Source organism: Haliotis rufescens, unplaced genomic scaffold, assembly GCF_023055435.1.
Source record: "Haliotis rufescens isolate VD_foot unplaced genomic scaffold, xgHalRufe1.0.p SCAF_10, whole genome shotgun sequence".
Lineage (NCBI taxonomy): Eukaryota > Metazoa > Mollusca > Gastropoda > Lepetellida > Haliotidae > Haliotis > Haliotis rufescens.
The window spans coordinates 2,074,506-2,135,453 of record NW_025963780.1 but is presented as its reverse complement, the minus strand read 5'-3'; the positions used below and the strand labels follow the sequence as shown (position 1 = coordinate 2,135,453).

Here is a 60,948-nt window from a genome sequence, read left to right as displayed (position 1 = left end):
AACAACAGCCCGCGGTATAACTGAGATACACTTTACATACGGATATAACGAACTTCAGGGTAGGGCAATATTCCTCAAAACAGACTTGCTGTATAAACAAAGATAAGTAAAATGGTGACATTGCAGACACTAACTGGACATCGGCATGTTCGCCCCCTCCTAGTGATGTCGGCACGTTATAGATCAAATTATGGTTATCAATGGACTGAAAATTTATCACTTGTTAGTTGCAAGTAAGTAATGTAAACAAGTAAACGTGTCCAACACCTGACCCCGAAACAGAGTTTCTCAATGTTAGTTTTCAAATGGATTTCAGTTGCAAAAACAGGCAGATACAATATGTCCAGAGTTAGTTGTTTCAAAAACGTCAAAAGAATGAGGTGTTTGGTTTTTAAAATGGTGATGCATATAAGGGTTAATCAACAGGTTCTACGCCTAATAAACAAAAACCATAATTATGAAAGTGTTTTTTGTTGTTTTATTTTTCAACATAATCTTCCTGCTTTTCAATACACCTCTCATATCGATAATGAAGCTTTTCAATTCCGGTCAGGAAGACGTTTTCTGAAGCCACCCTGAAAAAACCCTTTACTGCAGCTTTGTGGTCATCGTTGTCGTCATAGCCCTTTCGGCGAAGGTGTTCTTTCTGTTTAGGAAACAGGTGGAAATCACTTGGTGCCAGGTCTGGCGAGTATGGAGGGTGAGGAAGCTCTTTGAACCCACGTTGTCGCACAGCAGCCTTTGCAAGTGGAGAGGTGTGAGAAGAGGCATTGTCATGAAGTGGCAGAACTCCAGGAGTCAACATTCTTTGCCGCTATTCTTTGATAGAATCTCTCAGGCGATGAAGCAATTCAGCATAGTAGTCACCGGCAATCGTCTTTTGACTTTCTAAGTAATCAACACGGATCACAGCCTTTGCACCCCAGGATACAGTGGCCATAACATTCTTCACAGATCTTGAAGACTTGAAATTCTTTGGTGCCGGAGAAGTGGAATGGTGTCATTCCATGGATTGACGTTTTAACACGGGATCACAGTGATACAACAATGCTTCATCACCCGTTACTAATCTCTGTTTGAAATTGGCGTTAGCTCGTCAATTAGCTCTGAAGTGTCAGTTCTGGCAATGTCAGTTCTTTTTTTTCTTAAGATCTGAATCTAGAACATTTGGCACCTAACGAGCAGATATCTTCTTCATCTGTAAATGTTCACGAACAGTTTCAAGGGATCCATGGCTTAGACCTGTGTCTTCCTCAAGTTCAGCAATGGTAATACGTCTATTTGACAGTATAAGTTTTCTATCTCCTTGATTGAATCTTCATTGATGGAAGTTGAGGGACGTCCAGACCTTTGGTCATCATCCAGGCTTGTTCTCCTAGGCTTAAACATAGCTGCCCAACGTTTAACAGTAGAAAAGCTAGGGCACGTATCCCAATATACTTGTGACATGCGGTCATACTTTTCTAGGGGAGTACTTGTCTCTAAAGACAAAAACGTGATGACAGCTCGGTACTCGTCCCTTTCCATTTCTGTGTTCATCACGTTCAAAGGGCTGTCTCAAGTTTGACAAGTTTTAGTAATTCAAATGATCTTGTGTATCGATACCGCTTTTTTAACTGTTTCGGGATGTAATGAATCCCGTGATTTGGTGCTCAGCAACCCATCCCTTTTGCAAAAGGCAACTAACGGGATAGGATGGTCAGGTCCGATGACTTGTTTGATGCATGTCAGCGTATCCCAATTGCGTTCAGGATGTCAATCACAAGATTGTCTGGTCCAGATTTGTTTATTTACAGACCGCCGTCGTATATCTTGAATATTGCTAAGTGCGGCTTGAAACAACAAACAGGTTTCGATCTTTCGATTTCCAAGTATATAAATGTTACTGTATTCTGCAGAATGGCGGATGTAGATCTGATGACGACGCCAGACAACAACGTTGCACTGGACAACATGTCGGCCTTGGATAACCCGGCCTTCGAGAATGACAGCTCGGACTGTGAGAAAAACGGAAATGTAAGTACACATTACTCTGGGCAGGGAACACAATTTGTTGATCATAAAAATAACGTCTTATGTGATTTGGTATTGACTGTTTAACCCTAAGGTATAAGCCCGTTATAAACCCTTCCATATGTCATTCAGATGATTTGATATTTCTAAACTACAAAACGGGTTATAAATCTTCTTCAAAGCTTCGCTCCATCAGCACCGTGTGGATTCATGGTAGAATTTATCCCTATAAATGTGGACATGACTTTTTATGTGCTTTTTATGTCCGCCTTACTGATATTTCATTCGTCACCACTCGCTCCTTTCCGTCCCCTGTTTTTCGGATTGTTCCGGAATAACACGAGTTGGTCACGAATTATAATATTTGTGACCCATAGGTGGTAGGATACAATTGTGATGTGACGTCATAAAAACTTTCTTTAGTGAAGATCGCCATGTGTGCGGACGATGCAAAAATATCTTATTTTGTCTCTCATTAGTTCGTTAGGTAATAAAACATTATTTCAAAACCTTCCTGCATACCTGTCTATTTCAAATTCATCAGACGTGTCTAAAAACAGCAATTATTACATAAACAGAGTTCAAATGTTTGATGTCATGTATCTCTGACATAAATATGAATTGAAGCATTTATTGTTCAAAACTTGCTTCAATAGGATATATATATATCACATGGGGGAGATCAAGCGATATCTCCCAGGATATATTCAGACCATTATGACGTCATCGTTACCATGACGTCACAATCATATGACATCACCAATCCCCTTCCACTGAAGACACTTTTATTGTTTCCAAAGCTTTAAACATTTATCTTCTTCTAACAGACTCTCTCTTGAGCTATTGTTTTCAAACAGTTTCTTTTTAGTTTATGATTTCATAAACCGAAAATACGCCCATTAACAGGGGCTTGTTTTGTATGACTGCGCAGGGCTATGTCACTTTCGCTCGTCAGATACCACAACTATTCACTCGTTTCATTAAATTGGTCTTCTTCGGTAATAGATAGCACATTATATCCGTGTTCATGTCCTACTTTGTTAACGGCACTCGGGTCTAAATTACCGTAGTTCCCTCCCTTTGGCTAGGGAAATTCCAAAATTTAGACAATAGTGTCGTAAATATAGTATGGCATGAACACTAATGATATGATATCCTCTTGTATGACCCCAGATACCAGCTGCCCCCGAGGAGCCGGAAGACCGGGGTAACCTGTGTTCCCGGGGGATGGGGACTGTACAGACAGCTGTGACGTCAGCCTACACCAAGCATCAGAAGGCGGTGTGGATGGTGATCAAGTTCCTCATCATGGGCGGATACATCGGCTACTTCGGCTATGCGATGTATTACAGGTGAGTGAGTGATGTATTACAGGTGAGTCAGTGATGTATATCAGGTGAGTCAGTGATGTATTACAGGTGATGTATATCAGGTGAGTCAGTGATGTATTACAGGTGAGTCAGTGATGTATTACAGGTGAGTCAGTGATGTATTACAGGTGAGTCAGTGATTGTATTACAGGTGAGTCAGTGATGTATTACAGGTGAGTCAGTGATTGTATTACAGGTGAGTCAGTGATGTATTACGGGTGAGTCAGTGATTGTATTACAGGTGAGTCAGTGATGTATTACAGGTGAGTGAGTGATGTATTACAGGTGAGTCAGTGATGTATATCAGGTGAGTCAGTGATGTATTACAGGTGATGTATATCAGGTGAGTCAGTAATGTATTACAGGTGAGTCAGTGATGTATTACAGGTGAGTCAGTGATGTATTACAGGTGAGTCAGTGATTGTATTACAGGTGAGTCAGTGATGTATTACAGGTGAGTCAGTGATTGTATTACAGGTGAGTCAGTGATGTATTACAGGTGAGTCAGTGATTGTATTACAGGTGAGTCAGTGATGTATTACAGGTGAGTCAGTGATGTGTTACAGGTGAGTCAGTGATGTGTTACAGGTGAGTCAGTGATGTATTACAGGTGAGTCTGTGATGTATTACAGGTGAATCAGAGATGTATTCCTGGTGAGTCAATGATGTATTACAGGTGAGTCAATGATGTATTACAGGTGAGTCAGCGATGCATTACAGGTGAGTCAGTGATATATTACAGGTGAGTCAGTGATGTATTCCAGGTGAGTCAATGATGTATTACAGGTGAGTCAATGATTGTATTACAGGTGAGTGAGTGATGTATTACAGGTATTTCAGTGATGTATTCCATGTGAGTCAGTGATGTATAACAGTAAAGTCACCATATTGTGGCATTATTCAGCATTCTTTTAAACACACCCCAGCGGCATAAATCAACATTCACTCACACACTATCGCCCTGTGTTGTTCCAGGTTTGGTGACGAGGGGTCCTACAGGCTGATGGTGGTCACGGTGCTCGGGGCTTTCATCCTGCTGTGGGGCTTAGGGGAGGCTACGTCGTGAACGTCATCAACAGCTTCTACGTTGGCTGTCTGCGATGTCACGGGCAGAACAGATGCCGACTATTTAGCGTCTACCTCCGATGGTCAATACAAACATATCTTCGTACAGTGAAATATTCCCGAATCTCGAAAGTAATATATATGGTGTCCATTATGTTAACAACACGAACCAACTCATTGCGGAGGTTTAGTGTCACGTTGATTTCGAATGACACGACGAATATAATAGTCCGTTAATCAAACAACATTCATATTTGCTATTCCTTGGAATTCAATGTGCAGAGTTGCCTCCCTTACTCACATAAGGAAGTGCTATTCACAGGTTCGAATCTTAGATTCGCCCAGTTTATAACGCATGGGCTGTCTCCACCATAACCATAATCCTATGTTTCACCATAGTACGACTTACATAGTTCAGATTTGACTGCCACATTGAGATAGCAAACCATTTACACCACCACTGAGTGGACCCTTTAGTGAGTGAGTGAGTCAGTTGGGTTTAACGCCGCTTTTAACAGTATTTCAGTTATATCGTGGCGTGTCAGCTTAATGTGGGAGGAAAGCCCGAAGTGATGCAGGTCTCAGACGTTTATCACTTCGGTGAAACCCACGAGTACGGGTATGGTGCTGACAAACCTAGAAACATAATTCGAACCCACAATCATAAGTTTCTGGCGTGCCCAAGGGACGCAACTCTGCACAGCGAATCGCGAAGCCTTAGACGACCGGTCCACCCGTGCCCCCTTGACCACCTAGATATCACGAAGCAGTTAAACGGGGATACCCCGACTCAGAAACATTATACTGACTACGAGCCAACCAGTCCTCGTTCTGTCCCCTTAATGCCGATCGTCAGTAACAGGTAACATCTTTTGACGAACGGGGATGGACCCACACCTGGAAGATGCTCTATCCACAAGATTGGGGGGGGGGGGGGGGGGGGGGGGGGGAGGGCAGTCCGGTGTATGAGAGATGAGTACCGATGCTACATAGCAGCATGTGTTTTCCGGTGTTCATCAAAAAGGCTATTTCTAGAGTGTACGCACATATTCCAGTCGTATGAAGCGGGGAAATGGGTATTGGGTGGTCACAATAGCCGCAGATTATGGCTGGCTACTCCGAAACACTCAGTTGTCTGCTGGTGATCGATGATCAAGTTTTATCATCCAAATTTGGTTCCCACAGGAGATATCGCATGCGTGAGATCAAGCGATATCAATGAAATTGAATCACATAGCTTTGCAGACCATTGTGACGTCATTGGTTACCATGACGTCACAATCAAAGACATCACTAATGGCTCTGCTACTAAAGCTGTTAGCAGTACATTTTACACTTAAGACACTGCTTATTACTGTCTACAAACTGAACAAGTTGAAAGAATGATGTTGGATGATAAATAAAATCTGACCCTCGTGTCTTTTGATATCAAATATATCAACACTCGTTTTCCCACTTTTATCGACTCGTGTTGATATATTAGATATCAAAAGCAATCGGGTGAGATTCTCTAAATCGACTACATGTATCCCTGGTCCGAATACACAGTCTTGTACACTTCATGCTCAAACTCATCCCCACTCCTCCTTCACCACTTCTGCTCTCCATCATTCCTTCCTCCCCCCCCCCCCCCCCCAACGATCACACACGTTCTTTCTTTTTCCGTCCCTCCTTCCATCCCTCACTCACTCACTGAGTATGTTCCAGGTCCCTCCAATCATCCCTCCTTCCATCCCTCACTCACTCACTGTGTATGTTCCAGGTCCCTTCAATCATCCCTCCTTCCATCCCTCACTCACTCACTGTGTATGTTCCAGGTCCCTCCAATCATCCCACCTTCCATCCCTCACACACTCACTGTGTATATTCCAGGTCCCTCCAATCATCCCTCCTTCCTTCCCTCACTCACTCACTGTGTATGTTCCAGGTCCCTCCCCTCGTCTCTCCTTCCATCCCTCACTCACTCACTGTGTATGTTCCAGGTCCCTCCAATCATCCCTCCTTCCATCCCTCACTCACTCACTGTGTATGTTCCAGGTCCCTACCATCATCCCTCCTTCCTTCCCTCACTCACTCACTGTGTATGTTCCAGGTCCCTCCCCTCGTCTCTCCTTCCATCCCTCACTCACTCACTGTGTATGTTCCAGGTCCCTCCAATCATCCCTCCTTCCATCCCTCACTCACTCACTGTGTATGTTCCAGGTCCCTCCCCTCGTCTCTCCTTCCATCCCTCACTCACTCACTGTGTATGTTCCAGGTCCCTCCAATCATCCCTCCTTCCATCCCTCACTCACTCACTGTGTATGTTCCAGGTCCCTCCCATCATCCCTCCTTCCATCCCTCACTCACTCACTGTGTATGTTCCAGGTCCCTACCATCATCCCTCCTTCCTTCCCTCACTCACTCACTGTGTATGTTCCAGGTCCCTCCCCTCGTCTCTCCTTCCATCCCTCACTCACTCACTGTGTATGTTCCAGGTCCCTCCAATCATCCCTCCTTCTCTCACTCATTTTGTATGTTCCAGGTCCCTCCTTCCTTCCTTCCTTCCTTCTCTCACTCACTCACTGTGTATGTTCCAGGTCCCTCCTTCCTTCCTTTCTTCTCTCACTCACTCACTGTGTATGTTCCAGGTCCCTCCTTCCTTCCTTCCTTCCTTCTCTCACTCACTCACTGTGTATGTTCCAGGTCCCCCTTCCTTCCTTCCTTCCCTCACTCACTGTGTATGTTCCAGGTCCCTCCTTCCTTCCTTCCTTCTCTCACTCACTCACTGTGTATGTTCCAGGTCCCTCCTTCCTTCCTTCCTTCCCTCACTCACTGTGTATGTTCCAGGTCCCTCCTTCCTTCCTTCCTTCTCTCACTCACTCACTGTGTATGTTCCAGGTCCCTTCAATCATCCCTCCCTCCTTCCTTCCTTCCTTCTCTCACTCACTCACTGTGTATGTTCCAGGTCCCTCCTTCCTTCCTTCCTTCTCTCACTCACTCACTGTGTATGTTCCAGGTCCTTCCTTCCTTCCTTCTCTCACTCACTCACTGTGTATGTTCCAGGTCCCTCCTTCCTTCTTTCCTTCCCTCACTCACTGTGTATGTTCCAGGTCCCTCCTTCCTTCCTTCATTCCCTCACTCACTGTGTATGTTCCAGGTTCCTGTACGTGTCCGCGGCTATATTTATCGGGGTGTACACGGGCCTGGAAATTGGGAGGACCCAGCCGAGGAACCTCATGTCCCGCATTGGCATCGCATCCTTCATCTTCATCATGTACATCACCAGCACGGACCCCGCCCGGGTAGATAGCCATTCACTGTGTATGTTCCAGGTCCCTCCAATCGTCCCTCCTTCCATCCCTCACTCACTGTGTATGTTCCAGGTCCCTCCAATCGTCCGTCCTTCCATCCCGCACTCACTCACTGTGTATGTTCCAGGTCCCTCCAATCATCCCTCCTTCCATCCCTCACTCACTCACTCACTCACTGTGTATGTTCCAGGTCCCTCCAATCGTCCCTCCTTCCATCCCTCACTCACTCACTCACTCACTGTGTATGTTCCAGGTCCCTCCAATCATCCCTCCTTCCATCCCTCACTCACTCACTGTGTATGTTCCAGGTTCCTATACGTGTCCGTCCTTCCTTCCTTCCCTCACTCAGTGTGTATGTTCCAGGTCCCTCCCATCGTCCCTCCTTCCTTCCTTCCTTCCTTCTCTCACTCACTCACTGTGTATGTTCCAGGTCCCTCCTTCCTTCCTTCCTTCTCTCACTCACTCACTGTGTATGTTCCAGGTCCCTCCTTCCTTCTTTCCTTCCCTCACTCACTGTGTATGTTCCAGGTCCCTCCTTCCTTCCTTCATTCCCTCACTCACTGTGTATGTTCCAGGTTCCTGTACGTGTCCGCGGCTGTATTTATCGGGGTGTACACGGGCCTGGAAATTGGGAGGACCCAGCCGAGGAACCTCATGTCCCTCATTGGCATCGCATCCTTCATCTTCATCATGTACATCACCAGCACGGACCCCGCCAGGGTAGATAGCCATTCACTGACACACACTTATGATGTTCAATCCGTAACTTGTAGGTTTGTTGACTTAGCATCCATTGGTATTGCACTGTACCTCTAATCTGTTCAATCCTACCCGTCAGCAGTAAGACATCCTACACATCTAAATTAATAGTAAGTTTAAACCAAATCGCTGATTAAATGATTACCCAAGAGAAGATAAATCGCTTGTGAAAACAACGTGTGTGTGTGTGTGAGTGTTGTGTGTGTGTGAGAGGGAGAGAGAGAGAGAGAGAGAGGGAGAGAGAGAGTGTGTGTGTGTGTGTGTGTGTGTTAATGTGTGTGAGAGAGTAGTGTGTGAGAGTGTTGTGTGAGTGTGTACGAGTGTAAATGTGCTTGTTAGCGTGAATGTGTGTGTGGTGTATGTGGGGGGTGTATGGTGTGTGTGTATGTGGTCTGAGTGTGTTAGTGTATGGTGCGTGTGTGTGGGTGCTGTTAGTGTGTGAGTCTGTGCTGATTGGTGTGAGTTTGGTGTGGGTGTCTAGTGGTGTGTGTGTGTGTGTGTAGGTGCTGTTGACGTGTGGGTGTGTGGGCGAGTGGGCGAGTGGGCGAGTGGGTAGGGGTATTTGAGTGTGAGTATGAGTATGAGAGGGTGTGGATGTGTATATTCGGATGTGGACTTTGCTTGGGTGTGTGACGATGAGGGTGTGTATGTGCATGACCTTTATGTGGGTATCTGGGTGTGGTGTGCTTGTAAATAGATGTGTGTGTGTAAGTAATTGTATGTAGGGTTGATGTGAGTTTTATGGTTGGGGATAATAGGTTTTATCATCCAAAACTGGCTCCCACAGGAGATATCGCTTGTGTGAGATCAAACGATATCTACATACGCTGCAATGTAATTTCATCCCAATGCTTTGCAGACCATTGTGACATCAATGTTAGTGATACCATGATGCCACAATCAAATGACATCACTAATGGCTCTGCTACTGAAGCTGTTAGCAGTACGTTTTACACTTAAGACACTGCTTATAACTGTCAACAAGCTGAAACAAGTTGCAAGAATGATGTTGGATGATAAATAAAATCTGACCCTCGTGTCTTTTGATATCAACTATATCAACACAAGGTTATGTATTTGATATCAAAAGACACTCGGGTGAGATTCTCCATATAGCGGTGGTGTGAGTTTTATGGGGGTGGTGTAATAGGAGGTGAGGGTGAAGTGAGTTTTATGGGAGGAAGGTGTATTGTATGTGAGGGTGATGTGAGTTTTATTGGAGGAGGGTGTATTGTTTGTGAGGGTGACGTAAGTTTTATGGGAGGAGGGAGTATTGTTTGTGAGGGTGAAGTGAGTTTTATGGGAGGAGGGTGTATTGTTTGGGGGTGATGTAGGAGTTGTAGGATTGGGGGTAATTGGATCACTTGAAATAACAGAACCTCACCTTCCATCTCCTCAGGTGAACTGGCACCCTGTGTTTTGGGGGATGGCGATCCAGTACATATTCGCCTGTCTCATACTGAAGACAACGTGGGGGTACGGCGCCTTTGAATGGCTGGGAAACAGGATGACGGAAGTTCTTGGTTATTCCAACACAGGGGCCAAGTTTGTGTTCGGGGACAACTATGAAGAACACATGTTTGCCTTCAAGGTAATTAACCGTTGGCATATCCCACTGCACCAGCCAGTAGGGTTAATCTCCCATCACGTAGCGCAGTTTCACAACATACAGTGCCTGGCATAAGAAAGCATACACTTGAAAATTGGATTTAACCAAAAATTACAAACGTGTTTGGGGATTGCTATGAAGACCACGTGTTTGCCTTCAAGGTAACGCTTCGTAAAACAAAGAATTAACGTTTTACAGGATGATTCAATCATGTTTCACATGTTTATACAATTGTAGACTTAATCGGAGTCTTTTTGTTCCTGTTATATTGTGTAGAGTAGACTTTATTTTAATCTGTTTGAACTCTCTTGTTTATAGTAGAGTGTGACATTTAAGATAGGATAATACAACAGAGGAACAAGTAACAATGACTGATATATTGACATAGTGAGTGAGTTGGGTTTAACGCCGCTTTTAACAGTATTCCAGTTATATCACGGCGTGTCAGCTTAATGTGGGAGGGAAGCCCCAAGCACGGGTATGGTGCTGACAAACCTAGAAACATAATCGGGGCGAACCGAGATTGGAGCCCACAATCATAGGTTTCTGGCGTGCCCAAGGGACGCAACTCTGCACAGCGAATCGCGGCGCCTTAGACGACTGGGCCACCCGTGCCCCCATATTGACATAGAGCAACATCATATCTATGGTTTTTATATTTATGAAAGACCGTGTATCATTTTGACTCTGGCTGTTTTTACATCAAAACACAAATGCGTCCCACATGAATATTATGTTTCTCCATAATATTGTCAAAGGGAAGCTATTCTAACCCTAGTCTATGAGACGTCACGACCACGGTCAGACGTTGTTGACAGTCGGTCTGTCCTGTCATAACGTTAAGAAGTGTAGTCAGATGTACACACAGCGACACAACGAAACAGTGTAACAATTCAAACATATTTCGGCCGAATCCAACTTAATTTGTGGAGAAAGGTTCAAGCCGCAGAGGTCTACAAGCACAGATATGGCTACTCATCCCGCTTGGCTAGGCGACGTGCCATCGCAAAATTGTGTCGAAATTTATATATCCAAAGTTGCCAAAACTTATACAATGCACTGATTTTCAGTATATTAGACTGTTCTTTTGATAATGAAAGCAATTATCGCTGTAGTTTATCCAGATTCCCGATGGTTAAATCTGACACGATCGCCGAATGACGAGGGCGACGCCATGTTTGTTTATAAACAGTAAAAGTAGTCCCTACTTGACCTTTGATATTTGCATCTCTATCCGCATATGACCCCAACGGATATTGTTTTTATCCGTTGGCTTTATCCTGCCGAGAAACCTACCCATTATATGATAAAAAGAAAGATTTGCTTGTTCGTTAAATACGTGTAGATATGCTCGATTCATCTTTCTGACAGTTAGATAATATATTTGCATATATTTGCATATTATAACTAGGAATTTTAGTAGAAACAGATTACAGTTTTGGTAACTTCTTCACGATAAAATTCTTTGAATCCTGGTGCATAAAGAGGTACATGTATATAACATGAGTCAATGCCCCTTCTTCCGCAGGTACTGCCAGTTATTGTGTACTTCAGCTCGCTTATTTCCGTGCTCTATTACCTGGGAGCTATGCAGGCCATCATCCGCGTACTGGGGAAGTTCCTGTCATTCTGTCTGGACACGACGGCAACGGAGTCGTTGAACGCCGCCGGCAACATCTTCGCTGGACAGGTGACAGCTCAACAGCCCACTCCTTCCACGAGTACATGGACTCGAGTATTTTGCACGTGTCTCTAAAATATCAACCAATCAACTACTTTCTAACATGGGTTGGGAGACTGTGCTTTTTGGGAATGAAAATCTGTCTAAAAATGTTGGGCAAAATTAATTTGCAATCAGGTTTTACTAAACAAATATATCTTTTAATTGACATTCTGGATGTTGTCAAAAAACATTGTTTGGCTCACCCAGTATGTCTGGAAGCACCGTGGGGCCGGTCGGGTAGCCCAGTGGTTAAAGCGTTCGCTCGTCACGCCAAAGACCCGGGTTCGATTCCCGACATGGGTACAATATGTGAAGCCCATTTTCTGGTGTCCCCCGCCGCGATATTGCTGGAATATTGCTAATAGCGGCGTAAAACCATACTCACTCACTCACTTGAAGCACTCAAATTTCACTTGAAGCACTCAAATTTCACTTGAAGCACTCAAATTTCACTTGAAGCACTCAAATTTCAGACCGAGTCACCTCTTATGATACGCCCCTTTTTGAAAACGATGACGAAGTCTGAGTTGCACGCCGTCATGACCGGGGGGTTCGCCACCGTCTCCGGCAGCGTCTTGGGCGCGTACGTAACGTATGGGGTGAGTTGACGTACACAAGTGACGTACACAATTCTTTTATCAACATACGTCTTCACGTTCGGAACGGTTGCGATCATGGAAACGGTTGTTTTCTTTTGTGGAGTATTAGCTAATTTCATGGCGTATTGGTTATGTATAGCGCAGAATATGGTGAGTTATTTGGGATATAACGTCGATTTCAACAGTTAATCAGTTATATCAGTTTTATGTGGAAAGTGAGGAAAGCTTGAAGTGATGCAGGTCTCAGACGTTAACCACTTTGGTGAAGCCCACGAGCACAAAAAAGTAATGAAAAAACAAAGATCATCTAGGATTCGAAAGCACGAACAAATAATTAAAACATGGTTATAGATTCTCCAGAATAACGGCTGTTTGAGTTGATATTCGAGAATCAACGTGATGCGAGGTGAAATGGGGTTTAACGTCGCGTCCAAAATTATTGCACTTACATAGCGACGTGCATGCACGTGTGTGTGTGTGTGTGTGTGTGCGTGTGTGTGTGTGTGTGTGTGTGTGTGTGTGTGTGTGTATGTGTGTGTGTGTGTGTGTGTGTGTGTGTGTGTGTGTGCCCGTACTAGTCTGGACTAATGCTTATTTTGTAGTGCTAGCACACTGAGATACCATGCCGCAGTTTTACATGAATACCCCACTGAGACACAGTATACTGACTCCGAGCCGACCAGTCCTTGTTTTAGCCCCTTAATGCCGAGCGCCAGACAGGGTAACAACAAGTTCCATCTTTTAACGTCTTTTGATATGACACGACCGGGAAATCGAACCACGGACCTTCCGATCCCCGTGCGGACGCTCTCCCACTAGGCCACGGTTGGGTAGCCTTGTGGTTAACGTGTTCGTTCGTCACACTGAAGGCCCGAGTTCAGCTCCCCACTGCCATGATATAATAGGAATATTACCCACTGTCGCCTTTTGATAAATTGTTAACAACGACAATACAACATCACCTTCTCTCCTCACCAAGGTGAAGGCCAACCATCTCCTCGCGGCGTCCGTGATGTCCGCTCCGGCCGCTCTGGCCATCTCCAAACTGACCTACCCCGAGACGGAGAAGTCTAAAGTCAATCAGAAAGATGTTTACAAGTTGAAGATGGAGTAAGTTCATCACAGGCCATTTATTTCTTGTGCCACAAGGGGCAGTCGGGTAGCCTAGTGGTTAAAGCGTTCGCTCGTCACGCCAAAGACCCGGGTTCGATTCCCGACATGGGTACAATGTGTGAAGCCCATGTCTGGTGTCCCCCGCCGTGATATTGCTGGAATATTGCCAAAAGCGGCGTACAACCATACTCACTCACTACTCACTCTTGTGCCACAATGAAGTCGCATATTATTTTCTTTCACTGGCATCACGTAAGTTTCAACCTTTGCACAGGGTGTATCGTTCTGTCAGTAGGTTCCTCATGCCTGTCTCTTTCCGTTGTCCATGCATGTAGAGTCGTTTTATCATATCTGTGTTTGAATTATTATAGATGCCGGCACCTCATATCGTTGAAGAAACTATGTGTTTTAAAGCAGTGACGGAAAACATATCCTGCCTCTTATAACCACCCCCCCCCCCCTCACCCATACCCCAACCCCACCATCCAATCCCCCTCCCCCCCCCCCCCCCCCCCCCCCCCCCCCCAAACACACACACACACCAAATTTGAGGGACAGTATGCCGATGTAATTTAGTTGTATTTACATTTACTTTTTGACATTGACGTTTTTCATGAACCCTCCGGTTTACGCCGTCGCTCCCAACTGTTTATCATCGTCCGCAAGTCTAAACAAAGATGATGTTTCTCTCTTGTTCAAACTTTGTTGCAGTTCCCAGAATAACGTCATTGAGGCTGCTTCTAAAGGAGCCTCCGAGGCCATAAGTCTTGTTGCCAACGTCGCCGTCAACGTCATGGCGTTCCTGGCGTTGCTGCAGCTCATCGACGCTTCGTTAACGTTTCTCGGGGATAGGGTCGGCATAGAGGGATTCACCTTCCCAGTATGTTGAATATCTATGATTGAATGTCAAAATATTCCTTTCAAACAAGGGTAGCCAAGTCGTTAAAGCGTTCGCTCGTCACACCGGGTTCGATTCCCGACATGGGTACAATGTGTGAAGCCCATTTCTGGTGTCCCCCGCCGCGTTATTGCTGGAATATTGCTAAAAGCGGCGTAAAACCATATTCACTCACCCCTTTCGAACAAACGATGATATTCGACCCGGTGTTCTGTTAGCCAGTTTGCAAGTCCGAGCAATGAGTGAGTGAGTATGGTTTTACGCCGCTTTTATCAATTTTCCAGCAATATCACGGTGGGGGATATCAGAAATGGGCTTCACATATTATACCCATGTCGGGAATCGAACCAGGGTCTTCGGCATGACGAGCGAACGCTTTAACCACTAGGCTACCCGACCGCCCCTTCCGAGCAATGAAATTCAATTCGATCAACGCCAAATGGAACTTTGCTAATAATGTTGTCAATTTTTGGGGACCCAAAAAGTATAACGTAAAAATATATCCATTTAATATATTTGAGTGACATTTAGAAGCTTTTATAGACGTCACAAATATGGTGACACGTAGTCCGTGGTTCTGAGTACAGCGCAACGTTGGTGGCGGCGAGTAGGTGGATGGCTGACCGTGTTCGCCAGCCTGACTCCTGAGGATTTCTAGGTATTCGGTCCTGCTAAACACTGAAGCATTTGTTAAACATGTGGTGTCATCTTACGCAAGTGACTATGAAGAAGTGAATGGGTACTCGGTAGGATAAGATGGTAATATGAATGTTAACTATCTAGCGCCTCACAGGTTGTCTACTCCCCAGGGAGTTGGGAATGAAAAATACAAATATGTTTTTATTCTTTGTCCACAGCTGATCTGCTCCTATGTGTTCTACCCAATCAGTTTTGTCATGGGTATTGACCCCGTGGACTGTCGCCGCATGGCCAGGCTGATTGGCTTCAAGACTTTTACCAATGAGTTCGTGGCGTACATTGAGATGGGGAAGCTGATAGATAATGGCCACGTATTTGACAACTACACAGCGTCAGTGCCCAACGCCACGTGGGAAACCAAATCCAATGATGACATATTCTTGACGGATTGGGGCACAACATTAGTTGGTGGAATTATGCTGGTAAGCAGCGATGGCTTTAAGTGCAAACTTGAAACAGTTAATGCGTTTATTCGTGTATTTAAAAACCAGGGTACTGTCTACATATGTACAAGGGAGCCCGAATTAGAATAGGTCCCCGGGACTTGGAATCAGTTCTTGTGAGAGGCTCGGTTGCTTGGTTGATTGCAAGTCATCATACCTTCAGGATGCTCTTGATGTCAGTCACTGGATTGTCTGGTCCATACTCAATAAAAGGCAGTGAGTGAGTTTAACGCTGCTTGAATAGTATTACAGTTATATCACGGCGTGTCAGCTGAGGGGATGAAGAACGGGTATGGTGCTGACAAACCGAGAAATACAATCGGGGCCAACCGGGATTCGAACCACAATGATAGGTTTCTGACGTGTTCAAGGGACGCAACTCTGCACACTGCCGGGTAAAAGAAAGTACACACTCGAAAATTGGTTTTGACCAAAAAATTATAAAAGTTATAAAAACGTTCCTAGGCTGAGAACAGTCGCCAAAACGCGGCAAACTTTAGGTCCAAAACATGACCTTATAAGGTACATCACAACCGAATAAACATTTCTTGTTTATTTCAGTTTTGGCCGCCATCAAACACTGGTGTGTACATTCTTTTGACCGGTAGTTTAGTTGGAAAATTGCGCCGTTTAACAACATCCCCCTCCCTCTTCTGCGTACGTCATGTCCTATTAAATACAGTGAGTGAGTATGGTTTTACGCCGCTTTTAGCAATATTCCAGCAATATCACGGCGGGGGACACCAGAAATGGGCTTCACATATTGTATCCATGTCTGGAATCGAACCCATGTCTTCGGCGTGACGAGCGAACGCTTTAACCACTAGGCTACCCGACCGCCCCTACTAAATACATGCTACAACTTCATTTCAATTCTTCATCACGTAGACATATCACTATGCGTTGTATTTGACCATGTGTTTATGTTTAAGGGAGAAAAACAACAAAACGATATTAAGCTCAACATTACGTCTTACTCTTAACTAGGGGCACGGGTGGCCCAGTCGTCTTAGGCGCTGCGATTCGCTGTGCAGAGTTGCGTCCCTTGGGCACGCCAGAAACCTATGATTGTGGGTTCGAATCTCGGTTCGCCCCGATTATGTTTCTAGGTTTGTCAGCACCATACCCGTGCTCGTGGGTTTCCACGAAGTGGTAAACGTCTGAGACCTGCATCACATCGGGCTTTCCTCCCACATTAAGCTGACATGCCGCGATATGACTGGAATACTGTTAAAAGCGGCTTTAAACCCAACTCACTCACTCACACACTCACTAATTTACTCATTATTTCTTATTTTACTGTTTTCAGGGCACTAATACAGAGCAATGATTGACTAGATTAGACAGTTACGAGAATACATGATTACCGACTGTCCTATGATTAAACCAAACAGTTGTGCAAAAGAGTATTCGGAATTATATGAGTCGACCATATCGGGCATGTCGAGAGAGAATAGTGACTGCAAATGCGAAGACCTGCCACTGGAACAAACGTAAGCCGCCAGACCATGAAGAACCTCCCCAGAGAAAGGAATCTCCGTCCCAGACGCCAAGAAGTAAGGTTTTGGTTCCAAGATGCTCAGCAGCAAGAGAGGCTCAGGCACAGTATCATTGCCAGTGGACACGTGATGTGTATTCAGCAGTTGGTCCCGGTTTTCTCTGCAACGTGACGATGGTCAGACCTGATGTACAGATGCTGTGATAGACACTCGTCAGATGTCAATGGCCGGGAACAGAATCAGTTTAGTGGCTGTAGCGTTATGGCGTGGGTTGGATGTTCATTCTGGCACAGATCTCCTCGAGATCTCTATGTGACCGATGTAAACCTCAATGCCGTTCGTTACAGATATATATAATCCACAAAACACGTTTCGTGGAAACGTGAAATCTCTGCTAAAAGCAGAGTCGATTCTTATATTCCCACTGTGCCATGAGCCCGTGTTTATGAATCATTATCAAAAAAGCGATGATACCAGATGTTGGCGAAAAGGTGAGCGAATCCTCACAAACACATGCAAAGGCACGTCAATTGTTCACCTGCCTACGGGAATTATGGTAAAAGTCTAAATCGAAATTACATCGTACGTCATGTTTATCAAATGCGTCAAAGTTAAAAATGCCTTCCACATGAAATTCTCGGACCATTAACCCCGTCTCCGAAGATAGGCCTCAGAGCGGGTTTCAGTGACGAGAATACAAGGCCCCATCGTGCTACTGTTGTCACTTACTTCTTGAGTCACTTCTTGAGTCACTTCCTTCTTGAGTCACTTCCTTCTTGAGTCACTTCCTTCTTGAGTCACTTACTTCTTGAGTCACTTCCTTCTTGCACTTCCTTCTTGAGTCACTTCCTTCTTGAGTCACTTCCTTCTTGAGTCACTTCTTGAGTCACTTCCTTCTTGAGTCACTTCCTTCTTGAGTCATTTCCTTCTTGGGCCACTTCTTGAGTCACTTCCTTCTTGCACTTCCTTCTTGAGTCACTTACTTCTTGAGTCACTTCCTTCTTGAGTCACTTCTTGAGTCACTTCTTGAGTCACTTCCTTCTTGAGTCACTTCCTTCTTGAGTCACTTACTTCTTGAGTCACTTCCTTCTTGAGTCACTTCCTTCTTGGGTCACTTACTTCTTGAGTCACTTCCTTCTTGCACTTCCTTCTTGAGTCACTTCCTTCTTGAGTCACTTCGTTCTTGAGTCACTTCCTTCTTGAGACAGAGCAATGTTATACGGAGGGGATGGTCTGCATCCTCGCCTGTCATTGCGCTTTTGGAATCTCCAGAATCAACTGGTCAGACGTGGCAGAGAGACCCATCCTCCACCGCGGATCTGCATCACCTTGGACACTGGTTGGCTCTTGATTGGAGAGCCCTTCCACAACAGTCTCTACAGGTGTTACTGAACTCCATGGGGTGCCGCTGTGTTGCATGTGTGACGTCAAGTGCCGCAGTCTAACATGAATACGCCACTCAGACACAGTATACTGATTCTGAACCGACCAGTCAGTGGTTTAGCCCCTTCAGCCGAGCGCCAGAGAGGGTAACAGCAAGTACCATCTTTTAACATCTTTTGGTATGAATCGAACCACGGACCTTCCGCTTTTCGGGCGGACGCTCTACCATTAGACCACGGAGGCGGTCGTGTGACGTCAAGAGGTCGCACTCGTTATTGACTGTAATCCCGATTGGCAGAATCTTTGGTCTGATCCCTGGTAATTTTGGTCATGTTGGCAGCAATGAGTGAGTGAATTTAGTTTTACGCCGCTTTTAGCAATATTCCAGCAATATCACGGTTGGGGACACCAGACATGGGCTTCACACATTGTACTCATTTCGGGAATCGAACCCGGGTCTTCGGCGTGACGAGCGAACGTTTTAACCACTAGGCTACCCGACCGCTCCTGGCAGCAATGAGAGAACCATCATTTGTCACAATATTACAGCTGTTCACAATCAATAAAAAGACGATTACGCTGCAATGAAATCGTACATCAATAATGCTAAATGGCACATATATTGTTTCAAGTAGCCACAGTATTCTGTTTTCTCTTTTCAGACTACATGCTTTGTGAAACACCGTATGTTCACAGCAAACATTTGAAGAAAATATACATTTTCATTCTTGCAGCCCCGGTCACAGGTTATCGCAACGTATGCCTTGTGTGGGTTTAGCAATCTCGGCTCCATGGGGATCCAGATTGGAGCATTAGGAGCCATGGCTCCTTCTAGGAGCGGGGACCTGACGCATTTAGCTCTGAGGGCCATGATTGCAGGCAACGTGGCCTGCTTTTTGACGGCGTGCATTGCAGGTGCGTATCACTGGTAACAATTTGGAATAGGTAAGTATTATATAAATTATGCTACCAATATTTCTGTCAGGCTGACAAGTATCCACATGGTGTATTCATATAAACTGCATGCTTATATTCATGATATAAATCACTGGATTGCTACAGACCGCCGTCATATAGCTGGAATATTGCTGAGTGCGGCGTTAAACACCAAACCAACCAACCAACCATAATCAGATATCGTAACTATTTATCTGCCTACAGTACATTATATACGCTTATAGTTGTGATATACGTTGACATTTTTATAGAGGTTACTCTTTCATCTTTTACAAACATCTTTATTTCTGTGTTTCAGTAGCCGTTATCTCTGTATTTGACTTTTGCTCTATGCTCGGTGACCGGGTTCTCTATATTCATTGGCCGATTGCTCTATGCTCAGTTACTGCTTTCTCTGCAATCACTGGCCGTTTTCTCTATGCTCAGTTAATGTTTTCTGGATGCTCAGAGACTGTTTTCCCTACATTCAAGGTCCGTTTTCTCTTTCCTCAGTGACTGTTTTCTCTATGCCCGGTTACTGTTTTCTCTATGCCCGGTTACTGTTTTCTCTATGCTCAGTGGCTGTTTTCTCTATGCCCGGTTACTGTTTTCTCTATGCCCGGTTACTGTTTTCTCTATGCTCAGTTACTGTTTTCTCTATGCTCAGTGACTGTTTTCTCTATGCTCAGTGACTGTTTTTTCTATGCTCAGTTACTGTTTTCTCTATGCTCAGTGACTGTTTTCTCTATGCTCAGTTACTGTTTTCTCTATGCCCAGTTACTGTTTTCTCTATGCTCACTTACTGGTTTCTCTATACTCAATTACTGTTTTCTCTATGCTCAGTGATTGTTTTCTCTATGCTCAGTTACTGTTTTCTCTATGCTCAGTTACTGTTTTCTCTATGCCCAATGACTGTTTTCCCCACATTCAACGTCCGTTTTCTCTTTTCTCATTGACTGTTTTCTCTATGCCCGGTTACTGTTTTCTCTATGCTCAGTTACTGTTTTCTCTATGCTCGGTTACTGTTTTCTCTATGCCCAGTTACTGTTTTCTCTATGCTCAGTTACTGTTTTCTCTATGCTCGGTTACTGTTTTCTCTATGCCCGGTTACTGTTTTCTCTATGCTCAGTTACTGTTTTCTCTATGCTCGGTTACTGTTTTCTCTATGCCCAGTTACTGTTTTCTCTATGCTCAGTTAATGTTTTCTCTATGCTCAGTGACTGTTTTCTCTATGCCCAGTGACTGTTTTCTCTATGCCCAGTGACTGTTTTCGCTATGCTCAGTAACTGTTTTCTCTATATTCATTGGCCGTTTTCATTGGCTGTTTTTCTATTCTTATTCACCGTTTACTCTACACCCACTGGCCACTTATTCTCTTACTCTGTGGCCGTCTTCACCACTCCCTGGTGGTCGTTTACAACAATGTACCACAAAGACATACCAAAGTATATTTCCAATGGCGTTATTTCATTTGTTCCAGGACTTTTCTACGGTGGTGACCTGTGAGCAAACCATATTGTGGGGTCTGTGACTTGGGCTGTCTCTCACAGCTACACTGTGAACAGGGGGATGCAGTTGAGATCTGTGCAAGATAATCTGAAAGTTGATATGTGTCTGTTATCAAAGGCTTTCTTGCTATATACTATAACTGCAATACTTAAGAAGGACACATCTAAACACAGAAGAGCTAACAAAAATGACTGTTTGTGAAAGTATTTGCTTTACATTATTTCATGTCTCGAAAAGATGACCAGTGACAAATCATGGGCTGTTTAATGAGGCCCCTCTTCTTCAACCTATCAGTTTATACTGAAAATATTGGCTATATTTCAAACATCTTCCCGAGGCAAGGGAGTTAAATGATTATAAAAGTCCAGTTTCCTTGCCGAACTAGGCTGGAATTCCTGGCCTCGATCGTAGCTCCACCTGTGGCTATTACGAGTTATGTCCTTTCTATGCCTCTCCTGTTGACCAATCAGATTCCAATTCAGATATCACTTGCATTTGCTTCAAACAAAATGGCGGCGCCCAAGTCAAGACGATCTGATCGATAATCAAGATCTATATTGTGATAAGCGAGTCTTACATCGCAAAGTGCATCAAATCACGTGAGCACCTTGATTAAAAACATGAAAAGATTTCGAAAATATCTGTTGACAACGACAACACTCTGCAATCGGCCGAAATCTGCATGACAGTTTACGAACCGGATTTTGAGTTCGTTGCGCGATTTTGATTGGACTATGCATATACTCGTTAGTCCAGCCACAATATAACTCCATAATACCAGCCTAGGTCGGCAAGGCGGGAAACTGGACTTTTATAGTCAGCTAACTCCCTTGCCTCGGGAAGATGTATGAAATATAGCCAATATTTTAAGTATAAACTGACAGGTTGAAGAAGAGGGGCCTCAAATCACTTGCTTCAGGAAGATGTATTTCATATTGTTGAATACAATTGCACATCGTTATTTATCCTTTATAGCAATATAGTAGTTAGCAAGCGGTGTGTGCAAAATAATTCCTGCCAAGAGGACCGATATTTGTAAACTCTATCTCGTTGTACTTTTGATTCGTTAACGCGGAATATGTTTACAGGTTAATATACTTTTAAATTTCTACTTTGTGAAATGTTGGCATCTGTGAACTGTATTACGAAAAATCATATTACGAACAATTTAAGTGTGTCTTTTTTGCAAAACAATAGTTGGAATCAGTCTGTGGACCGTATTACGAAAAATGATACAACGTTCAAACTCAGTGGCACATTGTAGCTTTAAATGAACTCCAATACATACGTACATGTAGGCCCTGCAAGTAATAGTGTTGTATTTATACTTGTATTAATACGCTGAAGCCAATGTTCAAGGTTAGATTATAAGGAGTACTTTGGTGCAATCACAAAGTATATGAGATATACCTTCTATTATTCAAACAGATGCTATAAGCAAGTTCATCTTCAAAGTGCGTATGTCTTACCGTATAGAATGTTATACTGAAACCATGGCAATACGTATACTTTGTGAATCTGACGCTAGCGTGGTCAGATGTTGACCGCCAATTTCCTTTAGCTTATCATCTGTTACCGTCCATAATTGTTTACAATTTCTTGTAATAGGAATCATCCAAGAATATACAAGAACATCATTCACTAAATCTATTCCATTTTCATACTGTTGAGATAAAAATGTCCTTCTTTTATCAATTTGATTATTTTCGTCACACACAGTTGTTTCTGACATTCACAAAATAACTTTACGGAATACGGATTTCGAACCCACGATCATATGATTCTGGCACGTCTAAGGGGCGCAACTATGTACACCGAATTACGACTGCTGTGTCACTCGTGCAGCACTCGTATGCCTCGTATTGGCTTTTTAGAGTAATAAAAAAGCTATCCGATCTTGGCCTAAATCCTTTTTGCTAATATCGCCAATTATTGTGTCAAATATGTAGTTGCATCAGTCAAGGGTTAAATGTATGATATATTTCGTACAAAGTGGAGTGAGGATGTGTGTCAGCCACAAAGTGTAAATGGTACAGGAGGAAACAAATTAAGAATGTATTGTAATTTTAAGTATTTTCCAAATTGTGAGTTTTATAGTTCTTATAGACGAGCAATTGCTAGTTTTAGAAGTGGAACAGCCCCTATAAGGATTGAGACGGGACGATACGATGGCACAGTTTTAAATGAGAGATATTGTTTTTCATGTCAGAATATTTTAGAAGATGAATGCCATGTTTTACTTAAATGTCCTTTATACAATGTTGAGAGATCCCAGTTACTTGATCTGTTTTAACATTGTCCAAATTTTGATATTTTACTTGATATTCAAAAGTTATGTTTTATACTGTCAAGCCATGATGTTTGCTTTGTTCCGGCCAAAACCTGCTATTATATTTTAAAGAAAAGAAAAGACATTTTATATCGTCGTTTATATACTTTTTAAATATATATCTGTATATATGTGTAAATAGTATATAGAGTCTCTCATAACTCCATGTGGAGTAGCTCAAACTTTAATAAGATGCTGTATTTTATAATGGGAATTTATGAGGTGAGCCTTAAATAAAAATCTGTCTGTCTGTCTGTCTATGCCGTGTTCTTGAAATTGAATTCTCTAAGTTTGTCAAGACCAAGAATTGCATAAACCGATGTCGTGCTGCACGTGCAACTTCATTTTTCACGTCCCGTATGACTGGCATTAAGGAAGTTCAAAGGCAATAAAATAATTGAACCAGCAACAGTTCACTGATTGGTATTCGGTGGTGTCAACAAGCTTGAAACGGGTGGGTAGAACTTTTGACCCAAGCAGTGATAACTCACCGGATGCCTATTGTGTAATTCCTATTCTTTGACTGACATTGCTACATACTTGTTTCAAATGCTGCTCGTGTTTGTGTTTCTATTCAAGTTGGTATTTCCGCTATCCAAAGTGTGCATTGAGGCCGTCATATTTTTTATACTCATTTGGAGACATAAATGCGAAGTCAAATCGAGCAAAGGCCACTCGCATTTTTCGCAGATAATTCACGCTTGCGTTAATTTCAAGGTTTACGGTATATACTTCATGGATTTGACACTAAGATTAGTTTCAAAAAGATACTGCATAAATGTCACGGAGTGGAAGTCATGACGAGGTAAAGACGCTGCACCAGCTCAACCAGGATTAGGGAGACACATTCAAAGGTTGATCATGATGACAGAATAAAGTTGTTTTTTTGTCATGCAACATTTTTTTTATGTCAACTTTATCATCAGCCTTGTTGTTCCAACGCTGAAATTGCTGTCAGTCCAGAGACGATTTATTTCATATTTGATTCTGTTTATAGATGGATGCTTTTGTCATTAACGCTGCAGGTTCAATGAAGCCCATTACTGGTGTAATGGAATATTGCTAAACTATAAAACGTAAACTATGCTAACTCACTCACTCATTAACATGTTTCATAGTCTTCCAGTTATAGTAAGTGAATATGGTTTTACGCCGCTTTTAGCAATATTCCAGCAATATCACGGCAGGGGACACCAGAAATGGGATTCACACATTGTACCCATGCCGGAAATCGAACCCGGGTTTTTGGCGTGACGAGCGAACGCTTTAACCATAAGGCTACCCGACCGCCCCTCTCTTCCAGTACTATATCAATATGGTGTAAGCGCATTGTTTTACGCCGCAATATTCCAGCTCTCTCAGTACGGGGGGCACCCGAGAGCTTCACACAATTATATCCATACCAAGACTCGAACCCAGTCCTTGGCGCTTAAACCACCAAGTTAAACCTCGTGCTGTAACACTTGAAAGCTTAACGGCTTCATTATATCATAACATTCGTGACCACACGTGCCATTTCAGGGCAAGCCGAATGTCGACTCCAGCTTTCCTTATGGCCATTTGAGGGGGCACGGTTGGCCCAGTCGTCTAAGGCGCCGCGATTCGCTGTGCAGAGTTGCGTCCCTTGGGCACGCCACAAACCTCTGATTGTGGGTTCGAATTCCGGTTTGCCCCGATTATGTTTCTAGGTTTGTCAGCACCATACCCGTGCTCGTGGGTTTCACCGAAGTGGTAAACGTCGGAGACCTGCATCACTTCGGGCTTTCCACCCACATTAAGCTGACACTGCCGCGATATAACTGGAATACTGTTAAAAGCGGCGTTAAACCCAACTCACTCACTCACTATGACCATTTTATAAACTTAGAGAACTTGTTGTACAACATCTGAATGTTATTTATAGGTTTACGTGTACTTGTTTTAATTAGAAATGTTATTCAGTTTGGTGAAATAATGTTGCCATCTCCGCGTCCTTTAGATGCGAACAATACCTTTTGTTCCGTAGACCGTCTCCGTGGTCTAGTGGTAGAGCGTGGCCCGGAGAGCGGAGAGCAGGGAGCGGACGGTCCAGGGTTCGATCCCCGGCCGCGTCATTCACCGATCCGCTCGGAGTCAGTATACTGCGTCTAAGTGGGGTATTCATGTTAAACTGCGGTATGGTATCTCAGTGGGCTAGCACTATAAATCGGCATCAATTCGGACGAGTACAAGCAGCCACACACACACGTGCATGCACATCGCTACATAAGTGCATTACTCTTGGACGAGACGTTAAACCCCATTTCATCTCACCTACTGTTACGTGTTGCTTCCCAAGTTGAAAAGTGAAAATTAACCAAGAAATCAGTACCCACTAAATTGTAAAATCAGTAAATAACAAGCTCAATAAACAATCAACAAAATATATTTGAAACACACAGGTTCATAAAAGGCAATACAATGGGTCAAATATATAACAGTAGCAATATATACTCGGCCCTGTTATCAGTGTCTAGTATTTATTCCAGTTGAATGTATTGAGCGAGGCACGTGCCCCGATCTTGAATCCACGAAACAGTGTTGGAAGCAGGAAGAAAAGCGCGTTCATGTAGTATCCTATCCGTACTGGGCAAGTAGAATAGGTCTTCAACAACCCATGCTTGCCGTAAAAGGCGACTGTGCTTGTCGTAAAAGCCGACTAACGGGATCGGGTGGTCGGGCTCGCTGACTTGGTTGATGCATGTCATCGTATCCCAGTTGCTCGGATTGATGTTCATGATGTCAATCGCTGGATTGTCTGGCCCAGACTCGATTATTTACTGACCTCCGTCATATAGCTGGAATATTGCTGAGTGCGGCGTTAAACAACAAACATACAAACAAACAAACAGATCGTAGAAGGTCTCGAATCTCTCCGTCTCCCTCTTGCATAGGTACAGCTAGTCTTCTAGAAAGTGTTAACTCGCGAAGCGTCTCGAACCAGGCAGTCCGTTCCACTGTCAACAACAACTCTTGGAGGTAACTCTTTCCGAAGGCAGATAACTCAGGCACTCTGGTTGTCGCAGACCACTATTAAAACTCGAGAATGTACGAGCGGCTCAATATCCTGCCACTGACAACCATCAGAAATAAATTTATAATATATGCTGCCACATAAACCTTTTAAAAAACTAAAAAGGAGATTCTTTGATTGATTTATCAATATATTCATGTGCGCATTCTGATTGGTTTATCAATATTAACACGCGTGCATTCTGATTGATTTATCAATATATTCATGCGCGCATTCTGATTGGTTTATCAATATAATCATGCGCGCATTCTGATTGGTGTATCAATATATTCATGCGCGCATTCTGATTGGTTTACATAACAATGATCGATAGTAGGACGAGTCTTCTTACGGTTACGGAAAGGGACGAGTGGTGACGAGTGAATTGTTCAAGGGAGACGTGACACTCAACAATGTTTTTTTCAGCTATGTGACGACTGTCTGTAAATAAGTCAGTTTGGACAAACCAAATCAGTTATTGACATGAACAACGATCCACCCGTTAGCATCTGATGACACGAAATCAACTCATCAACATGCGATCCATTTAATCGCCTCGTACGACCTTCATAGGTGAGGTGAGGTGAAATTAGGTTTAACGTCGCGTCCAAGATTGTTGCACTTATATAGCGACGTGCATGTACCTATGTGTGGCTGCTTGTACTAGTCCGGACTGATGCCGATTAATAGTGCTAGCACACTGAGATACCATGCTGCAGTTTAACATGAATGCCCAACTCAGACACAATATACTGACTCCGAGCCGACCAGTCCTTGTTTTATACCCTTAATGCCGAGCGCCAGACAGGATAACAACAAGTACCATCTTTTAACGTCTTTTGGTATGACGCGACCGGGGATCGAACCCCGGACCTTCCGCTCTCCGGGCGGACGCTCTACCTCTAGACCACGGAGGCGGTCTTGTGGGAGACAGAGTACATTCTCTAGTAGATATGCCACTGCCTACCCCCTCTAGTATGCGAACGACGCAAAATACCACTTGGCGTTGACTGGTCATAGTTACTGACTGTACTTGAAGTCTCTCACTCCCAGATATCGTGGAACGTTCTAGGATCATGGAACGAGGACATCTATGTTTTGTTATCAGCAGATATCTGGCCCCCTTTTGTATTAGACCCCCTTAGATGTCACCGAGTGAACATGGTCAGGACCTCATACAAACTGGGCCATTGAAAAACGTTTCCCTTCATTTCTGATGCTGAATCCTTAACTTGATGTCATTTACACGAACCGGTTGTCGGGATATGGTAAGTGAATGAAGGAGACACCCGGTGTCAGCACTAACTTTCGGTCATCCATTCATTGAACATTAACCGCTATTTTGCCTTTTACGAACAATCTGTTTCGTCGGATATCCGAGACTGGTTATCAGTTGGTGTTGACGTATATTATTTATCAAATACTGAAATGTGTAATAATGCACTCAGTCTGTTAAAAACCTCAATGATGGTAAGTTGGTTGGTTGGTTTGTTGTTTAACGCCGCACTCAGCAATATTCCAGCTATATGACGGCGGTCTGTAAATAATCGAGTCTGGACCAGACAATCCAGTGATTGATATCATGAGCATCGATCCACGCAATTGGGATCGATGACATGTATCAACCAAGTCAGCGAGCCTGACCACCCGATCCCGTTAGTCGGCTTTTACGACAAGCATAGTCGCCTTTTACGACAAGCATAGTCACCTTTTACGGCAAGCATGGGTTGCTGAAGACCTATTCTACCCCTGAATCTTCACGGGTCCAGTGATGGTAAGTATATATCTATGTTGACTGTACATGTTTATGTAACCGAAATACTTGTATATATGGCTGACGTACATGGATATATAAAAGTTTGTGGTCGGGTTTTGCGATAAAGGTGCGAATTATCCGTTGATTACTTGGATAAAATTGGCAGAAAAATTGCGAATAACTCGCGCTTAATCCTCGAATGATTTAATCCATTGTCTCTTAACGTTAAAATCATGATCATTATAGTACTTTTTTTCATGACGTTATAACAATTTAATACTTTATCCAATCACAAACTAGTATCTTATATTATTTCAAACATTTTGCCTTTTTTTCGATTAAGACGTCTAGAAATATCTTCATTGAAAGATAATGTTAATATTTTATGTAGTCAACACAACATAGTTCGTTTATTTGAATGCGAGTTATTGATGGCAGGTTACCGTGGTAACTGTATCTCACAAATTAATATATACGGAGTGATTAATGCATTTAGTAGTATATCTTGTTACGCCCATTAAGTGTCGGTCTGTAAAGAACAAGTTGTCCACCCATAGACCTGTCTTCTCAACCTGCTAACAGCTCTAATAACAGACAGCATCAAAGCTGATAGATGGACAATGTGGAGAGAGAAAATATACAAAAGTTTGTACACCCACACAATGAGACACGCATAATAAAACACCAGAGCTACATATGTTTTAAACTTGAAATATCAATATTTTACAAAACTGTTATCAATTAAAGCATAATTAAAATCGGCGTAATCCTGTTTTAGGATTTTGAAAAAGTATGGTTCCAGGGAAGGACTGAAATCAGTATAATATTATTAATAACTTTGAAGGTTAGGTGAGGTGAAATTGGGTTTAACGTCGCGTCCAAGATTATTGCACTTATATAACGACGTGCATGCACGTGTGTGTGTGTGTGTGTGTGTGTGTGGCTGCTTGTACTAATCCGGACTGATGCCGGTTTAGAGTGCTAGCCCACTGAGATACCATGCCGCAGTTTAACATAAATACCCCACTCAGACACAGTATACTGACTCCGAGCCGACCAGTCCTTGTTTTAGCCCCTTAATGCCGAGCGTCAGACAGGTTAACATCAAATACCATCTCTCCGGGCGGACGCTCTACCACTAGACCACGGAGGCGGTCAATAACTGTAAAGATTGCGATGTTACATTTAAAATATACTATCACTTTTGGCCTCAATGGTACGCAGTTTAGTCAAAAGATTTGAGGAGCAGTAAAAAGTGTCGGAAACTGAACGGATGCAGATGATGTTTTTTTTTTTTTTTAAAATGATGTCAATTTAAATGGAAAACCATATTGTTGAAGAGACCTGGATGGTTGTCCATTTTACAATGGTAGAGTTTTTCCCCGTTGTATTGCATTGTTGAAGTCACTGATTTATCTAAACTAAACAAAACTAAACAAAACAAAACAAAACAAAACAAAACAAAACAAAACAAAACAAAACAAAACAAAACAAAACTAAACTAAACTAAACTAAACTAAACTAAACTAAACTAAACTAAACTAAACTAAACTAAACTAAACTAAACTAAACCAAACTAAACTAAACCAAACTAAACTAAACAAAACATGTTAGCGTTATTATCAGTGCAAGAAATTACTCAGTATTTCTTAAGTAGTAGGTCGGGTAGCCTAGTGGTTAAAGCGTTCACTCGTCACGCCGAAGACACGGGTTCGATTCCCGACATGGGTACAATGTGTGAAGCCCATTTCTGATGTCCCCCGCCGTGATTTTGCTGGAATATTGCTAAAAGCGGCGTAAAACCATATTCACTCATTCACTTTAGTAGTATTTCCCCGGATAGCAGGAATTACGTTTTTTATGGCAGGTGTAGTATTCACTTTGACACGTCTATAAATGAAGCATCGTGTTTAAGCGTTCAGGTATATTATTTGTTTAAAGATGTTAGTATATTATCACGAGATAGACCAGAAAGGAGACTTGATAAATAAGTATTTGGGTCAAAATATCGCTGTCCGCGGGAAGGCAGCTATTTAAAACGTCACCTTTCAGTACATGCCAGGGTTCATTGGTGACACATCAAAAACGCCGTAATTAGCTTTGCAGAGTTAGGCACCTTAGTCTACCGGGATCTGCTGATCGTAGATGAGCCACGATTATGATCCTCGGATTGCCAGCACTACTACTACTGTTTGTATCACGTTTAAACGGGGGGCACAGGTGGCCCAGTCGTCTAACGCGAGGTGTTTCGCTTTGCAGAGTTGCGTCCCTGGGCACGCCAGAAACCTCTAATTGTGGGTTCGAGTCCCGGTTCGACCCGATTATGTATTTAGGTTTGTCAGCACCATACCCGTGCTCGTGGGTTTCACCGAAGTGGTAAACGTCTGAGACCTGCATCACTTCGGGCTTTTCTCCCACATTAAGCTGAAACGCCGTGATATAACTGGAATACTGTTAAAAGCGGCGTTAAACCCAACTCACTCACGTGGAAATGAATTAATATATAATTGAAGCAATATTTAAATTGGTGTTACAAAGCAACTCGCATATTAGTACATTCCGTCCCATGTTATAGCAAATGTCGACTCTGACTGATAATCCTGTCAAGCCACTTACTGTATCATGCCAAACTATTTGTTCGATTAAACTGACCGTGGTATAACGGGGATTGATTGAGTACAAGCCTAGTTAACACCTCATATAACATACATCAAGGAATATTAAAACTGACTTTGTACGGCTTACGATAAAATCCGACTAATCGTTTAAACGACGTAATACATGTACTTATATACACAGTATATCAGCAGGATTTTTTAACGACTGTTACGACACAGGCAAGTGATCGCTATCAATGATCTTGAGATACCAACCTGAAAGGTCAAGGTCACAACTCCGGCCAACATCCGGGTTACTCAAACTAGACGTTAGTGTATATATACCAGCGAGAATAAAGGTCACACCATGACGCTGACACCGGGTTATCTGTTACTCAACAGAGACAAAGACGTCTCGTCGACTCGAGGATGTTGTCGGCAATCCCCATGTTGTTCCATTCGACCACGACACCACAGTGACAGGATATATAATTTTACTGTCTAAAAGCATGCAAGCCTTTTTCCTGAAAGACGGAGTAGAATCCATCATGTTAAGTAGACAAGTTATAATTTGTGGATTAACTCTAATGGATAAAATACGTTTTGAATATTTTTTTATTCAACTTTTATCCTTAAAAGATACCCTGGACCCTTTTCCCCCAGAATATCGACTGGTCTGCCCCAATGATGTGTTCTTACTCCTTCATATTTTCTTTGTTAATTATACTTATTAACTGAGTGACGTTTTATGCCGCATATTTCAGCAATATCAGGGCAGTGGGACTCAAGAAATCGGCTTCACACAACGTACCCATGTGGGGAATAGAACCAGGTCTTTTTGCGTGCCTTACCAACACTTTAACCACTGCGCTAGCTACCGTCCCTGAATAATAGAGTTGACTTAATGATTAAACTGCGACTGACGTTTTCTGGCAACACCCCACCCTGGTGATAGGGGATTGTGGGGGACTGGATGTAGGTAGGACATCTATATACTTATCATTGACCCAGTTTGTCTCAGTGACCACTGAATGGTATCAGGGGACACAAGGTCAATCTCGGATAGCTTCATAACTGATTCCGTTCAAAAATAACAGCTGTGATCATATGGTAAGTGTTTTATCCGCTAATGACAAGTCCACATTACAGATGAGATTAGTTGGTCAGTTGACTCGGGCCAGTTGGCAGTTGATTTAAGTCAATCCAGAATCTCGTTTTGTGTGACTGCTCCCTCACATTTCATTATACAGATCAATAATAGCAGTTCATGATTACTCTACATTGTCAGTGTCTCAGTTTCATATTGGGCGATAATTATCGCCTGGGCCTCGGCTGGAAATAGGCAGCCATGCTAGGGTATAGTCTCCCTTTAACCTTGACATGATCGTATTTATCTACACGGAGAATACGTATATATGTTACAGCCAATGCCTGAATCAGTCACTTTTCAAAGTGACTGAAATTTCAGACAATATGTTAAAAATAAGTGATTTACTCAGTCAATCGACAATTTGAATTTAAAAAGCCTGGTCATTAGACAAATTTACTGAAATATTAAGATGATTTTATCGCAGATTGACTGATTTTCCTTCCAAGAAGGTCAGGTTCAATCAATTTTATTGGTTACTGGGATACGAAATTTGGTATTTCTGTATAATATTTGGAAAACATAAGGTAAAGATGAAACAGTGTCAGTAGCATTGTCACCTGTGAAGATCCGGGTTAGAATTGACCTTCAGCAACCAACGCTTGTCGTAAGAGGCGACTAACGGGATCGGGTGGCCAGGCTCGCTGACTTGGTTGATGCATGTCATCGTTTCCCAGTTGCGTAGATCGATGCTCATGATGTCAATCACTGGATTGTCTGGACTCGAGTATTTACAGACCACCGTCATATAGCTGGGATATTGCTTAGTGCGGCGTTAAACAAACAAACAGTAGCGTTGTCACTCATCATGCTGTCAACATGTTCTTGTTGTCACAATGCAGTCCTTCTATTAAGGGGGCGGTCGGGCAGCCTAGTGGTTAAAGCGTTCGCACGTCACGCCGAAGACCCGGGTTCGATTCCTGACATGGGTACAATGTGTGAAGCCCATTTCTGGTGTCCCCCGCCGTGATATTGCTGGAATATTGCTAAAAGCGGCGTAAAACCATACTCACTCACTCACTCCTTCTATTAAGCCTAGTTTTACACACTGGGAGATAGGGGCAACAAGTTTATTGTTCTGTACTACTACTACTACTCATCATCATCATCATCATCATCATCATCGTCATCACGAAGAATCACGAAAAATCATGTCAGACAATACATCACACCACCTTCGACTTGGCAGCGCTTTCTGGAAGAAGTCCCATTCGCTGTCTGGACTGCGTGTAGAGGGGGCAAGGACCCTGAGCAGATGCTGCGCCTAACCAGCCTGACCGTGCCAGGATAACCACAACCCTATTTGCTGCATTTTATATTTTAATCTATATATATACACAACGAAAAAAGTTAAGCACATCCCTATTTCTGAACCATGACAAATGGCAAAAATCATGGCATGGGATGACTAACCACAGGAGCTGGGAGATACCAATGTCATCGGAAAGAACATGTCAAACATTTGACAACAAATATAAGAGAAGATATTGGTGAGTTGTGATTGAAATTGACTGACAAAATCATCATGGTAACACAGGTACTGTTTTTGACCTTCGACAATACCTAAAAAAGTATGGAGCTGCAGGATGCAGTAAACGAGTTACGTTTGATGTTACATGTGAAAATGTTTCTTAAAGTCTCTACTTGACCTGACACGTCAAACAGATCAGTAGCGGGTATAACCGCCGGATGACGCATTCCACCCTACGTCTCATGCCTCCAGTCAGACGTTTGATCTGTTGATGGGTCAACAACAACCACTCCTGATGCAATGCTGCTTCCAATTGGCGTAAATCTTGTACAGGAGGATCTCGTGCCTGTATGCACCGTCCCAGAATATCCCAAACATGTTCAAGGGGGTTCAAATCTGGGCTCACTGCTGACCAGGGTGGAATCATTATTGCATTGGCCCTCATGTAATCCATGACTGGTGGCGAACAACGAGGCCTGGCATTGTCTTTCATTTACTGAGGTCTTGTAGCAAGAGGGTGGTTGTCAAAATGAGGAACGACGACTGGCCCCAAAATGTCACGGATGTACTGAAACCGTGTTAAGTTGCCCCCTGTGGTGACTACATCCAACCTGCAGTCATGAGAGATACACCCCCAAACCACTACCGAGCCCCCGCCGTATGAAACAGTCGGTTTAATGTTCCTTAGGGGTGAAGGCCGTGTTCCGGAGCCTCCAAACACTCGTTCTTCCATCAGTGACGTGGAGCAGAAAGCGACTTTCGTCTAACCAATGGATCCGTCTCCAAGTTCTCAGATTCCAGTTCTGTCGCGCAATACATCATGCTAAACGAGCAGCTTTGTGGTGATCTCTCAACAAGGGACGCTTTATGACTCGTCTAGCCCTCAGTCCTACTGCTTTCAGCCGGTTCCTGACGGTTCTGGTGCTGAAACGACGATTGGGCAACCACAGCTGTTTCAGGCGAGTTCTTGTTAGAAAGGCTTCTCGGCGTATGAGACGAAGAAGGTCCCTGTCTTCGCTATGTGTCGTCACAGGAGGTCTTCCGGATCTGGGACGGTCCTGTACATCACCGGTCTGAGCATGTGTCTCGACTAAACGACTTACGACAGTGTGATGATACCCCAAATTCCGACCAATGGCATTACAAGACATTCCTGCGTTATGCATGCCGATTATTTGCCATCTTGTGGCTTTTGATAATCGCCTTCGTGCCATGGTCACACAATGTCACGGAATAACTGTTTAAAACCGAGCTTAAGAAAGCAATTTTAACTTTTGGATGTACTGCTTTTAGAGATACTCGAGGTTAGCATGCTGCACGGGCATACTATGTATGGCACTTGAGCTTTCGTCACGCATGACGGATTACATCATCTCGAGAAAACATAATTCTTCGTGTAATTATATCTTTCATGATTATTACAAATTTGGGACCAAACAATAATGAAATATATTTAGGTGAGCTTAACTTTTTTCCTTGTGTATATATCAGGATATGTCATGGCCATTCTTTTATTCCTTTGCTTTTCTGTTTGGCACAAAATCCTTGAAGTGTTTTTGCTCAACTAAGAGGAAGGTTATCATCACAGATCCCCAACATCCCTTACGCACCTCCTTTACATGGATGACCTCAATAAATTGATCATTAATCAATCAATACGTTATAAACCGATGCATGAATACCTCGTTCATTTGTATTCAAAAGAACCCGCTTCATACTGAACTCACGAACACAGTGAGTAGCGGGTAGGTGCCATGCGGGTGCCGGTGCCACATCCAACCACAGTTACTCGTGTTGAGGTGCAATGCGGGTGCCGGTGCCAAATTTAACCACAGTTACTGGTGTTGAGGTGCAATGCGGGTGCCGGTGCCAAATTTAACCACAGTTACTGGTGTTGAGGTGCAATGTGGGAGCCGGTGCCACGTTTAACCACAGTTACTGGTGTTGAGGTGCAATGCTGGTGCCGGTGCCACATCTAACCACAGTTACTGGTGTTGAGGTGCAATGCGGGTGCCGGTGCTGAATTTAACCACAGTTACTGGTGTTGAGGTGCAATGTGGGAGCCGGTGCTACATCTAACCACAGTTACTGGTGTTGAGGTGCAATGTGGGAGCCGGTGCTACATCTAACCACAGTTACTGGTGTTGAGGTGCAAAGCTGGTGCCGGTGCCACATCTAACCACAGTTACTGGTGTTGAGGTGCAATGCGGGTGCCGGTGCCACATCTAACCACAGTTACTGGTGTTGAGGTGCAATGTGGGAGCCGGTGCCACATCTAACCACAGTTACTGGTGTTGAGGTGCCATGCGGGTGCCGGTGCCACATCTAACCACAGTTACTGGTGTTGAGGTGCAATGCGGGTGCCGGTGCAACATCTAACCACAGTTACTGGTGTTGAGGTGCAATGCGGGTGCCGGTGCCACATCTAACCACAGTTACTGGTGTTGAGGTGCAATGCGGGTGCCGGTACCACACCCAACCACAGTTACTGGTGCAATGCCAGTGACACTAACATTAACACCATAACATCCAAATGTAAAAGAGTATGTTGATCAAATGGTTTATTTTATTAGCTAAGGTCACTATTCACATATTACTGTTAATCCCGTGTTGGTGTATGAACAGTGGACATGGTGATACACTACGATATAGTCTGCACAGCCGAGATTTACCATAAATATATTGTGGTTTACCTTAGTTTATTGTATACTGAAGATCATAAAAAAGTATGCCGATCAGTTTTTCAAAATGATTAAAAAAACACAAGCTACATTTTGATCCAAATGTTGTCTTGCGAAAGTATAATCTTTGCCGAGGTGGAAACTCAGATGAACACACTATAGACCATCAAGTGACATCATGACAGCACCCACACAGCACTAGGGGTAACATGGGCGATATCACAGTTTACACTTAGGGCGACATGTGAGTTAACATGATCTTGACAGTTACTAAATGAATGTCAGTGCAACAGCAATGCGTTTCATTATGAGCAGAGTCCGGGGAAGTAGTCATAACCTTCATCAGGAAAGGTGGTACAGAAGGCCCCGTCGTCCAAGGCGCCTCAATCCGCTGAGCAGAGTTGCGTCCCTTGGGCACGCCAGGAACCTATGATTGTGGGTTCGAATCCAGGTTCGCCCCGATTATGTTTCTAGGTTTGTCAGCACCATACCCGTGCTCGTGGGTTTCACCGAAGTGGAAAACGTCCGAGACCTGCATCACGGGATTTCCTCCTACATAAATCTGACATGCCGTGATATAACTGGAATTCTGTTCAAAGCGGCGTTAAACCCAACTCACTGTTAACACGAAGAAACAATTACAAGTCAATGTCCAATCTCGTAAATTCTAAAAATGCTGAAGCAATCATGTTGTCGTGTCCTTAAGCATGTACTCAATATTTGATCAAGCGATTGTGCTGTGGGTCATGAGGCCAAACACCGAACACAACTCTCTACTTTTACTTGGAAAGTATTTCTTCTGTTATCAGCAGGATTGCGGACGTAAAGACGATGCCTGACAACAACGTTGCACTACACAAAATGTCGGCCCTGGATAACCCGGGGTTCGAGAATGACAGCTCGGACTGTGAGAAAAACGGAAATGTAGGTAATCTATAAACCGAGTGGATAATGTTATTGAATCAAATTATTTTTTATCATCAATTTTTGGTCATAATCGATTTTTTCCAACCGATCAACCGTTGATTTGGAATGCAGTAAACTACGGTAATAACGAACTCAAAGAGGGCAGTAATTTAGTTCGTTAGAACCGTAGTTCGTTGTAAGCGTAAACAGCATATGTACAGCAAATGGCCGGGACAAAAAATAAGTTCGCTATATCCGTCACTTCGTTATAAGCGTGTTCGTTTTAAACGTAGTTTACTAAAGTTAAGTTTTTCGTCCGTATTTTTATGTACGTGTACGTCCAAGATTTTAATTGATTAGAATCATTTCATAAATGTTTTCATGACGACGATGAATCGGACGAGATACGTCTGCTGAGTGTGAAGCCCATTTCTGCCGTGGGGCGGTAAGGTAGCCTAGTGGTTAAAGCGTTCGCTCGTCACGCCGAGGACCAAGGTTCGATTTCCCACATGGGTACAATGTGTGAAGCCCATTTCTGTGTCCCTGTCGTGATATTGGTGGAATATTGCTTAAAAGCGACGTAAAGCCAAACTCACTCACTCACTCACTCACTCACTCTGCCGTGACATTAATGGAATATATATATAGCGCTATTAGTGTCGTAAAACAATATTCACTCATGTCGCTACCATGAAGTCTCACGTATTTATGCTTTGAAGTGACATTATTTTGTATAAATATGAACTTTAATTAAGCAACACCTGATTCAAAATCCAATTCAAACATATTGACAAGCCTTGATCTGAACCCAATTGAACACCTTTGGGATTACCTTGGTCGCTAAGTTAGAGGCAGAGACCCTCCAATTGAAAACTGAAAGAACTGACCCAGGCACTGCATCAGGGATTCCAGGGGATGAAGAGACGCCTCGCGAATGTCATCCGTGACTGCAGAGTTACTGGTGATTCCTAGGTTGACAATAATAGTTTTTCACTGCATCATGTGACATTCCGACTCGGGGGGTGGGGTGGGTCGTGTTTCCGTCAATGAATCACACCAGTAATTTATTTAATGTACATATTCATAAAAAGGTAGGCGGTGCTTAATTAAAGCTCATTGAAATATCTAAATTTAAAGCTTACAAACTGACAGACGGATAGGTTTATGTGCATTAAAGGCCACATGACCTAAAGTACAAAGGTGTTTACATCATAGTGTGAGTAACCACATGAAAATATACAAACTCAAATTAACAAAACTACTTATTAAGAGGAGTAGTCCTTAAAAAGACATATCTGGTGAAGTACATGGGGCATTTAAGTGACTAAAACTGCTTATTTTACCATTTAGGTAATAACCGCGTAAGTTCATCTTCATAATGTTTGCAAACATATGCACCATGAATTTCATCTTAAATTGCGTTACAATGTTCACACAGAACATTATCATCGGTTGTTGTTGATACACCCCTACGAAGATAATGTGTACCCAAAGAATTACAGCCAGTTCTAAACTATATTAATAGACGTTTGTACTCCCAGGGCATTTGAAGAGACAAATATTTTTAATAATCTAAAAATGATTTCTGAGTCTTAAAACACATTTACACATTTGAGTCGAAGGATGCGTGTCATTCTTGTAAAGAAAAGCTGTTCACTCTTTCTTTAAGAAATAGTACAAACTTCGATCATGTAAGTGAGTGAGTATGGTTTTAAGCCGTTTTTAGCAATATTCCAGCAATAGCACGGCGGGGGACACCAGAAATGGGCTTCACACATTGTACCCGTGTCGGGAATCGAACCCGGGTCTTCGGCGTGACGTGCGAACGCTTTAACCACTAGGCTACCCGACCGCCCCTCGATCATGTAAAGGATAATTTGTCTCTATAAAGCAACCCCACAACATGGTACCTTGTGAAACCATACTAAATCTGTAACCCATAGATGCATTGAGATTTCATCGAGATACGCATCTCTGTGTGTTACCCCAGATACCAGCTGCCCCCGAGGAGCCGGAAGACCGGGGTAACCTGTGTTCCCGGGGGGTGGGGACTGTACAGACAGCTGTGACGTCAGCCTTCACCAAGCATCAGAAGGCGGTGTGGATGGTGATCAAGTTCCTCATCATGGGCGGATACATAGGCTATTTCGGCTATGCGATGTATTACAGGTGAGTCAATGATGTATTACAGGTGAGTCAGTGATGTATTACAGGTGAGTCAGTGATGTATTACAGGTGAGTCAGTGATGTATTACAGGTGAGTCAGTGATGTATTACAAGTCAGTAAATGATGTATTACAGGTGAGTGATGTATTCCAGGTGAGTCAATGACGTATTACAGGTGAGTCAGTGATGCATTACAGGTGAGTCAGTGATGTATTACAGGTGAGTCAGTGATGTATTACAGGTGAGTCAATGATGTATTCCAGGTGAGTCAATGACGTATTACAGGTGAGTCAGTGATGCATTACAGGTGAGTCAGTGATGTATTACAGGTGAGTCAATGATGTATTACAGGTATTTCAGTGATGTATTACAGGTATTTCAGTGATGTATTCCAGGAAAGTCAGTGTTGTGTTACAGTAATTTCGCCGTATTGTGGCATTATTCAGCATTCTTTTAAACACACCCCAGCGGCATAAATCAGCATTCACTCGCACACTACCGCTCTGTGTTATTCCAGGTTTGGTGACGAGGGGTCCTACAGGCTGATGGTGGTCACGGTTCTCGGGGCTGTCATCCTGCTGTGGGGCTTAGGGGGAAGCTACGTCGTGAACGTCATCAACAGCTGCTACAGAGGTTGTGTGCAATACCACGGCAGGAATAGATGCCGAATATTTGGCATCTCTCTCAGATGGTAAGTTGGAAAATAACTTTCGAGTTCCGAAATTTGGAGTTTTCACTGCGTATGAATACTTTATAAGGGTCATGACCATGATTTTGGAAACGTGTGATGATTGCGATTTGAAAAATCTATTTGGTACGGTGGCCCATAAAGGACATCGAGTCTGTTTTTCCATATTTTGATGTTTCACTACCTTTTATCGTAACCTTTTGCAAATTAACACAATTTGTCATACAGATATGTGATAAATCATGTACATATAAAAACAACCGAAAACATGGAAAATGTACTTTCAAGTAGCTATTGAGTCGCTGAAATGTGAAGCGAAAATGTCAAAAACTAAAATGGAAATGTCAAAAACCAAAACGAAAATGACAAATAGTTTTCACCGCGGTGGAAATAGTTTTCTGTATTTTCCTTTCAGTTTTTGACATTTTCGCTTTTGTTTTTGACATTTTTCATTTTAGTTTTTGTCATTTTCATTTTAGTTTTGACATTTTCGTTTCACTTTTCAGCGATTCAATATCTTCTTTACACATGATTTATCACATATTTGTAAGACAAATCGTGTTAATTTGCAAAAGGTTGGGATAAAAGTAAGTGAAATATCAAAATACGGAAAAACAGACTCCATGTCCCTTATAAGCCACCGTAGTTTGGACCAATCCGAGTATGGTAGAATTCTCAATAATAAATCTGAAAACGCAACTGCACCGTTCATTCCAACAATAACTAAAAAATCCCATACCTATTGCTTATAAACTTATTTTGTAAATAGTCGATTTTATGTTGTCTCGTGGATGTATAATTCTGTTCATTCCGAAGCCATATTAATGGGTGTTAGACCTTTCCATTGTAATTCTACGGTAGTTTGTCGTCAAACCAGATCTCATGTTATTGTGGTATATGGGGGCACGGGTGGCACAGTTGAAGACGCGCTTTTGCTATGCAGAGTTGTGTCCCTTGGGCGGGTCAGAAGCCTATCACCGTGGGTTCGAACCCCGGAATCGTCCTGGTAAGGTTTGTCAGCACCATAACCGTGCCGTGGGTCTCACCAAAGTGGTAAGCGTCTGATACTTGCATCACTTCGGGAATTTCCTCCCACATTAAGCTGACACGCAGTGATATAACTTGAGTGAGTGAGTGAGTTGGGTTTAACGCCGCTTTTAACAGTATTCCGGTCATATCACGGCGTGTCAGCTTAATGTGAGAGGAAAGCCCGAAGTGATGCAGGTCTCAGACATGTACCACTTCGGTGAAACCCACGAACACGGATATGGTGCTGACAAACCTAGAAACATAACTGGGGCGAACCGAGATTCAAACCCACAATCATAGGTTTCTGGCAACTCTGCACAGCGAATCGCGGCGCCTTAGACGACTGCCCTCCCCCCACCCCCCGTGCCCCCGATATAACTGGAACACTCATTCATTCCTATTGCGGTGTCTGGGAACATAAACCGCGGTGAAGGTGAAAAAGAGGAATTGGGTGTAAGACTTCTCCCAGGGCCACATGTAACCTGTAAATGTATGTCCCTTTGAGACTGAGAAATGAAACATATTTGGAAAGAAATGTAGTCATACGCCATTGGCATTTAAAGGGGGCACGGGTGGCACAGTCGTCTAAGGCGCCGCGATTCGATGTGTAGAGTTGCGTCCCTTGGACACGCCAGAAACCTATGATGGTTCGAATCCAGGTTGGCCCCGATTATGTTTCTAGGTTTGTCAGCACCATACCCGTGCTCGTGGGGTTCACCGAAGTTGTAAACGGAAAAATACAGTGTTGATTGGTAATTTTAATCTACCAGAGGATAGTAATCTTAATATCAATGAATCTTTACATGACCTTTTTTTGCCAGACAATGCTTTTATTATATAATGCAAATATTACGAGATATCTGTTACAACTTTACTTACAAGTAAATGTAACTTTTAACAATATTCAGGATTGTGACACAATAAACTATTCTATTCTATTCTTAAGTTCTATTAAAAGCACTACTAATATTACTGTATTTCACCAAGGGCGTAAAGAGAAGTCCTTGATTTCACACAAGCCCAAGACTGAACGTGTGGTGTTTTAAATCCGTATTATCAAGTTTCAATGCCCCTATCAAACAATATACATTACGTAAACGCGACCCAATCTGGTGATATCGCCAAGGCGTGATATAAATGTATACAGTCCACTCGTAATACATCATCTGTTCGGTATTATGGGTTTGTTTTTATTTATTTCTTCTTGATAAGGTTGGGGATGGTCTTACTTGTATTACATTTACATATTGCTTAAATAACAAACACTTCATGAACCATCGTGGCTCTACCGAAATGTAACGAGAATGGAACTATTGACAAAACTGTTTCAGGAAATAATTAATCAAAGTATTGTTATATAATGAATTCCCATTCAATGAAAACAATGTTTTTGAATGCTTTGATATAATAACACTATTTCATGTCAATTTATATGAAATTAATAGAATAACCATGTCTGAAAACCTCAACTATAATCTATAAGTATGGCGCTGCTTCAAATGTGCTGAACCATAAATCAAAACCTACATTTACGTTTTTTTTGTTAAATGTGATATTTTAAGAATTACACTATATCCTATTTATTTCACGTCATACGCTGTTGTTGTTTTATATAGTTAATATCTTAATTATATATTATCTGTTAGTCTGTGAATGCTCTGACGTATCTAGCCCAACACATTATGGTACCTTTTACTACTTACTAATAACTTGAGAGCTGTACACATTAAAACAAAAGCCCAAATTAACTTTAAGTTGACCTACCTTTTGAGTTTTCTTCCTTTGTATCAACCGCTCCACACAGTACACTCCTGGAACGGTTACGGTGTTGGTAAATCTGGAAGATCGGTCGCAGCTAAGTGGTTCTCCTTCATGTAGTTTCTTCCAGTCCGTGTGGTTGCGTGCCCTCAAATCCATTCTCACTTGTATATCGTATTGGCAGTAATTGCTAAGATAACAAGACGATTACCAAAATGACCGATAGCGTACGCAACAGGCACATGCATAATTTTTTATGCATCGCGCTTGCTTTTATACATACCTTTGACACACTGAGGTGAAGTGTCATATTGACAGCAATCTCTCAAATACGTACAACAAACCATGCCTTGAAATTTAAATCTTAACGTCATGTGACGAATGTAGCATTCTTTATTTTCTGTTTAAATGTTAGTCAACTGAAAACATGTTATTTTTAGTACAGATTTATATTGGAAAATGTGTCCATTATTTTAATACGTGAAAGGATAAAACTACTTAAAACTTTTTTCAGTGATTTAGTTTACGATACTTATTTTACTGAACTATTATTTTTGGGTATGAACAGGTATAAAGTTTTAGATCTTGACATATGGATAGATATCAACTCGAATCCTAATATTCATACCGTCTTCCTTTCTATGTATTATACACGAGAGACAGGACGACGCCTCCCCCCAAATATAGGAAATGTTGTTAACAATAAGAAAATGTTAAGAAAGGCAAATTTTTATTACAAATTTTTCCAGTTAAATAACAAAGATTGACTTAAATTCCAATGCAGCTACGGATACTTTCGATATTTCCTCATCCCGATTTAATGTTATCTAACACAAATCCCTTCATTAATGTCCGGTCTTTGACAATGAGCTTAACGGTTTAACACCTGTTACATTGGGGAAACAAAAGATAAGGCAAGTAAAGGAAAGAGTCACACTACACGTGTGATTACAGGACGTTTCTCCCTCTCTTATCTACTCAAATGGCTTAATTAAATTGCATTAGTTTATCAAAACAATGTAATTAAAGGATATCCGATAGTTTTTATAGGCAAAATATAATTTGTTCCGTAATAGAAACTAATTCGGATGGAGGTTTCTTACAGTTTAAGAATTGTATATAACCAAAAAATTACTTTGAAATACAAACCAAAACAATTGCTCCTTCTTTGTCAAGACATTCAATTCTTGATAAAGCCAATGTAACATAGTATATTGATAATATCATTACAACATATTGTTATTCCATGACGGTGATGTTATCATTTGATAGAAATCCGTATCTAAACAAACAACAACAGTTTAACAAGTATTTGCGTCATACAACACGATATCTGTTAAACATATCGGATCATTACGGTTACATTTATAAATCATTAACATGTTTATAACCTTACAATTCGTAAAATAATATACCACTGAGTCAAGAATTGTTTATATAATTTTCAATAAGTAAAGTAGGGAATTTCTGAATAGAATTGCGCCATGACGACAAATAATTAAACACAGAGTACACTCATGATACGAAGCACCTGAAGACAGACATATAGATATATGTGACCCCTATTGACCGCTTGTACCTAGGTCCAAGGGAGCTAACCAGCCGGTGCCATAACTGACTGGAAAATATAGCAATCTCGAAAAATGTGTGTCATCTTTAAGCTTTTGTGGAAGAAACTAAGCATCCATATTTTTTGCTAAGTTTTGGAATAGTATCTGAGAAAGGTTTGATGAATAAGTAGATATGCGCGGAGTATATCTATGTATTATACTTAACAAGTTATACAGTGTCAAACTATGTGATAAATCTGACAATTCTTCTTTCATTATGGTAACAGCAAAGCATAACAACCCTCTACATTCGTTTCAAGATGGAAGCCATTTACGTCCAAGTTAAAAATATATAGAAAAATTCTTTAGAAAGCTTACGGTAAGTAGAATACATACATAGGCGGGGAGATACTGTAACTTATGTCTATTCTATTTTAAAAATTAAAAAAGAACCTAGTCCTTCTTTGCTATCATATATTGCACGCTCCGTTGAACAGGAGGCACAGCAGGCGACAGGCGTCCAATTCTTGCACATGGAGACCTGCATCACTTCGGGCTTGACTCCCACATTAAGCTGACACGCCGTGGTATAACTGGAATACTGTTAAAAGCCGCGCTAAACCCATCTCACTCACTCATGGGCATTTGAGCAATATTCGCCAAACAAATGGACTATTATTATTGAGATTTCGCCGGAATAAACGAGAAACAACAGGTTCCGTTCTCGGCCTTACCGTTATCTGTGCGTGATTTACCTACACCGTGCGTGAGCGTCTCTGATATATGAGATATCAGCACAGGAACTTCCTGGTCTCAGCAAATGTGGGGCAATGCAGTCACGTGACTGACTAGTCGTACATATTGACAGAGTAATACACTTCATTAAATTCCTCCGAGTTATTTTTTCAAAAAATGCTATTTTTACATTTCACCAGCTGAGAATCACTCGAGGTTTGAAAAAAGTGGTATATATGAACTTAAATTTGAATATAACTCGAAATCTGGAATCCGAAGTTCGAGACAATAGGAAAAGGGATTCCACATGATTGTTAAGTTATATGGATGCCATTGTGGAATTAAGTGTGGTATATTTGTGGTTGAGAAGGAAGGGTATTTAGTAAGAGGTCTAATTCGTATTCCAAAAAAGATTCAGGGCTTTGAATCTCATTAAACAACCTTTTCAAAACCAAACTGACGCACGCGCTCACATTTGTTTCCAATTACCTGGCCATGCATCAGGTCCCCTTCCAATCCCCCAACCCCACCTCTCCTCCCTTCCTTCCCCAACTCACTGTGTATGTTCAGGTTCCTCTCCGTCCGTCCGTCCGCCCTTCCTTCCTTCCTTCACTTACTCACTGTGTATGTTCCAGGTCCCTCCAACCATGCCTCCTTCCGTCCTTCCTTCCCTCTATCACTCAATGTGTATGGTCCAGGTCCCTCCAATCATCCCTCCTTCCGTCCTTCCTTCCCTCCTTCCTTCCCTCTATCACTCAATGTATAAGGTCCAGGTCCCTCCAATCATCCCTCCTTCCGTCCTTCCTTCCCTCTATCACTCAATGTGTATGGTCCAGGTCCCTCCAATCATCCCTCCTTCCGTCCTTCCTTCCCTCTATCACTCAATGTGTATGGTCCAGGTCCCTCCAATCATCCCTCCTTCCGTCCTTCCTTCCCTCACTCAATCAATGTGTATGGTCCAGGTCCCTCCAATCATCCCTCCTTCCGTCCTTCCTTCCCTCTATCACTCAATGTGATGGTCCAGGTCCCTCCAATCATCCCTCCTTCCGTCCTTCCTTCCCTCTATCACTCAATGTGTATGGTCCAGGTCCCTCCAATCACCCCTCCTTCCGTCCTCACTTCCCTCACTCACTCAGTGTGTATGGTCCAGGTCCCTCCAATCACCCCTCCTTCCGTCCTCACTTCCCTCACTCACTCACTGTTTATGTTCCAGGTCCCTCCAATCACCCCTCCTTCCGTCCTTCACCCAATCACTGTGTATGGTCCAGGTCCCTCCAATCATGCCTCCTTCCGTCCTTCCTTCCCTCACTCACTCAATGTGTATGGTCCAGGTCCCTATACGTGTCCGTCCTTCCTTCCCCTATCACTCACTGTGTAGGGTCCAGGTCCCTCCAATCACCCCTCCTTCCGTCCTCGCTTCCCTCACTCACTCAATGTGTATGGTCCAGGTCCCTATACGTGTCCGTCCTTCCTTCCCCTATCACTCACTGTGTAGGGTCCAGGTCCCTCCAATCACCCCTCCTTCCGTCCTCGCTTCCCTCACTCACTCAATGTGTATGGTCCAGGTCCCTATACGTGTCCGTCCTTCCTTCCCCCACTCACTCACTGTGTAGGGTCCAGGTCCCTCCAATCACCCCTCCTTCCGTCCTCGCTTCCCTCACTCACTCAATGTGTATGGTCCAGGTCCCTATACGTGTCCGTCCTTCCTTCCCCCACTCACTCACTGTGTAGGGTCCAGGTCCCTCCAATCACCCCTCCTTCCGTCCTCGCTTCCCTCACTCACTCAATGTGTATGGTCCAGGTCCCTCCTTCCGTCCATCCTACCTTCACCCAAATCACTGTGTATGTTCCAGGTCCTTCCAATCACCCCTCCTTCCGTCCTTCCTTCCCTCTCTCACTCACTGTGTATGTTCCAGGTTCCTGTAGTGTCCGCCCTTCCTTCCTTCCTTCCTTCACTCAGGGGCGGTCGGGTAGCCTAGTGGTTAAAGCGTTCGCTCGTCACGCCGAAGACCCGGGTTCGATTCCCGACATGGGTACAATGTGTGAAGCCCATTTCAGGTGTCCCCCGCCGTGATATTGCTGGAATATTGCTAAAAGCGGCGTAAAACCAAACTCACTCACTCCTTCCTTCACTCACTCACTGTGTATATTCCAGGTCCCTCCAATCGTCCTGCCTTCCGTCCTTCCTTCCCTCACTCACTGTGTATGTTCCAGGTTCCTGTACGTGTCCGTCCTTCCTTCCTTCCTTCACTCACTCAATGTGTATGTTCCAGGTCCCTCCAATCGTCCCTCCTTCCGTCCTTCCTTCCCTCACTCACTAACTGTGTATGTTCCAGGTTCCTGTACGTGTCCGCGGCTATATTTATCGGGGTGTATACGGGCCTGGAAATCGGGAGGACCCAGCCGAGGAACCTCATGTCCCTCATTGGCATCGCATCCTTCATCTTCATCATGTACATCACCAGCACGGACCCCGCCAGGGTAGGCGCCTGTTGAACCGTTACGCCACAGGAATCCGATCGCGAATTTCTAAGATGATTCTAATTACTTCTTTAATTAAATGATAAGAGGTATTTAATAGTTAAAACCCCTGCAAAAACGTCATACATGAATCAGTGCACGGGTGGCCCAGTCGTCTAAGACGCCGCAAAACGCTGTGCAGAGTTGCGTCCCTTGGGCACGCCAGAAACCTATGATTGTGGGTTGGAATTCCGGTTCGCCCTGATTATGTTTCTAGGTTTGACAGCCAAAGTGGTAAGCGTCTTCGGGCTGTCCTGCCACATTAAGCTGACACGCCGTGATATAACTGCAATAATGTTCAAAGCGGCGTCAAATGACTATAAATGTCCAGATTCAACCCTTGCTAAAGGTTGGAATGTCGGGGTTATATTTTGGCTTGGCTAGCAAAACTATGCATAGTCTAATCAAAATCGCGTAGACAACTAGACATCCGGTTCCGTAAACTACATGGAGTTTAACGAGCAGATTTCGATCGACTGAAGGATTTGCAAAGCATGTGTACCGTCAATTGGCCGTCGACAGATATTTTCCAAATCTTTTAATTTTTTTAATCAAAGTGCTCATGAGATTTGATGCATTTTGTGAAGTATTACCTATTTTATTACAGTATAGGTATTGATTATCGATCTGTTCGTCTTGACAGGGCGCCGCCATTTTGTTTGAAGCAAATGTAAGTGATATCATTGGTGGAATCTGATTGGTCTGAGGGGCATAGAAGGGACATAACTCGTAATAGCCACTGGTCGAGCAGCGAAATTCCGGCCTAGTTCGGCAAGGGTGAAAACTGGACATTTATAGTTAGTTAATGCCCTTGACTCGGGAAGATGGATTTTGCCAACTGTTTTGGGTTGAGTTTCTTAAGAATACTGTCATTTCAAATGTATACTACTCAAAAGAAGTTTAGGACCACCGATTCTTTCATATTTCTATAGTTAATCTGAGTGATAGAGTAAATATAGTCGTATGAAATAATCGGGTTGTTCTTAACTTCTTTTGAGTAGTATAGCTTAACGAGAGCATTGATAGCATTGTAGCATGTTAGTGTGTTTGTTGTTTAACGCTGCAATATTCAAGCTACATGTAAATAAGTGAGTCAGGACCATACAATCCAGTGACTGACATCATGAGCATCGTTCTACGCAGTTGGGATACGATGATATGCATCAAGCAAGTCTAACGACAAGCCTCTAACATCAAGCTTGGATTTTTTTGGGGAAAATAATTTCTTCCAAAAATTTTCGATAGAATTATTTTTACCATAGATTTTACACTTCTTCCATCTCCTCAGGTGAACTGGCACCCTGTGTTTTGGGGGATGGCGATCCAGTACATATTCGCCTGTCTTATACTGAAGACTACGTGGGGGTACGGCGCCTTTGAATGGCTTGGAAACAGGATGACGGAAATTCTTGGTTATTCCAACACAGGGGCTAAGTTTGTGTTCGGGGACAACTATGAAGACCACATGTTTGCCTTCAAGGTAATTAACGCTTCGGCATACCCCACTGCACCATCAAATCAGGTTAATCTCCAATTATGTATCGCAGTTTCACAATATACAATGCCTGTCAAAAGAAAGCATACACTTTGGAAAATCGGATTTGACCAAAAATTACAAATGTGTTTGGGGATAACTTTGAAGAACACATGTTTGCCTTCAAGGTAATTAACGCTTCGGTATACCCCACTGCACCAGCAAGTAGGGTTATAATTAATCTCCCTTCACGTAGCGCAGTTTCACAATATACATTGCCTGGCAAAAGAAAGCATACACTTTGGAAAATCGGATTTGACCAAAAATTACAAATGTGTTTGGGGATAACTTTGAAGAACACATGTTTGCCTTCAAGGTAATTAACGCTTCGGTATACCCCACTGCACCAGCAAGTAGGGTTATAATTAATCTCCCTTCACGTAGCGCAGTTTCACAATATACATTGCCTGGCAAAAGAAAGCATACACTAGAAAATCGGATTTGACCAAAAAATACAAACGTTATCAAAACGTTACAAGAGTTGCCAAAATACTGCAAGCTTACGGTCCAGGACACGACTATGATACACGTGTTAAATACATCACCATCGAATAATCATATCTCGTTTGTTTCATTTTTGACCACAAGAACAAAATGGGGGTATACTTTCTTTTGCACAGCAGGTTTGTATTTAACTGGGTAATTTTCTCCAATACAAGTTTGCATTTAAACAATAATAACAATAATAATGACATTCCGAATAAACGTTCTTAAACACATAGTTCTTAAGAGGATTCTCTGGAAAGCCTTTGACATTCTGGTTTTATTTTCTGACCCAGTTTTAAAGCAAATAAATTACAGTTCATGGGGCTTCAGCGATATATCGAGTTAATTAATTTCCACTGTATTTATTTATTGATTGAGTGAGTATGGTTTTAGCCGCTTTTAGCAATATTCCAGCAAAATCACGGCGGCGGACACCTGAAATGGGCTTCACACATTGTACCCATGTCGGGAATCGAACCCGGGTCTTCGGCGTGACGTGCGAACGCTTTAACCACTAGGCTACCCGACCGCCCCTTGAAACTTTGAGTTATTTGTATCCTAAACTAACTGGATCGTCAGAACATGAATCCCTGACCCTTGTTTCCGCAGGTTCTGCCGGTCATCGTGTACTTCAGCTCGCTTATCGCTGTCCTGTATTATCTCGGAGCGATGCAGTACATCATCAGGATACTGGGCAAGTTCCTGTCAATCTGCCTCGACACGAAGGCTACAGAGTCCCTCAACGCTGCGGGTAACATCTTCGCGGGAATGGTGAGAGACATTTTAAAAATACTATCTTTATCAAACAATGCCATTTTAAAAATAATCAAAGTTTAGGTAATATATAGCTACAGAGCCTCTCAACGCTGCGGGTAACATCTTCGCTGGAATGGTGAGAGACATTTTAAAAAATACTATCTTTATCAAACAATGCCATTTTAAAAATAATCAAAGTTTAGGTAATATATAGCTACAGGGTCTCTCAACGCCGCGGGTAACATCTTCGCGGGAATCGTGAGAGACATTTGAAAAATCATACGACACGGAAACACACGTGTCAAATACTATCTTTATCAAATAATGCCATTTTAAAATAATCAAAGTTTAGGTAGCATTTTCATTCGCTGAATTAACTTGCCTGAGTGAACCGCTCAATTTATTATATCATGCCAGATAACGAGCGGCCATGCTTGTTTACATAAACACTCACACATCGGGAAACCAATACCGAAAGTTTGCAGAACATGATTCAATAGTTTTTTCAAGTGAGTAGACATCACATTGATGAATGGCGCTTATTAAAATTAACCTGGGGATATTTATTGGATTGTTATAGCAAGCTGATCAGAATGATTCATTGCATTGATAACTTATCAATTATATGATGAATATTGAAATACACATCATACATGCGCACAAACACAACAATCCAAAACAGGCCAATCTAAAATAAAACATAACGACAGCAATCCTTATGCCCAAATATTCTTGGAATGAAGTTAGTTGGACATTTTGGAATCAGCGGTCATTTGACCCGTTAAACGTGATGTCTTGGTTTGCAGTGATGGTGTCTTGGTTGTCAGTGATGGTGTCTTGGTTACCAGTGATGTTGTCTTGGTTTCCAGAGATGTTATCGTGGTTTCCAGTAATGTTGTCTTGGTTTGCAGTTATGTTTTCTTTGTTTCCAGTGATGTTGTCTTTGTTTCCAGTAATGTTGTCTTGGTTTGCAGTTATGTTGTCTTGGTTTCCGGAGATGTTGTCTTTGATTCCTGAGATGTTGTCTTGGTTTCCAGTTTTGTTGTCTTGGTTTCCAGAGATGAAGTCTTTGTTTCCAGTAATGTTGTCTTGGTTTCCAGTTATGTTGTCTTGGTTTCCAGTTATGTTGTCTTGGTTTCCAGTTATGTTGTCTTTGTTTCCAGAGATGTTGTCTTGGTTTCCAGTAATGTTGTCTTTGTTTCCAGATATGTTGTCTTTGTTTCCAGAGATGTTGTCTTTGTTTCCAGAGATGTTGTCTTGGTTTGCAGTTATGTTGTCTTGGTTTCCAGTTATGTTGTCTTGGTTTCCAGTTATGTTGTCTTTGTTTCCAGTTATGTTGTCTTGGTTTCCAGTGATGCTGTCTTTGTTTCCATTAATGTTGTCCGTGTTTCTAGAGATGTTGTCATGGTTTCCAGTGATGTTGTCTTGGTTTCTAGAGATGTTATCTTGGTTTCCAGTGATGATGTCTTGGTAACAAGTGATGTTGTCTTGGTTTCCAGTGATGTTGTCTTTGTTACCAGGGATGTCTTGGTTTCCAGTGATGTTGTCATGGTTTCCAGTGATGTCTTGATTTCCAGTGATGTTGTCTTGGTTTCCAGTGATGTTGTTGTTGTCTTGGTTTCCAGTGATGTTGTTGTTGTCTTGGTTTCCAATGATGCTGTCTTGGTTTCAAGATATGTTGTTGACCTGTGGTTCCCTGGACAGTGATATCACTGTCCTGTTAGTATTTTAATTTTCTTCTTACATTCTTTTGCAACTTTTGCTTTTTAGATTATTTTAATTTCAGACCGAGTGCCCTCTTATGATACGTCCATTTTTGCCGTTGATGACGAAATCAGAGCTACACGCCGTTATGACCGGGGGTTTCGCCACGGTATCCGGGAGTGTTCTTGGCGCGTACGTCACGTACGGGGTGAGTTGACGTACGCTTTTGACGTAAAACAAACAACAATTAAATGATGACATTATCTCAAGGCGTATGAGCTTGGTGTTGGAAGCAAGCCCAAAGCGATGCAGGTCAAAGACATTAATGTTAAAGAAACCACGTTCGTGACTTTATTGATAAAAAGTATAGAGAAAAAAAGCTTACAACGGAGGTCACTGAAGCCCCCGTTACACTATCAAAAACTTTGATTAAAAAAAATGGTCAAAGAAAACTTTGGCCACGTTTTCTTGGTCCAAGTAGGGCTGTTTACACTCATCGAAGTTTTTAACAGACCGTCAAAATTTTGGCGGGAATTATCTTGCCAAGATGGATGCTACGTTTTTATGAAAATTCTATCCATTTTAGTTATAATACTTGTTTAAACATTCACATTAAGTGCATTATATATCCCATTGTTAACGTCTGTGATTACATTAAAGTGTTGTATCGGAAACATATGTACTGGTCCTGTCGTTTCTGCTTGTTGTACATTTTGACTAGCCTGTCTTACAGGCCCTGATACAAATATATATCAAATATATGTAGCATGGGCTACATGCAAGTCTATAATGTTTGGCAAGTCTAGATTACTGGAGTGAAGAGAGTCTCTGGGCTCCCTTTTATTATATTTTTTTATGAAGATAATTGAACAACTGTTTTTTTCTGTACGATGTTCATTTCAGAGACTAGATGTTTGTCTACGTTTTTACAAGACATGTGCGATACAGAAACCAGTAGTGTAAATGTTTCGGCATAATAAATTCGTTATGGTGTCTTTAGTATACGGTGTCATATTAGGTTAGCAGAAAAATATTGGGCTCGGCTCATATATTTTTCTGCTAACCTAATAGGACACCGTATACAGCAACTAAAGACACCATAACTAATAATATGTAGTTGGTAGATGGCAAACGTTTCAATATTACTTCTTTTCTTCCATTTATTATAAAGGGTCATGAGGAAATTATTACATGCCTGCGTGTATCATAGTCACTCAATGATCGCAAGTATTCTTAATCAGCAAAACACAAAGTCGCACATGTAATTCAGGATATTTCCTGGTAACTGTTATTTTGTATGTTGTATTTAATAATGAATATATGCTTCGCTCTTATCTTCTCAAGGTGAAGGCCAACCATCTCCTCGCGGCGTCCGTGATGTCCGCTCCGGCCGCTCTGGCCATCTCCAAACTGACCTACCCCGAGACGGAGGAGTCGGACATCGACCCAGAGGATGTGTACAAGCTGCAGATGGAGTAGGTCCTCATACTACATGCATTAAAGACCCAGAGATGTGTACAAGTAGTTCTTACAATTCATTAATTTCTTGTTTCCGAAGGGGCGGTCGGGTAGCCTAGTGGGTAAAGCGTTCGCTTGTCCCGCCGAAGACCCGGGTTCGATTCCCGACATGGGTACAATGTGTGAAGCCCATTTCTGGTGTCCCCCGCCGTGATATTGCTGGAATATTGCTAAAACCGGCGTAAAACCATACTCACTCACTCCTTTGAAAGACTTACCCATTACCACTTGATGCTTCATTTTAATCTTCATTCTGTGATATTGTTCATAATTCTAAGAGGTCGCTTGTGGCCTAGTAAGGTAACACGCCGCAATTCGCTGTGCAGTGTTGCCTATGATTGTGGGTTCGAATCCCTGTTCGCCCCGATTGTGTTTCAAGGTTTGTCAGCACCATACTGTGCTCGTGGGTTCCACAAAAGTGGTAAACGTCCAATACCTGCATCACTTTAGGCTCCCCCCCCCCCCCCCCCCCCCCCTCACACACACACACACACATCAAGTCGACTCGTCGTGACTATACTGTTCAACCCAACAAGGTCTCCCTCATTCATTTCAATTTTTTTGGGGCGAAACCAATACAATCTGTTACAGTGAAAACAAAATCACTTTCGAGTATGGTGAATGTATTTAATTGACAAAAACACTTTGTCTTCCCCAGCACCCCAAATAACGTCATCGAAGCAGCGTCCAACGGGGCCTCCGTCTCAATCAGTCTTGTTGCCAACGTCGCCGTCAACGTCATGGCGTTCCTGGCGTTGCTCCAACTCGTCGACGCGTCACTGATATTTCTGGGAGACAGAGTCGGCATTGAAGGTCTGACCTTCCCCGTATGTATATCTCCACACGAGTCTTTGCCTTATTCACTCACGTTTTTAACACCAGCGCTTTTCCCTTTTGTTTTGTTTTTCACGCCGCAATCGGCAAAAAATCCAGCTATTTTAGGGCATCCTGTAAATTATCGCGTCTGGACCAGATAATCTAGTGATAATCTTCTTTAGCAAAGATCCATGCCGTTGGGCCGTGTCATTGGTGTTTGATGCAGTGATGTACTGAAGATAATAATCCTAATGCGTGTCATGGATGACCACCCCATCCCAACGTCCTTGCACACTTATTTAATAACAAATCCCCGAAGAGTCAAAATGCAAATCAGGTTATATTTTAATTTCAATTAAATTTTAATGACTTTTTTAACGACCTTCCCCTAAAGACTGTTATAATTTTTGGCGACCTTCTCTTGACCCCCTCTGATCCATACACCCCTATAACATAACCCGTCGCCTAGCTGCTCTGTGGTTTTTTTTGTGTGTTTCTGTTTTTTCTGGGTTTTTTTGTTTGTGGGGGTGACAGGATTATCAATTTGCCTCATGTTTTACAAAATGAAATTTAATGTCCGGATGTGATGTGGGTACCAAAACTTTGTGATCGAACAAACGTCTGTGTCTCACAAAATCCTCCAAACTAAATGGTCGATCCCTAAGCAAGATCTAGTGACCTCGAATTTCAATCAAATGTTTCCATATAATCTTTCAAATCTTTTCATGTTTTAAATCAAGGTACTCACGCGATGTAAGGCCCGTTTTATCACAATATAGATCCTGATTATCGATCAGATCGTCTTGACTGGGCGCCGCCACAAGTGGTGGAATCTGATTGGTCCATAGGAGAGGTATAGAAGGGACATAACTCGTAATAGCCACTGTGTGCGAAATACGCATCAGTCGGAAAGCGCACGTTAAATCTCCAAAGTAAGTAAGTAAGTAAGTAATAGCCACTGGTGGCGCTACGATCGAGCCTAGGTATTCTAGCCGAGTTGGGCAAGGGTGGAAACTGGACTTTAAAGTCAGTTAACTCCCTTGCCTAGGGAAGATGGCTGAAACCAGTAGCTCACTAACATGACAAATATCAATGAAAGATTATATATATAGCATCTGTACAGAACCGGGTTTCCATGACACCTGGCCACATGTCTTTGATGCAAAGTATGTTTATTCTTTGTCCACAGCTGATCTGCTCCTATGTGTTCTACCCAATCAGTTTTGTGATGGGTATTGACCCCGTGGACTGTCGCCGCATGGCCAGGCTGATTGGCTTCAAGACTTTTACCAATGAGTTCGTGGCGTACATTGAGATGGGGAAGCTGATAGATAATGGCCACATATTTGACAACTACACAGCGTCAGTGCCCAACGCCACGTGGGAAACCAAATCCAATGATGATATATTCTTGACGGATTGGGGCACGACATTAGTTGGTGGAATTATGCTGGTAAGAATTAATAAATAACGCTCAGTTTACATTGTAAACTCAATTTCCACTTTGTAATGGCTTCTTCATATAGGACGCATGGCCAAGTCGTCTAAAGTGCCCCAATTCGCTGTGCAGAGATGCGTTCCCCTCGGCACGCCGGAAAAGTATGATCGTGGTTCGAATCCCAGTTATGTTTCTCGGTTTGTCCGTGGCATATCCATGCTCGTGGATTTCACCAAAGAGCTCAACGTCCAAGACCTAAATCACTGAGGGCTTTCCTCCCACATTAAAGGGGGGCACGGGTGGCCCAGTCGTCTAAGGGCCGCGATTCTCTGTGCAGAGTTGCGTCTCTTGGGCACGCCAGAAACCTATGATTGTGGGTTCGAATCCCGGTTCGCCCCGATTTTGTTTCTAGGTTTGTTAGCACCATACCCCTGCTCGTGGATTTCAACCGATATAACTGGAATACCGTTAAAAGCAGCTTCAAACCCATGAGCGGGGTATGGTTTGTTTGTTTGTTGTTTAACGCCGCACTCAGCAGTATTCCAGCTATATGACGGCGATCTGAAATGATCGAGTCTGGATTCTAGTACATCACATCATGAGCATCGATCTACGCACTTTGGATCGATGACATGCATCAACCAAGTCAGCGAGCCTGACCACCCGATCCCGTTAGTCGCCTCTTACGACAAGCAAAGTCGCCTTTTACGGCAAGCATGGGTTGCTGAAGACCTATTCTACCCCAAAATCTTCACGGGTCAAACTCAGCGGATCCTGGCTCTGACCCTTGGCCACTTATCTAGCCGTGCCTGCAGTACTATTTTATCGGATATTACACGACAATGCAATACATTAATAACGTTTTTTCCATGATTTATCTCTTGTTTTATGCACGACGGACAATAGGGAGATTTCTTTAATATGTTTGCAGAAAAATGAACAGAATGTGACACAGTTTTCTTTTATTCCCAAAGCCCCGGTCTCAGGTTATCGCAACGTACGCCTTGTGTGGGTTTAGCAATCTCGGCTCCATGGGGATCCAGATTGGCGGATTAGGAGCCATGGCTCCATCTAGAAAGTCAGATCTAACAGCCTTAGCTCTGAGGGCGATGATAGCAGGCAACGTGGCCTGCTTTTTGACGGCGTGCATTGCAGGTGCGTACCTCTTAGTAACCAGTAATTGACTTGTCTTTGCATGTGTTTGTGACAGATGCCACCGGTGGATCAGGGAATAATAAACTACGCGAACATCCGGTACGATCACTATTTGGGAGTGATTCATTAACACATGCTCATGGTATAGTTGGAGTCGTACAATAGCTGCTTTTAGCAGAGATTTCTTATGATTATGTTTGTTTGTTGTTTAACGCCGCACTCAGCAATGTTCCAGCTATATGACAGCGGTCTGTAAATCATCGAGTCTGGACCAGACAATCCAGTGATTGTCATCATGAACATCGATCCACGCAATTGGGATCGATGACATGCATCAACTAAGTCAGCGAGCCTGACCACCCGATCCCGTTAGTCGCCTTTTAAGCCAAGCATAGTCGCTCTTATGATTATGAAAAGGGTTTTGTCCTTTTTATTTGAATATATATGCATTACTAAGATAGAAAATATAGTCACGGATGTGCAATAGTTTCAGAAAACAGACAAAACACTTCTCAGACACAGCTTGTTTGTTTGTTGTTTGACGCCGCACTCAGCAATATTCCAGCTATATGACGTCGGTCTGTAAATAATCGAGTCTGGACCAGACATCCCAGTGACCGACATCGATCCACGCAAATGGTTGGTTGGTTGGTTGGTGTGTTGTTTAACGCCGCTCTCAGCAGTATTCCAGCTATATGATGGCGGTCTGTAAATAATCGAGTCTGGACCAGACAGTCCAGTGATTAATATCGTGAGCATCGATCCACGACATTGGGATCGATGACATGCATCAACCAGGACAGCCAGCCTGACCACCCGATCCCGTTAGTCGCCTCTTACGACAAGCATAGTCGCCACTTACGACAAGCATGGGTTGCTGAAGACCTATTCTACCCCGGATCTTCACGGGTCTGTTAAAACATAAACAATGCACAACTTGACATGCCAGATGACTCATTTTTAGAGAATGTGTATGCAATAATTGAATTCAACTTTCATGACATGAGTGACATCTGTTTTTTTTGTTACAGGCCTTTTCTACAGTGGTGAACTTTAAGCTGTATCGTGATGCCACCACAGAGACTCGAACCAACGGTTGGGACAAACGAATTGGGCATAACGATAGTGAAAATGTTTAAAAGTGAGAGTCGGGTCATCTAGTAATTTCTCACCATTGCTTTCAAAGACTATAAAGTTACTAAACTAAGCCAGCCCTCACGTCACTTCCGGTGTCAGAAAGAAAGGAATACGGGCCGGGTCTAAAATAAACCATTTTTTTTGTGCCCCAGTTTCTCAACTGGGGTAATACGGTATGCCCATCACCACATCTGACCCCCGACATCACCGGAGACAGTCACATACTTAAAGAGAACAAATCTCCAATTGGAAGCACCATCAATCTTGATTCAAAATCCAAATTTCGTATCTTGTGCCATGCCATATTAACTACAGGTATATGAAGGAATCGGGTGGTCCTTAACTTCTTTTGAGTAGTTTACCTTCCTTTAGGCCATATGCATAATGCATGAACAGCTGTTTTACATCTTCATCCGTACTGTGGCAGCGTAAAGTTACGTTGGATGATACACAATCGGTTCATGAACGTTGGTTTGACCACTCGACAATAGCCATTTGTGGTTTGCTGTCTTCGCACAAGGTTCTTATGTATTTTTTTCTACAAATGCATCTTTTGTCAAATCTATCATTGACCATCTTCCCGAGGCATCAGAGTTAACTGACTATATAAGTTCAGTTTCCACCCTTGCCGAACTAGGCTGGAATTATGGAGTTACATTTTAGTCTGTAACGAGTCTATGCATAGTCCAATCAAAATCGCTCAACGAAATCGAATTCCGGTTATTTAACTGTCGTGCAGATTTCGGTCGATTGCAGGATTTGCAAAGCATGTGCACCGCCAATTCGTTGTCAACAGATATTTTCTAAGTCTTTTCATGTTTTTGATCAAGATGCTCATGTGATTTGATGCACTTCGCGATGTAAGACCCGTTTTATCACAACAGATTTTGATTATCGATCAGATCGTCTTGAATGGGCGCCGCCATTTTGTTTGAAACAAATGCAGTGATACGAGAGGTGGAATCTGATTGCTCCATAGGAGAGGCTTAGAAGGGACATAACTCGTAATAACCAATGGTGGCGCTACGATCGAGTCCAGGAATTCCAGCCTCGTTCGGCAAGGGTGGATACTGGACTTTTAAACTCAGTTAACTCCCTTGCCTCGGGAAGATGATCATTGACATGTCCTTACTTTATCGGGAATTTGTATCTTATCCCAAGCCATGTAATATTGAGGAGTGCCCTCCTCAGGTGCCTTCTGATATTTCACGGATCCCATAGCGGCAAATGATTCATGGTGACGTGCTCTGAGACAATCCTTTGTTTGTTTGTTGTTTAACGCCGCACAAACACACAATATTTTAGCAATATGACGGTAGTCTGGACCAGACAATCCAGTGATTGACATCATGAGCATCGATCTACACAATTAGGATACGATGACATGCATCAACCAAGTCAGCGAGCCTTGCCACCCGATCCCGTTAGTCGCCTCTTTCAGCAAACATGGGTTGCTGAAGACCTATTCTACCCCGGATCTTCACAGGTCCCAGACAATCCTAGTCTCATCAGTCAAAAGGATCTTTCTTCTGGTATACGATCACCATCAACACATGCTCTATGTCAAAATGTATTTGTATATCAAATCAAATGTTCACGTTTGAGGTTTTTATCAATATAAAGACTTGGAAGATTTGTATTTTCACATTTTGTCGTTATATTTCCGTCAAATGTATGAACTCGTCTGATCTATCTGGATTAAAGAACGCATGACTCAACGTCTCAAAAGAATCATGATTTATAAATGTACATTCGTCGGGTTTTACTTTTCTTAACTAAAATGCAGTATTTCTGTAAAACTTGACAATATTCTGCCATTAAGTATGTATATGTTTTCTTGAACCATAATTTCATACATCTAAATACCTAATGGAAGATCAACATGTATACTGCACAATTGCAGAACAAGAGGTAACCATACCCAGCAGTAAGAACCTGTTAATCGGGTGGTTGGTTGAATGCATGGGCAACGATAAGCATGCCGATCAATTCCCGCAATATCATGAAGTATTCTGAGCACAAAGGCTGCAGGAGAAATATTCCTCTTGAAATCGTGAGTAGGTTTAACCCTTCTTTGAGCAGAATTTCAGTTACAACGGGAGAAAAGAGATGCAGGTCTTAGATACACACCACCTCGCGGAAACCCATTGTCCCAGGTATGATGCTGACAAACCAAGGATTATAATCTGGGGTTTCAGTAGAAGACCAGATTGACTGATTGTTCAAATTACTGCTGGTCAAATCAGTAGAAGTTAGAGTGGTGCTTCTAGAAACGTGAGAAAGTAAGCTCTATGTGGGCAACATAATGACTACATGCATGACCACATGCTATGGGTGTGTCTGGACCAAACAAGCCAGTGACTGATAGTATGGGCGAACATGATCTCTCCAGACGATCCACCCCATTAAACACTTGGCTTCCTCAACACCCGAGGTGAAGTTTCAAAGTACTTATATCATTCACAGGGACAAGTCCCCAAACCGGACTAAATCATACACAACCTGATGCCAAAATATCCAAATAAGAAACAAGCATGAAATACATATATCCGCATGAAATACTTATATCCCCGCCAATATGACATGTCGGGTTGTGTGCAACTCTTTAGCCCCGTAGTCAAAGTTGTTGCTATGGAAAGTTGAAAAATATATATATTTTTTTTAAAATCCCAAATTATCCAAAGGCAATAGTTCACCACTAGACCTATCTGTGTGAAAAGTTTGGTTCAGATAGCTCTCGAAGATCAGGGTTAGAATAGGTCTTCTGCAACCCATGCTTGCCGTAAAAGGCGACTAACTGGATCGGGTGGTCAGGCTCGTGGATTTGGTCGATCCCAAGTACGTGGATTGATGCTCATGATATTAATCACTGGATTGTCTGGTCCAGATTCGATTATTTACAGACCGCCGTCATATAGCTGGAATATTCCTGAGTGTGGCGTTAAAACAACCAGCCAACCAAACAATCAGACAGCTCTAATGGTTTTTAAGTTCTGCTCCGGTAACGAAACGTGAGGGACAGGCAGACAGCACCCATTCCGATATCCCCCTTCCAATTCGTAGCGGGGGATAATAAGTAAAAACACAGACTTGCTAGTCTACCATTTATTAGCCTGACACAGTGTTCTG

The 60,948-nt window shown here is 42.7% G+C and overlaps 2 protein-coding genes across 5 annotated transcripts; both read left to right on the top strand.

Annotated features, from left to right (window-relative positions):
- Nucleotides 1–1,899: 1,899 nt before the first annotated feature.
- Nucleotides 1,900–21,248, top strand: LOC124145466 (solute carrier family 28 member 3-like). Its single transcript, XM_046515236.2, has 13 exons — nucleotides 1,900–2,016; nucleotides 3,187–3,365; nucleotides 4,215–4,240; nucleotides 4,372–4,531; nucleotides 8,317–8,461; nucleotides 9,900–10,091; nucleotides 11,638–11,799; nucleotides 12,306–12,431; nucleotides 13,411–13,541; nucleotides 14,256–14,424; nucleotides 15,300–15,563; nucleotides 19,201–19,381; nucleotides 20,883–21,248. Exons 1-13 carry the CDS (start codon nucleotides 1,900–1,902, stop codon nucleotides 20,906–20,908), a joined length of 1,878 nt encoding a protein of 625 aa, XP_046371192.2. The 3' UTR covers nucleotides 20,909–21,248.
- Nucleotides 21,249–27,387: 6,139 nt separating this feature from the next.
- Nucleotides 27,388–58,672, top strand: LOC124145467 (solute carrier family 28 member 3-like). Of its 4 annotated transcripts, none has more exons than XM_046515240.2 (13): nucleotides 27,388–27,539; nucleotides 36,733–36,847; nucleotides 38,820–38,998; nucleotides 39,513–39,686; nucleotides 47,092–47,236; nucleotides 48,564–48,755; nucleotides 49,905–50,066; nucleotides 51,838–51,963; nucleotides 53,100–53,230; nucleotides 53,932–54,100; nucleotides 55,279–55,542; nucleotides 56,502–56,682; nucleotides 57,714–58,672. In XM_046515240.2, the coding sequence occupies exons 2-13, from the start codon at nucleotides 36,755–36,757 to the stop codon at nucleotides 57,737–57,739; spliced, it is 1,842 nt and encodes a 613-aa protein (XP_046371196.2). In that variant the 5' UTR covers nucleotides 27,388–27,539; nucleotides 36,733–36,754; the 3' UTR covers nucleotides 57,740–58,672. The 4 variants fall into 4 exon arrangements, with proteins under 4 accessions (XP_046371196.2, XP_046371198.2, XP_046371197.2 ...); XM_046515242.2 differs by having other exon boundaries at nucleotides 27,393–27,539; nucleotides 36,736–36,847; XM_046515241.2 differs by lacking the exon at nucleotides 27,388–27,539 and adding an exon at nucleotides 31,570–31,734 and having other exon boundaries at nucleotides 36,736–36,847.
- The last annotated feature ends 2,276 nt before the right edge of the window (nucleotides 58,673–60,948 follow it).

Excerpts from the sequence above, each read along its gene's own strand:
- LOC124145467 (XM_046515240.2), top strand. The coding sequence starts at position 36,755 with ATGCCTGACAACAACGTTGCACTACACAAAATGTCGGCCCTGGATAAC. Across the intron at positions 38,999-39,512 it reads GGCTATGCGATGTATTACAG|GTTTGGTGACGAGGGGTCCT; the intron begins GTGAGTCAATGA and ends GTGTTATTCCAG. Across the intron at positions 54,101-55,278 it reads TTGAAGGTCTGACCTTCCCC|CTGATCTGCTCCTATGTGTT; the intron begins GTATGTATATCT and ends CTTTGTCCACAG.
- LOC124145466 (XM_046515236.2), top strand. The coding sequence starts at position 1,900 with ATGGCGGATGTAGATCTGATGACGACGCCAGACAACAACGTTGCACTG. Across the intron at positions 10,092-11,637 it reads AACACATGTTTGCCTTCAAG|GTACTGCCAGTTATTGTGTA; the intron begins GTAATTAACCGT and ends CTTCTTCCGCAG. Across the intron at positions 14,425-15,299 it reads TAGAGGGATTCACCTTCCCA|CTGATCTGCTCCTATGTGTT; the intron begins GTATGTTGAATA and ends CTTTGTCCACAG.